General features: G+C 43.4%; 2 protein-coding genes across 2 annotated transcripts; one reads left to right on the plus strand and one right to left on the minus strand.

The window, feature by feature from the left end:
* Positions 1-9,191: 9,191 nt before the first annotated feature.
* On the minus strand, positions 9,192-11,972 carry Cldn2 (claudin 2). The gene has a single exon (XM_048337004.1). It carries the CDS (start codon positions 11,799-11,801, stop codon positions 11,109-11,111), a length of 693 nt encoding a protein of 230 aa, XP_048192961.1. The 5' UTR covers positions 11,802-11,972; the 3' UTR covers positions 9,192-11,108.
* A 26,524-nt stretch (positions 11,973-38,496) lies between these two features.
* On the plus strand, positions 38,497-41,645 carry Ripply1 (ripply transcriptional repressor 1). The gene is made up of 4 exons (XM_048336648.1): positions 38,497-38,654; positions 39,486-39,561; positions 40,164-40,228; positions 40,976-41,645. The coding sequence occupies exons 1-4, from the start codon at positions 38,497-38,499 to the stop codon at positions 41,244-41,246; spliced, it is 570 nt and encodes a 189-aa protein (XP_048192605.1). The 3' UTR covers positions 41,247-41,645.
* The last annotated feature ends 26,615 nt before the right edge of the window (positions 41,646-68,260 follow it).

The following is a 68,260-nucleotide window of genomic DNA, read 5'->3' on the forward strand; positions in this document are numbered from 1 at the left end:
TTTGACCTCACACTGCTTTTTCCAGCAACATTGATCTATGTGAGTCTCAAGACCATACCTGCTACTTCGTTACCTATTCACTGTGAAACCATTCTACCATGAGGTTCTTTTTAACAAGTGTTAATTAAATACCACTGTGGAGAGACTAAAGTGTTTCCTAACCTTACCAGATAACGTAGTGTGGAGGCAAAGATGCTGAGAAGAAATCCTAGGTACTTCCAGTTAAATATGTTATCATAATTCTTATAAGTGTTAATCAACATTTAGATCCTTTTACCTCATGCTTATAGTTAAAATAGATTAAAACACTTTTTTGCAGTACTAGGGCTTATACTCAAAGGTGCTAGCTAGGCAAGTGCTCTACCACTTGCCATAACCCCAATCCCCCCTTTTGCTGTAGTTATTTTTCACATAGATTTGTCCTTTTTGCCCAGATTGTCCTTGGGTCACAATCCTACTTACACCTTTTGCATTGCTGGGATTATAGGCATGAACCTATCATCCCTTGACTTGTTTAATTTAGATGTGTTGGGGCGGTGCAGGTCTTTCCAAGTTTTCACCTAGGGTTGCCTTTACCACAATCTTCCCAATCTCTACCTCAAAAGTAGTTGGGATTACAAGTGTACACCCTGACACCTGCCTCTTGAAATAGGTTTTTTTTTTCCCATTGGTCCTGGGGATTGAACTCAGGAGCTGTTCTAAGCTTTTGTGCTCAAAGATAGCACTCTTACCACTTGGAGCCACGGTGCCACTTCTGGTATTCTGGTGGTTAGGGGGAGATAAGAGTCTTATGGTCTTCGCTGCCCAGGCTGGCTTTGAACCATGATTATCAGATGTTAGCCTCCTGAGTCACTAGGATTATAGACATGAGCCACCAGCACCTTACCTGAAATATTCTTAACTGGCCTCCTTTACCTCCTAAAACTCATACTCCTGAGTCCATCCAACTCATTATCACTAAATAACATTTAACATCTTTAACAGGCCCTATCTTAGACTTGATAGTAATTGGATACCACTGGTAGCTCATACAATCCCAGCTATGCAGGATGTTGAAATTTGGAATGTCATGGTTCAAGGCCAGGTTTGACAAAAAATTATGCTGACTCTTGTGTCCAAAACAACTAGCTGGAAGCTTGGCTCAAAAAGCTAGAGTACCAGCTAAGCAAGCAAGAGGCTCAGAGTTACCCCAGTCCTGTCCCCCACAAACATCCTTCCTAATGCTCACAATTGCCCACGAAATGAAATAAGGACTACAAATTCCTTACCATGGTGCTCAAAGCCCCTTGTAATCTGGTTTCAACCACCCTGTGTACACTCATTTTTCCAACATTTCAAATACTATTTCAGACAAATAGAACTCTCAGTTTCTTAGTGTGCTTTGATTTTCTCCTACAGTACTTTTGCCATCCCATTCCCTATAGCCTCATCATTGGTTCAAGTTCAACTTTTCTCCCAGCAGATTCCTTTGGTTCCCCCAGTTAGGCATAATAGTTTGAACAATTATGTTTTATGTCATCTAGAAGGCTTTCATTAAAATGTCATGATCCAGTCTTCCTGATTAGAAAGCTCTAGATACAAATATTTGTTTACTTGACATCAATACATCTCTCACAGCCTTATAAGTAAATTGTGTTAAACAGCAAAATATACCAGGAGTGTTCTTCCAGTTTTCCTTGTCTTTGGAATCCTTAATGATTCTCTTCTTTTCTCCCCCTCATCCATTCTTTCAATAGGCTTGTCAGTCCTTTTTCTTTTTTTTTTTTTTTTTTTTTTTTGGCCAGTCCTGGGCCTTGGACTCAGGGCCTGAGCACTGTCCCTGGCTTCTTCCCGCTCAAGGCTAGCACTCTGCCACTTGAGCCCCAGCGCCCCTTCTGGCCATTTTCTATATATGTGGTGCTGGGGAATCGAACCTAGGGCCTCGTGTATCCGAGGCAGGCACTCTTGCCACTAGGCTATATCCCCAGCCCCTGTCAGTCCTTTTTCTAAAGTCTATCTTGACTACTCCTACCACTATTAGTTGAGTCTAAGCTGCCATCCATCATCTCCCACAGATTATAACTCCTCACTAGAGACCATAGGTCTGCTCTCATGTCCATGATTGTCATCACTAGAGATGTGATTCCTTAAAAAACGCATGCCAAATTGTGACTTAAAGCCAATAAGTGAGTTCTCCCTGTACATAGAGTAAACTCTAAGCCCCTTCTAATGTCCCAAATCCCTGGCCAACTTCCTGTATAGCAACCATTTTATTACTACCTGTCTCTCTTGGCTCACCTGGATTCCTACTGAAACATGTCAGCCTTTCACTTACCTTGGAGCTTTACTGTGTCTTCTAGAATGTTTCTTACCCATACTGCTTATTCTCCTTTAATGCTGGGTCTCCAGTTTTAGTGTGACTAGCTAGTCCTCATCCTTCCTCACAGAGCCTCCTTTTATTCAACTCTGTTTACCTCTTACCATCTTCTGTTCCTTTCCAATGCATGACACTTCTCACAATTTATTACGTACAAGGTTGCTTACTTTCACTGTCTGAAATATTTACTTGGTACCTACTTTTTGCAGCGTGATACACAGTGGGGACCACAGCTCACATAGTCCCTTGTTTGCCTCCCTGAGTAGTAAGTTCCATGAGGGAAAGGTCCATGCCTCTTTTTTTTCCCCCAACTTCTGCATCCTACTACTGCTGCTTGTAGTCCCTGAGATAAAGTACCCAATAAAAAGGGTTGTTAATGATTGAATTAGTGATGAGAATCATGTTTCATTTCCCCATCTCAGTAATCTGTTAAAGGAGTTGGATAAATGTAGTATGAGGGAGGTAACTGACAGTCCTGGGCATTAAACTCTGAAAATGAAATACTGAATAAATTCTGCAGGTTATGGGAGGGGTGGGGTCACTGTCAGTGAGTGGCCTACGTTTCTCTTTTGCTAGTTTTTCACATAAATAATTAGGCTGTCAAAGGACAAAAAGAAATATGAGTATTTACATAGACATTCCAAACTATCAAAAAGAGGCCTCCCTTGCCTGCAAATTTTAAGCCCTGAGTACTGCAAAATATAACCTGGAGAAGTTTGTAGAGATGAGAACTAAAGCTAGGGAAAAAGATACTTTTCCATGAGTGATGGTGCTTTGTTTCAATTGAAGAAAGAAGATCTTCAAAGGATGGACAAAACCAAACAAATTCCTGGAACAAATATGGAGGTCAGTACATTCTTGTCAGATAAACAAGTAGCACCTGAAAAGGACTAGACCCAAGTACTTGTGGCACCAGGGGGCAGGTAGGTTTACTTTCCAATGGTCAGTAATTGCAAATTATCTGCTTTATTTAGAGTCAGAGGCCTGATTGTCAGATTTTTAGCTCCCAAATGCAGTGTCCAGATAGAACAGTCTTTCAGAATTCCCTGCTGTTGAATGAAACCTTTCTCTAGTCCTGCATTAGGACTGACACAGGGGTTTGTTCTGGATCGCTGAGTGTAAGCTCAGACTAAGCCAAGTGTGATTTCTTGCCCAAAGATGGCATACTTTATGACAAGGACTGTCCTAACTCATTACATTAGGAATCATACTTCGCGAATCAAAAGTCAAGGCCCATGTTTGGATGAGAAACTACGTAACTGAAATAACTGACTTAGTCTTGGACATTAAGTGAGATGTGAAAAGCATTTCTTCATTTTTTTTTAGTATTGGAGATTGAACCCAGGGCTTTGTGCCCTCTAAACTCACATGCTATTACTGAGGAGGTTACAGTTCTATGTCTAGTAAAGAGTACATTTCTTTTGGACAATATCACCCCTTCCCTCACTCCCATTTTTTTCCTCCCATTCCTATGCACAAGTTGTATAGTTTATTTTTAGCATAGTGTCCAGTGAGTATCACTGCTGCATCTATCTGTTCACCCTTTGTTCCTCCCATTTCTGTGCCACCCCTTACCTTCCCAGAGACAAATGGACAAACAAATCCGTAGAAACCATTTATCTTGTTACCCAAAGTTTAGATGTGAATTATCAGAAGTCCCAATTTTATACAAAACAGTGCAAATGTTTTGGATGTTTTCTACATGCCAAACACATTCCATTCATCTTTCCATTAGGTTCTCAAGGGCAGGCAAGAGCTAGGGAAAGTGCTCCCCCAAAGGTCTTGGTCTTCCTGATATACCCTGGAAACCTCTAAGAATTGGACAGGAAGTGGTGTGATAAGAGAGTTTTCCAGTTACTGAGAATAGTGTAAACAAGCTCACAAGACCAAGACAGTGGGTGTAAATACAGAACACCCAGGAATTCTTGAGAAGGAGTGAACTGTCCATGCTTACCTAGAGCACAAAGAACAGAATGAACCAGTGGGCAGGGCTAGCAAAAGCCAGGCTATGAATCTGCTTAACAGTGGAGCTCTTGGAGGCTGCCAGTTAGTCAAGTAGCTGTGGAAATTTCTTCAGTTGTTCCCCAAGTTTAGAAAGTCACCCCACTGCAATTCCTTTGAACTGAACTTTTCTTATAGCACATGGGGCCTGGTGAATCGTGATTTTGTCCCATTTCAGATTCTTAGAGATCTGGATAAGGGTAAAAACCATCATCTTTTCTTCCATCTTCTCAAGTCTACTTTCTCCCTAGCTTTTTTTTCTGTTAATAGAGAAAGTAAATTCCTTTAGATTCTGATCCATGATTGAAAATACACCTTGTCATCTGCCCCTGTGCTCCAAAGATGGTTTGAGTAATACTGCCATTTAGGTTACTAGAGTATTAGATAATAATGGTTACCCATTTGTTTGAATTTACTGTACACTATGACCATTACTGAGAGGCAGGTAGTATCTCATTTTATGTAAGAGAATGGAAGTGGCTTTCCCAAAGTGCCAAGGCAAAATCCAAAGCCTGGTTTGCCCAACTCGGAAGCCCAAGCTCTTTGCCAGTAACATTGACAGAATCTAGTCTTCCTTCTGGGAGGAAAATGCTAAAGCCATCTCACACTAGTAGGAATTTCCAAGGTAGAACGTCCCACAGTCCCACACAATGTTTAACTGCCCTCATGATCAGGAAATCGTTCACTTATGCAACAAATATCCCTCCAAACAATGTGGAAATTCATTTCCTCTTGACTGGGTTTTTCACTCTGGCTGTTGCTTGGCAGCTTTCCGGATATGAAAACAGTCATTGGGATTCTATTCTTCCACTGCAGGAGGTCTTGGACTTGTTGTCCTCGGCCCTGGGTTTTCTCACTGGCTCCTTTGAACCTCCTCCCCAGACAGTGCTGAGTTGGGCAAGTCTCTTGGGCAGTGAGAAAGTGACACTTGAGAACAGAACTGGTTTATTATTACACACTCAGGAGTAAAATTAACCATTCAAAATGCCTCTGGCATTGCTAACAGGAGGGAGACACCCCCTATCTACCTTTTCCTTGATTTCTACCTTGTCTCCATCTTTGAAGCTATTGAATCATCTTGTTGAAAGGTGCATAGGTTACCCAGAGGAGTCTCATCCTTCTCAAACTTCCAATGTTTATTGTTCCAATTGTTATTCTAGCTCTGTGCATGTGTGTGCCTGTCCTAGAACTTGAACACAGGGCCTGGGTACTACTATTCCTGAGATTTTTCACTCAAAGCTAGTGCTCTACCATTTGAGCCACAGTTCCCACTTCTGGCTTTTTTTGCTGGTTGGTTGAACCATGATCCTCAGATCTCAGCCTCTTGAGTAGCTAGGATTACAGGTGTGAGCTACCAGTGCCAAGCCATTTTCACTTTTTAAATCCATTGGATATATCTTTTCTGGCTCCTTTAGAACTAAACTAAGCAAAAAGTGCACATTCTGGTGCCAGTAGCTAATCTGTGGCTGTGTGTCTTTCTCTTCTCCAAATATATACTTGATTTTTAAATGAAGCCCTTCATTGCCTTTAAAGTCCAAGAGTGATGAACCTTTTTTCTGCCAAGAGTTATTTAGATGTTTGTAATATCATTATGGGTCATATAAAATAATCGATACAGGCAGATGGGCTTTAGGCAACAGGTAAGAAACATACACATCTATCCTGTCACATAACCAAGAGGTTTTGAGCGATGCTAGGTGTTCCCTACCCTTGCATTAAACTAAGGGGTAATGTTTCTACAACATCAGACAATCCTAATCTGCCCTCTGTCATCCCACTGGAAAGTTCCAGCAATAAACTGAGGCAAAGAAGCTTCAACAAATATCTTCATTTTGCAAGTTGAGGGTAACTGACCTTGTAACAGAACTTAAACTATCTCCAGGCTGAAGGTGCTATTGGCCAGCAGGAGATACCACTCAAATGCTGGTTTACTTGCCACAGCATTTATCATCTAATGTCACATCTCATAATGCTCCCTACTACCTTTTTTTGAAAAGGTACTGCAATGTTATCTTTACAAGTTTGAGAATGTTTGCTGACAAAGTTCTTCAAAGCCCTCCTAAGAGGTGATGTGTAAAGTGGCAAGGGTGCCACTGTGGAATACAGGACTTCAAGGCTGACACGAAAGTAGTGACTGTCTCCTAAAAGGGACATACTAACTTCCTGCTTTGTCAAGCCCTGAGATACTTGTGGTTATACTGGATGCAATGAGGACTAGTTTAATTCCCAGGAAAGTGGTGGGCTGCAGACGGGAAGGGATGGTCGGGTTATAGCCTCGGTATCAATGTACCCGATAACAGCCTGTTAATCTTTCATCAGTGATCACATCACAGCGTATAGTGAACTGCCACTTCAATGGCAGAAGAGTAATAACTTGTTGGACTTCCTGTTTGAGGTTCTTTTCCCTGCAGATAACAGAATTTCTATCAAAGCCAGAAACTGCTTGAGTAGGTGGGTGAAGGCCAGGATTCAGTCAGATGTGGAGGAGCACATACACTTCCCAGTCTGAGGGCCTTTGTGTCCTTGAGTGGGCAGCTCTAGGCATGAAAGTTCATAGGCCCAGAACAGAGTGGGAAGGACTAGTTGATCCTGCAAGGCCTCATTTACCTTCATTTAGCTTCAACTGCCCCAGTAGTTTCTGGAGAACTGCCCAAGGGAAGGAGACCCAGAGTCACTCGCTCCCAGAGTCACTTGGGGGTCTTGTGAGACAAACTAAAAAGGGCTTGGATGTGGCATGTATCCCCATGTTGTCCATGGCACTATTCTTGAGTCAGTTGATCAATTTGCCATACTCCTTCTGCTGCCAGGAGCACTTACCTATGATCTTCCTCCTCTCTCCAAGCACTAGGGGTTCTAAGCTCTTGTCTCGTATTTATTGAGATTTAAGGGAATTTACATAAATGTTTTTGTCAGCATCTGACGCCTATACATTACTTTCTTCTCCATCTCTCTCGGGATAGCCTGTATTATGTGTTGTACTACAGTTGAGGTATGTGACTTTTCTCCCCTACATTAGCTGTCAACTTACCCAATGCACAGATTTTCCAAGTTCACCCTTATCACCCTCATTGGCACTTACCTTACATTGCCTGACACAGAGTAACTGTTGGGTTGGTGTCGTCTGGCTGACTGGCCAGCTAGATGGCTGGTTGAGTGAATGATTGGCTGGATGAAGATCTCTCAGAACAGTGGAAGCAAGTTTCTGTCTCCCTACCTCCATTAATGATCACATAGCAGTGGTCACTAAGGGCCCCAAAGGGGGAAAACATGAGTCATACTATTATCAGAGGAATGAAGGAAGGCAGAAACATCTCTCCTTGTGCAAGGGTCAGAGCCATGAAGTAGGGACATAAACACAACGGCCTTCACTATCCCCCAGGTCTATGGTTAATCTAAATTACTTTATGGTGGAAGGCAATGAAAGGTGATGAAAATGGTTCAACTTGGACTGAGTCTCAGGAGGTTTCTAGGAAACTAGAGTAAGAATCAGTGACTCTTTTGTCTGTCTGCCCTAGCTGAGAATGAATTTCGGATTCCTGCCATTGAGACTTCCCAGATTAACAAAAGAATCCCTAGACCAGCTTCATTCTAAGACAAATAGGAAGCTCTGTCCCCTAACTTCCTCACAAGCAGTGTAGATGGAAAGGGATGTTTAAAGAGCAATGGGCTCACACTTTCTGAGAAGAGAATCCCAAACCCACATTGCCATGGGAAGTATCTCCAAGCTCATGTCCAGACTCACTCTAACTTGTGGGCTTTTACTTAACCTCTATTCCTGCATTTATCTCCTGTGAAAGACCTACTTCTCTGAGGGATTTGGAGGATACGATCAAGTCAGGAGATCTTAAGGTGCTTTGGCTGCCACCTGATTGATCCTCAGAGCCCATACCAGACACTTTCCCACTCAGCACAGCAGAATCAGCAAGGTAACTCTGTCTTTCCATTTCTAGTGACCCCTCCCCACCATACCATCACTCAGGTTCTTTTGTTAAGCTTCTATCCAGAGAGCCCTCCCATCTCCTGCCATTTCCCCTAAATAAGCTTGATTGCTGGGTCCTAGACTCTACACCAGAAGTGCAAGGGGAGTGTCTGAAATAACTAGTTTCTGTGTGCTAGGTTTAGTGGCTGGTTAGACTGAATCTCCTAGGGCTTCGTCGTTGTCAGTGTTATCTTGGTCAATACCCTTATAAATAAGTCTTTGTTCATTCCTAATGAGGCCAAATCATTGGCCTCACAGACTCATACCTCCAGAGTTGGGGAATTAGAACTAGGAAGTTAAATCTTATTTGAATGTAAACCTGCTATTCCTCTGGTGGAACAGCTAGCTGAGTCTAGATATAACAGGAGAGAGCAGGCGGTTTCATGGTATACACTTACTTGATGAACTCTTACTTTTCTACATCAACTCACGGACAACCTACATGCTCCCAGGTTACCTTGATGGCCATAAGTTACTTTATTTAGGCTGTGTGGACACCACTCATATGGTCTTCCTATTGGCTGTGAATATTGTTGCATCAACAATATACTAATTGGTGAGTCAAGAGATGAGCAATACCACCAAGACCTGGGTAAAAACTAGTTTCCCCACCTGCCAAACGAAGATCCAATCTACTTTACCTTCCTCATAAACACATAGCTATTTAGTAAATAACCTCAATGAAATAATTGTTCAAAAACGGGAGGCATACTGGGCAGGATGAAGAGCTTTTCTGAGTGAGGGTTATGACTATGCTTCTAATTGTATCCAGTAAAATATGAAATTGTCTATCCACCCTGTAGGAAGAAAGGCCAAGGGATACCCCTGGGCCCCTTTCAATCAATGAAACAGTTACTCAATCAAGTGTTTATTGATCACCTATTGTGTGCCCACACTCTGACAGATATTCTGTGGTATACAAATAGTTCTAAGAGGAAGCACGCAGCCTCCAAATGTTTATAATGGGCATTTGAGATCTGGTGCACACACGAACACACACACACACACAGAGAACTATTGATCAAAAATTGTGAATCATAAGCATTAAGAAGCAATTTATACATTGAGGACTGGAGGGAGAGGGATGAGAGGGATGGAGTGGTCAGAGGAGGCTCAATGAAGGAAGTGGTACTGACAAGATCTCCAAGCATGGGGAAGACTTGGCTAGGGGAAATAGACTTCCAGATTAGGATAACAGCTTGAACAAAAACAAAAGGGTGGATATGTGTAAGGCATGGCAGAGGGGGCCCAGAGAATGGTCGCCTTTTTCTGGTGCTGAGTTTTGGGGGGCATGCTGGATATCTTCAGAAGCTGGTCATATAGCTGAGGAAAAATGTCTCTGTTTTATGCCCCCTCACTCCTACTCCAGGGGAAATGGAGCATTTACAGAGCTTTGAGATGGAACTGTTGCCCAGGAGCTGTTCTCTACTTTCCCATTTCGATTGAAACCCCAGCCTGCAGTTCAACTACCATTCAGATCATGAACACAGCACCTGGGGCATGGATGTTCCACACCAGAGCCCTTAGGTCCCCTCTGATATCTTCTGATGGATGATGAGAGGAATATGAACATTGACCAGGGACCCAACTGGTACTTCAGTTTTTCACAGGCTCTGCGGTGCTCTGTTGGAAGGGCCTGGTCTCAGCCTTTCAGGCTGATTTGTTTAATGATCTGAAGACTCCCAGGGAGGAGGGGACTCTTTGGTAGAGTAGAAAATAACCCACTGGAGCCACCACACATGTCCACCCAGTTTCTTAGATAACAAAATTCATATTGTTTTCGTTAGAGTTAAAGGAGTATATTGTCCTCAGTCTTCCACAGTTCCTATGTTGTAATCCCCCAGCCAAGGGCTAGTTCTAGAAAAACGGGGTGATTGTTCCTAAGGAAAACCATTGTCTATGGCCCTCACCCTTGTGGTTTAGACAGGAAACCAAGTCAGGTACCCCAGACTTTGGTGCAAGTTGGAATGACACCTTCTCAGTGGAGTCCAAGTCTGCTGCTGCTTTCTTTCCGCAATGTCTTCTTGCCTTGTGCTTTCCTCTAGATGTAGGCTCAATCCCTGACCCATAAGAGTGAAGGAATTTTGAGACATGTCCTGGGAAAGGGTTCTGGACTTTTTTTGGTCCCATCTTGCACCTAGTTGCTTCTTGTTCCCTGGATACCATACGATGGTTTTCTTTCAGTTCATGAACAAATCAGACTGGACACTGCAGTCAAACAAGAGTGGAATGAAGACTGCTGGGCCTATTAGTGGCCCATCCATTTCTTTGGAGGGAGGCTTGAGAAAGAGCTTAGAACCATGATCATAAAAGCCACCACTCTGTCCTCCAGCAATGAGCTAAGAGGCAACCTTAGACAGAGGGAAAGTCTTTGATCATTGAAAGGGTCAGTCAATGAGATGTAACTAGTGGGTCTGTGAGTGGATTTTGAGGTACACAAAAGGAGACAAGGGAGTGGTAGCCTCTGCAGCCTGGCTAAAGGTGGAAGGCAAGATCTGGGAGTTAAGGTTAAAGACTCAGGGCATGGAGGCAAGGTGAGGGAAATAGAAAGGCTGGTTCAGCCAATGTCCTTGACAGTTCAACCTGGAAACTGTCATAGCAGCTCCCATTACTGCCTTCACTGGATCCAATGGCCAAAGTCAGTCTATTCTCAGCAATACCTTCTGACATGATCCAGTAAGCACTGTCCCTCACCTGTAGCCCTGGGGGTGCTGACCACTCTTTTTCACAGACCAAGACATACCCCTCCCCCCAGCACTGGCCCCTGGTTCTTCACACATACCCTGTCAGGCTGTAGGAGTTGAATTCACTCTTGGTTTTGGGTTGTTGACCAGGCCTTGGAGAGCTCCTGGTGGCAAGAGGCTGTGCCTGATAGCCATCATAGTAGTTGGTGCGATTTCCCTGGGTTGAGCAGGAAAAGCAGAGGATGATTCCAGCTACCAGGGAGAACAGGGAAGAAATAATGCCCAAGTAAAGAGCCTCTCCGATCTCGTATTTCATGCTGTCAGGCACCAATGGTGAGTAGAAGTCTCGCAGGATCCCATGAAGATTCCAGGCAACAGGAATAAAGCCCAGGAGGCCTCCAAGGATGAAGAAAACTCCACCCACCACTGCCACTCTGTCTTTGGCTCGAGATTCCTTGCAGAACACGGTGCATCTCATTCCCACCACAGAGATCATGCAGGCCAGTGAAGAGAATGCACTGGATGTCACCATCATGGCCTGGGCAGCCTGGATGTCAGCGGGCAGGCCTAGAAGGGTACTGTAGATGTCACACTGGGTGATGCCTGTGCTGTGTGTGGCACATTCCATCCAGAGGCCCTTGGAGAAGCCGACTGCTGTCACGATGCTGGCACCAACATAAGAACTGATTCGCCAACTGGGGAGCAGCATGGCAACCAATGTGCCCAAGAGCCCCAGAAGGCCTAGGATGTAGCCCACGAGTTGGACACCAAGAGAGGCCATGGCAGACCTCTGAGTAGAAGTATCTTCGGGTCCTGTTACCTTGTCTTCTGGCTGCAGCAGTTGCTCTTAGACTCTGGCCTCTAATCTCTCCTTTGAGATTGTCTCTGCCAGGCTGACTTCTTTCCTCCTTACAAGTGTCTGTGGGTGGCCACAAGCAGGCTCAAGAAGGCATCTAGAAAACCTTAAAAAAATCCATAAACCAGATTAAATATTGACCAGAAGCTTATGAGAGACCAGAAAATGCTGAATGCCTTTTGACCTTTGTTATCTTTAGAAATAACACATGAGAAAGGAAAAAAAAAAACTTTGAAAGTAGAGCCAGGATGTCATCACTCCTGCGTAGGCACATGCCTTAGGTTGGCAGTCAGACAAAGGCAGGGGTGAGACAGGTGGCTGCTTTCCGAGAAGGTCGTGATGGCAGTGGCGGTTGTGGTGGTTATGTTAACACCACTGTTAAGTCACCAAGGCCTGCTGTTTAGCATATTGCCAAGCAACAGTGCCACAGGGCCCCTCAATTGCAGACTGAGGCCAAACTCCAGGAGACTGGATCAGGAGGAACAGGTCCGAGAATGTAGCCTTGGACTTGTTAGAGGCTACTTGAATCTATGTGGGAGTAGAGATTCGGAGCCTGACCCCCCCACCCCCCGCAACATCCTGCCTATGGTGAAAATCTATGCCCTGATAGATTGGATCCGATGACAGAGCTTTCTACCCACACTTGGATAAGTCGGATCTTCACAGCTTTCTCAAATCCTTGTCTTCAAGCTAGCCTGAAGGCCCTCACTCACACTTGTAACACACCAGATCTTTCCTGTCTAATCTCCTAACACATGCTTCCATCATCAGCCTCCCAGATGATGTGGTGAGCTCTAAAGAATAGTGTTCCAAATCCACAAGTGAGTCCTCAACTTCTCTGGGCTGTTAGGGTAATGTGGATAGGAGGAACAACGGAAGCTGCTTTTCAATAAAGAGCTTTGTAACAGGGCAGGCATCTAAGGAAATCCTTTGAAATCTCCAGGATGTACAGGACTTTGCAATGCTTAGAGAGTCTTCACTTTCCAAGATACAGGATACTAAAAATCAAGACCCCCCCCCCGCCCATCCCACTGATTTTTTCAACCCTCTACAATCTATTTCATGTTCACCTTCTCCAAAATTATCTCCCTACTCACATCTTAAACACAAGCATGGCTCAGAAGTCCATTCTTTTCTTTCGTCAATTAACACTCTGTCCTTGAGCAAACATGTCCACCTCCATGGCTTAATCTATTACCCATCCACTGACACTCCCACATCTGAATTTCCTGACCTTCAAGACTGGCAGAGGAACTTCTAGTTAAAATTTCCCAGGCAGGAAACATGACTTTTTTTTCATAAATAACCAGCCCAGCAAGTACTAGCTTTTGAGTTCAAATGCCACTTCTACCAAACAACAACAACAAAAATTCACTTGGACTCAGGTACAGTGGCTCAAGCTGTAATCCTACTCAGGAGGTAAAGATTAGAGGATCTTGGTTCAAGGCTGAAAAAAATAGTTGGCAAGACTCCCTCTCAGTTAATGGCTGGGTACAGTGGTACATGCTTGTCATTCCCAGTGACAGGAAAGAACAAGTGGGATCAAAGCCCAGGCCTGTCTGAGTATAAAGCAAAACTATACCTTGAAAAATAACCAATGCAGGGCTGGGAATATGGCCTAGTGGCAAGAGTGCTTGCCTCCTATACATGAAGCCCTGGGTTCAATTCCCCAGTACCACATATATGGAAAACGGCCAGAAGTGGCCCTGTGGCTCAAGTGGCAGAGTGCTAGCCTTGAGCAAAAAGAAGCCAGAGACAGCGCTCAGGCCCTGAGTCCAAGGCCCAGGATTGGCAAAAAAAAAAAAAAAAGGAAAGGAAAAAGAAAAAAGAAAAATAACCAATTCAAACAAACAAAAAAAAGAGCTGAGGGGCTGGGAATATGGCCTAGTGGTAGAGTTCTTGCCTTGTATACATGAAGCCCTAGGTTTGATTCCTCAGCACCACATATACAGAAAAAGCCAGAAGTGGCGCTGTGGCTCAAGTGATAAAATGCTAGCCTTGAGCAAAATGAAGCCAGGGACAGTGCTCAGGCCCTGAGTTCAAGCCCCAGGACTGGCAAAAAACAGAGCTGAGGGCATGGCTCAAGTGGTATAGTGCCTGCCTAAGGCAAGCAAGGGGTCCTGAGTTCAAATTTCAGTACTGACTCAAAAAATCCACCTAGAAATATCACAGGCACCTTGAATTTGCCACGTCTGAAAGAAAACACACCCCCTCCCCCATTGCACTGCTCCTCAAACAGTTCTTCCTGAGGATCTCTGTAGTCACTAGACTAAAATTCTAGGAGGGTCCCCTGCCACTCTTCTTTCTGTTTTTTCCCTGAATCCTATACCGGTTCTGTTTCTCATGTATATACCTCAAATCCATGACTCCCCACTCCCTTTTTCCATCTCCACTGCTGCTTCCTAATACACGGTTTAATTATTCTCTCACCCGGAAGCAACAGTTTCCTAATAGGTCTTATTTCCAATCTTACCTCCTCCAATCCTGCACACTGTGGTCAACATGATCTTTCAACATACTAATCTCATCAAGTCACTACTCTAAATAAGACATTCCAATGGCTCCCCATTGGCTAAAGAATAAAGTCCAAGATTGTTTGTACTCCATGACCTCTCAAGCTTCACCTTTCGCCATTCCCCTCCTCATACCCTAAACTCTTGCTGAACTAAATGCAGCTCTTCAATCATGTCATGTGGTGTTTTGCTCCCAAATATGAGCACAAGCTGTTCTTGGAGGGATAACCTGTGTTCTTTTCTTCCTTCCATGCAATGCTTTCTCAACTTTTGGGGCTCATTCTAACCTGAGTTAAGTGCCGCTCTTCTTTGTTCTTATAGTATCTTGTATTTATTTACTTCCATCATTGTCGTTGTCATCATCATCATCATCATCATCATCATCATCATCATCATCATCATCGCAATAACAATAGTAACTGGTATATAGAGTAGTATTGTTTGTTTGAAGCAGAGTCTTGCTATGTCACCCCAGTCTGGTCCTTCTATCTTAGACTCCTGAGTGCTAGGATTACAGGCTTATACCACCACACCCAGATATATTGTGGTGTTTTTTGTCTGGTAGTACTGGAGTTTGAACTCAGGGGCCTTACACTTGCTAGGCAGGCACTCTAGTACTTGAGCAACACTTCTAGCCAACACTGATTCTTATTGTGTCTCTTAAGTTGTGTATTAACTCATTTACATGTTTTTGTGATGATACCTACTAATTTTTTGGATAAGGAAAATGAAGGTACAGGTGTACTTTTGGCACTATACTGCAATTTCCTACGTAAATTCTTATGCTTCTCTGATAGTGTATGAGCTACTTCAGAGCAGCAATTTGGAACTGACTTGTCTTTGTCCCTCATGTGCTCACCCAAGTGCTTTCCCCAGAGCAGTTGTTCAAATATATACTAGGGCTTAAGCTCAGGGCTTTTTGCCTCTCCTTGACTTTTTCATTCAAGGCTGATGCTCTACCACTTGAGAAACACCTCCATTTCAGGCATTTTTGTTGGTTAATTGGAGATAAGGGTCTCTTGGATTTGTCTGCCCTGACTGGCTTTGAACTTCCATCCTCAGATCTCAGCCTCCTGAATAGCTAGGATTTTAGGTGTGAGCCACCAGAACCTACACAAATATATCTTCTTAATAAATGAGTAAAACTGGTTAAGAGGTTGGAGGGTCCTCATATGACTATGAAATAGAGGGTTTCTAAATGATGCAGTGGGAGAGTTCCCAACATGCTACCTCATGTTGGGAAAGAAGATTTTGATAAAGAATATCAGAGGAAAAGGTAGTAAGTATGGAAAAAGTGATACAGATATTAATCTGTTGAATAATTTTGTGTTTTTAGTTCAATTATAAACCATTGGACTGTGAAACTCACCCTATATTAAGCGTTGGCTGTGCATCTGTACCACTGGACACGTGGTTAATAGTCAACAGTATTCATCAGTGTCAGAGGCGATGGGGATGTGCAGATCAGAAGCCAGGAAACATTTGAAGAACTCTTTTACTTACCTGTTGTGACCCTGAGCATGTCCTTTCTTGCCATTGGTTTTCTCCTTGCTCACCTGAGTACCATTGTCTCTCTCCTGATCAGCATTGAACATCTCAGTGAACATCTTCAGCGCTGCTTGCCTATGCAGCTCCTCCCTGCTGCCCACCCTTCTGGTAGCGACTTCAAATATTTCCCACTCTTCTTCAACTGTTACCCTGCCTCCTCCCTAGGCAGCTATTATCTTGATCATTCACTTTGCAACCAAGTTCCTTAAAGAAGCCATTTAATATTCATCTTACATTTCCACCCTGCCTTGCATTTTTTAGCTCTCTGTAGTCTGGCTGCTTCCACTCACCCTCCACCGAGAACATTTTCATCAAGGTTATCAGTTATTCACAACATCTGATGGACACATTTTGGTTATTTCAATGTGTCTTCCTTCCACAAACATCCTTTTCTTGTGTTTTCTGTACATCATCCCCAGTTTTCTCCACCTCTCATTCACTCTAGCTCTATGCCAATGATTTCTAAATCCATACCTTGGATAGTGATCTCTCTTGAACTCACTGTATAATCAGCTGCACTTACTTTACTATCCAATAATGCAGTCACCCATGGTTCTTCACCTTTTCTTGATCAATAATTATTGTTGAAGTCTTATTAGATCTGCCTTCAGAAAGAACTCTATGAATCCACCCACTTTCATCCATCCCCACTGTCCAATGCTTTCTAATTACTGTCCTGTTCCTAGAATCAATTATCCATCCATCAATGATCTTTCTGAAGTGTAAATCAACTTACTCTTTGCTATGCTTATAAACCTCAGGAACATTTAATTCCTTCCAGGATGAAATTGTACTTCCTAGGAAAGTCATTTATGTTTGACCTCTGATTTTTTTCCCCAGCCTTGCCTCTCACCACTAATAACCAATGTCGTGCCTTATGTTCCTGCATGTACGTATGATGCAGACATAACTTGAGCACTGAATCTGCCTTTTTGTCTATCTCCAAGTCCTTGCCACCCAACACTTGCTTGGCTACTTATTCATTATCTTTCAGAATTCCTCTACTTGAAACTGGCATTGGGCCCTCCATTTCCCACTCAGGATGGGTTAAAGACTGTTTCATTTGAATCTTCTAGTTATTTGGGCTTTTACTTAAAGTTGGTAAGCTATGTTGGGGTGTTTAGGGTTTTCTTTTACTCATTTTTGTTGTTGTTTGCAATACTAGGGATTAAACCTAGGGCCTCACACTTGTTAGATAAGTGCTCTACCATTTGAGCCAAACTCCGAACACTTACCTTGAGGTATTTTTTTATGGGAAATAACCTTCTAGCTCCCAGAGGAGCAGTTTTTGCTTCAGTCTTTCTGGAATGGTGGCAGAAAAGCCAGCCCTGAGTTTCCCATGGGAAACAGTATCTCCCCGTGCACCCCCCCCCCTCCCAAGAAGAGAACGTCTAAGAACCTGTTCTTAGTACCAATAAGTACTGGAGAGGGCAGAGTCAACAAAATGTCCTCACAGAGGCTTGGAATCTTTAGAGTGATTTGGCATAGCTGAGAGATTATTCAAAATGATCTCTGAGGAAGACAAGATAGACAAAATAGCAAGTGATTGGGTGGTGAGCCAGGCTACACTCTCCTGGTATTTGATGAGCAGTAGATATGAAAACCTACTTTGCTCACCTCCAGAGTTTTGAATCTCTAATAATGTAATGAGGACAGAAGGCCATTTTCACAAATAGGGAAGAAATGAAAAGTTACTGTTAGAAGCAGCTATCATTAAAAAGACACATTCCAGCTGGGTGCTGGTGGCTCACCCCTATAATCCTAGCTATTCAGAAAGCTGAGATCTGTGGATCATGCTTCAAAGCCAGCCTGGTCAGGAAAGTCTGAGAGACACCAATTAACCACCAGAAACCTGGAAGTGGCACTGTGGATCAAAGTGGTAGAGTGCTAGCCTTGAGCAAAGGTGCTCAGGGACAGTACCCGGCCCTGAGTTCAAGCCCCATGACTGACCAAAAAAGGAAACTTTCCTTGAGGGATCCTACAAGCCAAATTCTGGCTGCCTAGGGTACTGAGTACTGTAGGCCTTGCCAGCTGAATTTGTCTTCTGGGAATGAGGCCAACAGAGCAAAAAAGTTTCACTTAGGATCCTTACCTAATCTTCTTTAGGGGAGGGATTGGAACCCCAGGAGAGGATTAAGAGGGTTAAGACTGACAGCAGCTCCTGACTTAACTCCTTCTCACCTGAGCACTTGTCCCAATATTTTCCCCATCCCTTTCAAATGATAGAGTGAGACAAGAATCTTTGGGTTCTGTGGCTGAAGGAAGGTCCTTCGGGAACAGATAGAAATGATCATAGCCCTCTCTGTTTCTTCCCATACTATCCACTCAGACTCATTTCTCTCTAGATGTCAAAGCCACTTAGAGAAATATGAGACACTTGCTCTCCACTCTGCAATCTTCCCCTAACTTCCAACAGCTTTTGTAGGTGTCAAAGCTATTCCTTTGAGACCCAACATTCTAAGAAGTTTCTACTTGGAGCAATTCACCTTTCTATCTGCATCAGTTGATTGGTAACAGCTCAGGGAGTTGCAATTGCATTGAGAGATTTTTCTAATTGTTTTAAAAAGAAGTTGACTTTTTTGTCTTGCTCATCCAAGTAAAGCATGCTTAGTTTAGAATATTTAAAAACACTGAAGGGCTGAATTTAGAGAACAAAAATTAGAAGCAATATCCCCACCTATAAATGCTGTGAATGTTTTGGCTTCAATTCCAGTTTCAAGAAGACTTGAGAAGAAATGTTCCAGTCCCCAAAATGAATTTCTAATGACATCTTGCAGGCTGGTGGGGAGAACCATTGAAGGACTTGAAGGGAACCCTTTATGCCTTCACCTCTCTAAGCCTCATGTCAGGGAAGGCTATGGAGCCTTCTCTAGAACCCCCACAGTTAGTCAGAGCTTTTTCTGTCTATATTTACCCCTGGTTATTTTGTACCTAAAGCTGCAGCCAAAAATGATCAGATTTGAAGAATGGTTTCTCTTACCCTGTACTTTCAAAGACTGGATGGAACATTTGTGACAGCTTCTGGGAAACAAATATCATTAAATGCCAGAGGAACCCTTTCCCCATACCATCCACTCAGGAACGTAGTCCAGCTTCACTCCACTGTGGGCTCAATTGGCAGCAACTAGGAAGGAGAAATACCAGCCTAGGCAAAATTAAAGAGCAGTATCTGAGATACTTACAGAGCAGTTCAGTTCTGTTGCAGGGCCTCTGCAGAGGAGATGTTCTGGACAGGGTGGAAAGGACCCTGACAAAAGAGAGCCAGGCCCAAGGGGCCACAGGCTAAGGTGATAAAGGATTTCTAATTGGTAACTACAGCTTTGCAAAAATCCATCTGAAAATCTGAGCCTTATTATAGATGAGAATTAAACCCCTGAGGGCTGGGAAAGATTGAGGTACTTAAAAAAGGTTTGGTGGGTTTTATGTTTTTCCTGTCAAAAGTCCAGCTGGGCTTTTGTGTGGTGACCTCTGTGAGCCCAGGAGAAGCCTTGGGTGGGTGGAGAGGTTGGCCTAAGGAAAAATTCAGAACATTCCAACTTTGGGGGAGGTTAAAGAGGAGGGCTTTTTTATGCCCATTAGATGTCCCTGGCTATGGGCCTTGAGGCCCAGCAGGAAGTAAGCCTCATAAACACAGTCCTGCTCCAGGCACTCTCCCACTCAGTTTGGCTCCCCAACTACCCCCTCAGTCCCTAGTCCTACTCTACCCCTAAGGCTGACTCTGACACTTAAACGTTAATATGTATACCATAGATACAGTCCTACAAGGTGGTATTAACATGGCTACCATAATATCAACCTCTTTTGAATGACACATAACAGTATCATCTATCATATCCTTTGAGCTTCTCAAGGCGATTTGTGTACCACAGTGATTAGGTGTCCTCTTTGAGCAAAGAAAGAGCTATAGAAACACTACTATAAAAAGAAAAAGAGAAAGAGAACCCTAAATGCTATAGAAAAGAATCCAGAGAATAAAGTATAAAGAAGAAAATAAAGGTTTACCATAATGTTTAGTAGCTAGAGAGATCATTGCTAATATGTATTTTACACATTTGAATCGCGCTATCTCTACAATTCTATAACTTTATCATTTCTTTATAAAAAGGTATCATAGATCTGGTCCTATGTCAATTAAAAACTAGAGCTACATTCTTTTTGTATTGCTCCATTGCATTACATTTCTTTAAACATCAACAGATATTTCTGTTATTTCATTTTTGCACTATTAAAATCTTTACACAGGGGCTGGAAATGTGGCCTAGTGGTAGAGTGCTTGCCTCATATACATGAAGCCCTGGCTTCAATTCCTCTGCACCACATATACAAAAAGAGCCAGAAGTAGCACTGTGGCTCAAGTGAGTAGAGTGCTAGCCTTGAGCAAAAAGAAGCTAGGGACAATGTTCAGGTCCTGAGGTCAAGCCCCATGCCTGGGGAAAAAAATCTTTGCATACAATACTGTCAAATTCTCACTGTAACTGATGTTGGTACCCTGGGTATTGAATATATATTTATCAGAACTAGGAAAGGGAAGGGGAATATCAAAATGGAGAGACAAGGGGTAAAAGGTGAACTAATGCAACAGCAATACTTACAAGACAATATGCTGTAAACCAACTGTACAACTTGGGGCGGGGAGGGAATTGGGGAGGAAGGAAGGTGGGAGAAAAATGAGGGAGGAAGTAACAAGTTTGATAAGAAATGTACTCATTGCCTTACGTATGAACCTGTAATCCCTCTGTGCATCACTTTGATAATAAATAAATGAATTAATTTTTTAAATACTGGCAAATTTGTGGCATACAGTTGCTAGATCAAAGAATGTGTAGTATGCTTTAAAAATGAATGCAATTTGTTATACAAGCACAGAGTTCACCTATGAGAAAACTTGGGCCCAGAGGGATTCAAGAGTGAATCACAGCACATCTCATGTTTCACATCTAGATCTGGCATTTAGAGGTCAAGTTTAGTAAAAATTTCCAGTGTATCAGCCTGACTCCATCCTTCCCAAGGAATCCCACATAAATATGATAAAAACTCATGACCACCATTGACTGAACTGTCAGTACCAGGCACCGTGCTGAAAGTTTTCATATACATTATCTCACTGAGCTAGCTCAGGGCAGGGCTAGCCTGAGTACTAAACCTGGAGAAATCTGGAGTTTTGGACTGTGAATCATTACTCTTGGCTCCCTTTTTTGAAGGCAACAGATTTGTTGCCTAGGGTATAGTGATGCAGATCAGAAATCACTCTCGGGCTGGGAATATGGCCTAGTGGCAAGAGCGCTTGCCTCCTATACATGAAGCTCTCGGTTCGATTCTCCAGCACCACATATATGGAAAACGGCCAGAAGGGGCGCTGTGGCTCGGGTGGCAGAGTGCTAGCCTTGAGTGGGAAGAAGCCAGGGACAGTGCTCAGGCCCTGAGTCCAAGGCCCAGGACTGGCCAAAAAAAAAAAAAAAAAATCACTCTCCTTCCTAAGGCAGCACATTCCTGTCTTGCTGGCATGAATGGTCAGTTGCTCCCCTTGCAGTCCTTCTGAGCATGAATCTCTCTCCAAGATGTCCCTGCTTAGCTGCTAAATGGCAGCCATGCTTAAACTCAAGGAGTCTATGAGCATGAAGGCACTCAAAGGCTGATCTTGGGCAAGTAGTTTCACCTTCCTTCTCCAACCTTCACCCAGATGACTTCCCAAGGTGAATGAGTCCATTTCTTTCTTTTTAGCTAGCATACATTGTTGTACAAGGGAAGTTCATTGTGACATCTACATATATGAACCATGTATCCTGATCAACTTTACTTCCTCTATCACTCTTGCCAATCCCATTCCCCTTTCTTAAAACAATTTCGGCAGGTTTCATTGTTCTATTTTCATATATGCAAATAAACCATATGATTATATGCATCCTCATTCACTCTCTGTGTCAGCCCTCCCCCCTCTCACTGATATATCCCATGAACAGAACCTGTTTTACTTTTTTGTCATTGTTTTTACTACATGTTAATTCCACCAAAGGGTTCCACTCTGGCATTTTAGACATGCATGTGTTATATTCTTTCTCAAAATAACTCTCTTTATAATGAATCCATTTCTAATGAAATTATATTGGCATATAGAAAATACTGATTTGGAACTAGGGATATGGCTCAAGTGGTGAAGCCCTGAGTTTAATCCACAGTAGTGCCAAAAGAAAAAGAAAAAGAAAGAAGGAATGAGAGAGAGAAAGGAAGAAAAGAAGGAAGGGAGGGAGGGATAGAAAAGAAATAAAAGAAAGAAGGGGAAATGAAAAGAAAACCAGAAATGCTGGTTGAATGAAAGATATTACATGTAGAAGTGGAAGGACAACTTCTCAGTTCAGTGATTCTGTGCAATTGAGGATAGGAATAGGCAGAATCTTAGGAGCAGGTGCCAGGGCGGATGAGGGCACTGTGCTGGCAGGATGTGGTTACCAAGTTGGCAAGCACTCAAGGACTAGGTTTTAACAATGTTTCATACAGGTCGGCCCTATCAGATCCTGGTGGAATCGTGCCAAAGTGCATAACTGCTCAGGGTTGAGCTAGGGTGGTGCATTAATCATTCTGCTAAGCACCCGTTGCTGAGATCTATGGAGCCTAGCTAGGAAGAGGATGGAGAAGGGTCTGAAAGGAGAGAGGGAAGAGGGTCTGGGAATATGGCCTAGTGGCAAGAGTGCTTGCCTCATATACATCAAGCCCTAGGTTCCATTCCTCAGCACCACATATATATAAAAGGTCAGAAGTGGTGCTGTGGCTCAAGTTGGCAGAGTGCTAGCCTTGATCAAAGAGAAGCCAGGGACAGTGCTCAGGCCCTGAGTCCAAGGCCCAGGAATGGCAAAAAAAAGAGAGAGGGAAGAAAGATATCTAGAGAAAAGCAGTATGGAGTAAAGGAGAGAAGTAATGTAAGAAAAAAGGAAGGAAAATGTGTCCGGAAAGTGATGGGTTAGGGAACAAGGTGGGAGGTGTTTGAGGAAGGAAATCTAAGCAGTCTGTACAAAGCAAGGAATTGGAAAGAGTGAATAGTACTAGGAGAAGTCTAGAGGAGAAGTAAGATCAATTTGAGGAAAAATGTAGCAAGGATGCAAGACTCTAGGAGGAAATCGGTTCTAGGGCAGAAAGAGCCTTAGATTTCATCCTGACTATACCACCAAACCAAGAAGTTCTTGTTACCAATGAGTTCTTGGCACCAAAGCCAATGACAACTTTTCAGGCCAATACCCCCCAATAATTCCCTTGCTTGAAATGCTTTCTCCTCTTGGCCTGTGTGATACAGCACTCACTTTCTAGCTCTTAAACTACTCTTTCAGTGGGTCCTCAGCCCCTTAGTCTGAGTGTTTCTTGGAAGTAGAGTGTAGAATAGTAGTTGTGAGAGCCTGAGGGAGATGTAGGAGTAAGGTATAGCAAAGGAGATGGCTAATGAGTGCCTGAGTGCAGCAGGATAGAAGAATCATTTCTCATGTTCTATGTCATCATCTGGTAATCATGATTGACAACAGTTAACAAAACATTGCAAAGTAATTAGTAGAGAGGATTTTGAGTGTTCCCCATACAAAAAATAATAAATGTTTCAGGTGTTGGATATATCAATTTCCTTTACCTGGTCATTAAACATTGTATATATGCCTTAAAATATCTCACTGCACTCCATAAGTATGTGCAATTATTATGCATCAATTACAAGTTTTTAAAGTATTTTAAGGACTGGGAATGTGGCTTAGCAGTTGAGTGCTTTCCTAGCATGCATGAAGCCCTGGGTTCGATTTCTCAGCATCACATAAACAGAAAAAGCCAGAAGTGGTGCTGTGGCTCAAGTGGTAGAGTGCTAGCCTTGAGCAAAAAGAAGCTCAGGGACAGTGCTCAGGCCCTGAGATCAAGCCCCAGGAATGGCAAAAAAAATATTTTAAGGGGTTGGAGATATAGTTCAGTGGTAGAACACTGGCCTAATACAGGCAAAGCCAAGTTCTATCCCCAGTAATTTTTAAAACATTTTTTATGTATAGGAATTTTTCCAGAGCTAGATCCAGTACTGGCATCTTCATTTAGGTCATTCAAAGATGTTTAGCTAACACATCCAAAATTATATCCCTTTTTTTTGAGACAGAGTCTTACCATGAAGCCCAGGCTGGCCTAGAATTTGCAATCCTCCTACCTCTGACTCTCAAATGTTGCCACCATACCTGGCCCAAAATTGTGTCTTCTATTCAAATTTGAACTCAAAGCGACCATCTTTCAGTCCTCTCCAAGAAAGCCAATTGCTGAAGCATGAAGTGTGAGAAATTAGCATTAAGTCCATGCTTTTCTTTCTCTGACTCTCTACATACCATTTCATCTAACTTGTCAATCCTTCCAATTTTACCCCAAAGCATAACTTTTCTGCTTCTCTACTTTTTTCTACCCCTCCCTCCACTACTTATATCTCTTTCTGGGACACTGAAATAGCCTCCTGATTTTCTGCTTCTGTTCTTTCCTTTCTACAATCCAGTATCCACACAGTAGGTATGAATGACCAGGCCCACACCTAACTCTCCAAACCGATCTTGTGCTACTTTCCTCCTAATTCACTATGTTTCCTGCTGGCCTTTGGGCTTCTCAAACATGTTTTGCACCCCTTCGGCTCCAAGTCTTTGTGTCTCTGGCTCCTTTCTTTTGCCTGGAACTTTCTGGGCCTTAACCTCATCTTCAGAAAACTCTTTAGCATTCATGTTTCAGCTTAGGCAATGCTCCTCTGATTCCTGATACCTCTTAGAAGTTCCTGCTCAATGTACCCCAAAAAGCTTGTTATGTTTGTTCATCCTACCACCCCTGTCCTCCTGAGAATTTTCTTTGTTCTTTTTTTTTAGTATTGGGATTTGAACTCAAAGCCTCATGCTTGGTAGGCAGATCCTCTACCACTGATCAATACCTCTGGCCCATATTTTTGTTGTTTTTTATTCAGGATCTTGCTTATATAATCAAACTAGCTTTAAGCTTGTGATTCTCCTGCCTCAGTCTCTCGAGTGCTGGGATTACAGGTACTCACCACCATACCAAGCCCTACTGGGTTTTAATTGCTGCTTCTCTTCCTCATTGGACTGTGAATGAAGGAAGGATTTGGCTTTCATTTGTCATTTTCATCACTCTATTCTAGTCAAATGAAGTAAGTAGAACATAATAAGTGTTGTATAGAATTGTAGCAAAAGGTAGTATGGTGGAAAGAAAAATAGTGGATGGATCAGGGAGGGGAGAACTCTGAGAAAAGAGGAGGGAGAGACAAAACAATTCTGTAATGGAAAGGTAGGTGGAGGTGGAGAAGTGGATTATTTTTCCTGCAGGAAGAATAAGAAAAGATCCCCATGAAGATATGAGAATGAAAGAGAATACTAGGTTGAAAGGGTACAAAGAGGATATGAAGATCTATGGGAAGTGTGGAACAAGTGGTTCCCAAGCTTCCATGCATGGACTTTTTTTTTGTGTACCAGTACTGGGGTTTGAACTTAGGGGCCAGAGAACTGTCCTTTAGCTTTTTACACTTGAGCCATAGCTCCATTTTTGGCTTTTTGATTTTTAACTGGAGATAAGAATCGCACAGACTTTTCTGCCCAGAATGGCTTCAAATCATGATCTCCAAATCTCCTGGGTAGCTAGGATTACAGATGTGAGCCAGTGGTGCCTGACTTAATGCGGAATTTTAAGAAGGAAGGAAGGAGTGGTAAAGCAGTGCATGAAACAAGGCCAATCTTTGCATTATATAAAGTTTATTGAACATACTGAGATATACATAATTCCATGGTTATCCTTTGAGTACTTCAAAGTTTTCTTTTGGAAAATAATAAACTAATATTTAAGTGCCTCTAGTTACAAAAATTAAAATTTGGCAACCACACGCCTCTTGGTTTTAGGAAGCTTGAAATTGCATTGGTCCATGGAATGCCAAAGAGAGGGGAGTTCTGCAAAGGGAACATTCTACATCAGTGGGTCTCAAAAGTTTTTGTCTCAGGACACCTCCTACTTGTATAGAGTATTTAGGTATCCAAGTATGAGGATGTATGTCTGTCGTCTCAGCACCCAGAACATTGAGGGTAGACAATCAGAATTCAAGGCCAGTTTGGGCTATAGAGCAAAACATTGTCTCAAAATTTAAAATTTGGGGCTGGGAATATGGCTTAGTGGTAGAGTGCTTGCTTCATACACATGAAGCTCTGGGTTCAATTTCTCAGCACCACATATATGGAAAGTCAGAAGTAGCGCTGTGGCTCAAGAGGTAGAGTGCTAGCCTTGAGCAAAAAGAAGCCAGGGACAGTGCTCAGATCCTGAGTCCAAGCCCAGGACTGGCAACAAAAAAAATTAAAATTGCCAGGGAGCAGTGCTTCACACCAATAATCCTAGCTACTGAGGAAGCTGAGATCTGAGAATCAAAGCCAGCACATGCAGACAATTCCAAGATACGCATATTTCCAATTAACCAGCAAAAGCTGGGGGTGGAGGGAGAGGAGTGACTCAAGCAGTAGAGCTCCAGCCTTGAGTAAAAAAGCTAAGAGACAGCACCCAGACCCTGAGTTCAAGTCCTAGTATCTGAGAGAGAGGGAGAGAGAAAGAGAGAGAGAGAGAGACAGACAGACAGAGACAGACAGACAGACAGAGTCAAGTCTCACAAAAGCAGTTGGAGAAAGGCAGGCATTCAGTAACATTTCTGGAAAGAATTCTAAGATTGACTTCCACCCTCACCCCTATGACTCACCTGGATAAAAATTCCGTCCTCTTTGAGGATACTTTATAATGAGATATTCTCATGATTATGTTATATAGAAAATGGAAATATACAGGTAGACCTAATATAATCACAGGAACCCTTTTAAGAGAGAAGATCTTCTATTGGCAGGAAAGGAAGTGGGATCCAAGTGTGAGAAATACCTGCTGTGTCATTGATGGCTTGAGATTGCAGTGGCCACCTGAGGAAGGACTCTTGGAGCCGAGAGCAGCTATTGGAAGACAGCCAGCAAGGTGGTGGAGGACCTCAGACCTATACTCAGAAGGAACTAAGTTCTACTAATTACCTTGGAAGGGGATATTTTTTCTTCAGAGCCTCCACACATGAGCCCAGCCCAGCTGACAACTTGACTTCAGCCTTGTGAGACCCTAAGCAAATAACACAGATGAACCATCTGGACTTCCGACCTAGATAACTGTGAGCTAATGAGTATTATATTAAGTTGTTAAGTTTGCAGTGATTTATTATGGCAATAGAAAAATAATAAATTGTGTGGGCTTCTTCCTGATAACTACACCTAAACTTCGCAAGTAGTAATTTCTTAATGTTTATTTGGGGTGTTGAAACTACAATCATGTCAATGAACCTTTTGTACTCTTACACTGAAATGCCTTGGCTTAGCTGGCACTTTGAATGGATCCATTATCCATGCATGGTTTTGTAACATCATACATTATCAGTCTATTCAGTCATGCAGATCTTCTGATTGTTGACTCACTTCATGATTATACTATATAAAATCAGGTTCATTAATATCATCACTAATCTTATCAAAAAGGTCTTTAAGGGTGTTGGGTGTACTGTCACTCAGCTGTTGCAAGATAGTGCTTTTTATTGGAAGGCTTTAAGTTTATGATCGACAACTAGTAGTCTGAGCTGTTTTCTTTGGGGTGACAGAAACACTTGTTCATTTTCAACCAAATACCCAAGTTTGAATAACCATCATTTGTCCATATTGAGTAGACTGTTTCATAAAAAGCTAGAGCTGGGTGCTGGTGGCTCACACCTGTAATTCTAGCTTCTTAGGGGGCTGAGGAAAGTCTATGAGGCTCTTTATGTCCAAATTAATCACAAAAAAGCTAGAACTGGAAGTGTGGCTTAAGCTAGTCTTGAGCAAAACAAAAGCTCAGCAACAGGGCCCATGCCTTCAGTTCAATCCTCAGGACTGCTGTGTGCACGTGTGCACACACACACACACACACACACACAAACACCTTAGCTGGGTTGGCTTCCAATCTGTAACACAAGTGGTTTTCTTTTCTTTTCTTTCTTTCTTTTTTTTTTTTTTGCCAGTCCTGGGCCTAGGACTCAGGGCCTGAGCACTGTCCCTGGCTTCTTTTTTTTTTTTGCTCAAGGCTAGCACTCTGCCACTTGAGCCACAGCGCCACTTCTGGCCATTTTCTGTATATGTGGTGCTGAGGAATCGAACCCAGGGCTTCATGTGTAGGAGGCAAGCACTCTTGCCACTAGGCCATATTCCCAGCCTCTTTTTGTTGTTGTTGTTTCAAGTTTTTTCATTTAATTTTATTGTCAAGGTGATGTGCAGAGGGGTTACAGTTACATACATAAGGTAGTGAATACATTTCTTGTCAAACTTGTTACCCCTTCCTCATTTTTTTCTCACCTTCCTTTACCCTCAAGCCCCCTGCCCTCAAGCTGTACAGTTAATTTGTGTCTTGTGAGTATTACTGTTGCATTGGTTCTCCATTCATCCTTTGTTTCACCATTGTGATGTTCCCTTTCCCTTCCCTAATTCAGATAAGCATATATATATATATATATATATGTATATATGTATACACACGCACATACACACACAACCCAAGGTACTGAAATCAAATACAGTGACAACAGGGAATACACCATAGGAAAGAAAAAAGAAATAATTTCACATAAGTGGTTTTCTTAACAGCCATCCATACTTCAGTATGCAGAAGTGATCCCTTCTATTTTATTGCACAGGTTATTAAAAAGACATCCAAGAGGTTGATATGAGATTAATAATTTGTATTGTTTCATCGAGTGATTTTTAAATAAAATAGACATTTTGTCTACCAGCAGGAAATATATTGGTGATGAAGAAAAACATGGGTAACAGGAACACAAACACTGCCTTCATCCATGCTGAGGCCCCAGCTTGGCATACCCCACCCCCAATTGCTTTGCCTCCTTTAAGTTCAAATCAGCACAGAGAGAAAAAGGCAATGATGTCTTAGTATTCTCATAAAACTAGATAGAAGCCTACCCCCTGAATCATAGAATCCTCTAAATTTTTAAGGCCACACTTGTAGGATTGCTTGTTCTAGTCCAACACTGAAAGGGATGAGAAGACACTTGGGGGAAGTGGAGATGAAAAATTCATCCTGCTTAGAAACATCTTGCCAGTAGAGGAGGTGATAAAGAATGAAGAGGAGAGAATTTCGTTTCCTTCTCACCTGTGCTGTTTCTCTTCCTATTTCTAATCTGCTTCGTTCCTGATCTGTCATAGCCATGTCAGCAGCCAACCTCTAAAATCATCCTTCATTCTGAGATCTTAGATGTTCTGTCTTACAAGGCAAAAATACTAAGAGTAGTGACCCAGACACCTGTCATGGCTGTTTGCCACTCCATACTCTAGCACTGTGGCTTTGCTAAACTAAATCTATTTGTCTTCTCAGACCAAATATCTATGTCAGCCACCACACCATTCATGGAAATGAGCATCTGCTGTGTACCCAGTCCTGTGCCAGCTTCTAATAGGATGGAGGAAGTATGACTTAGCCACAGCCCTTTCCTGGATCACATCAATAGAGGCTTGCTTCACATCTGCAGAGGTAATTAAAGAGAAGACTAGCACCCCTTCAAGGGAGAGTAGCTCTGATGAGAGGCCTGTGGTAGGAGGCAAATGTTAGTATGGCTTTGAGCCTCCCTGGAGGAAGAAGATTCAAGAAGGACATGAAGGGAGAGGTAGAATTCCTGTTTAGGGGAGAGAGAAGGCATTGTAGGCATGTACAAGGACTGGGTAATAACCAGCCTGCTGAGAGCTAGGAGGAAAACTATGTGGAGCTGGAGGTGAGGCCAGCAGTGTGGGGGACATTTGAGAGTGTCTGATTTATTACCACCAGTCCTGATGTGCCCCTGCAGGTGGTGAGTAGGATGGAAGCTATGCTGAGGGAGCTGAAGCTGGCCCAAGATGTAGCCAACACCAGAAGTGTAGGAATAAAAAGAACCAATGGCAATTCACCCACAGTATTTGATTTTATCCTCACTCCAGCCCTGTAAGATGGGTTCTATCCTGTTCATCTCCAGGAATTTGAGGATTGGAGAAATGGATTAACTTACCCAAGATTATTTGGATGATAAATTACTGGGGAGAGATTCTAACCTCGTTCCATTTCCACAGTCTATGCTCTGAATTACTGTAATCTATTCAGTGATGGAGGGGGAAAAGTAATAACTATAATAATGAAAACAGCAACTGGCTACTGAGCACTAAACATATGTCAGGCTTTGATTAAAATCTATGCACATTCAATCTTCATGACAGTCTGTGAGGTAGAGACAATTATGATTCCACTTATCCAAGTTGAACTCTAGAGTCCAGGTGTTTGCAGAACATAAGAGCCTGAAGCCCAATAGCAAGCCACTCTATAGCTACTTGATCCATGAAAAATCACATTCTGTGCCTCAGTTTTCTGCCATCTTTAAATAGGATCCATAATAAACCTCATAGGAAGTTTTTTTATATTTATATAATATACATTATATACACATATATAATATATGCTATATACATATATAATATACACGATATACATATACATATATGGAGCCAAATAAATGAAGCAATAAAGTGCCTGGCAAATAGCATGTACTCAGGAACTATTAGCTATTTGAATTGCCAGTCATTATTTTTGGTGGTATTGGGGTTTGACCTCAGGGCCTCATGCTTGCTAAGTAGGCACTGTATCACTTGAGCCACTCCATTAACCCCTTCTTATGTTGATTTTTTTCAAGACAGTTTTACTTTATTCCCAAGCCATCCTGGACTGAAATACTTGTATTTGTCCTTTACTTAGTCTCTAGAATGACAGGCATGTACTGCTATACCCAAACATTGGTTGAACTGGAGTCTACTGAACTTTTATGTCTGGGTTCTTATCATACCCTGATCCCCTGATCTTGATTATAGCGTTGTCACTGGGCGTGTATTTGTGTTATCATTTTTACTGTTAGTCAGGATATACCTCAGAAGAAGGTATCATTCGCTGCTTACCAGTATCTGATGCTGTTTTAACCTGGATCACCAGAACAATAAAATTAACAAGACTGCATTACTTAGGATTCAGTACCACTCCATCTTCCCAAAGTCTAATGCTAGGCTAGGAAAGGAGACTGTCACAGAAGAAGAGCTAGGGACGCTGGTTAGAGAAGCCAGGCCTAGACCTGAACTGACTGAATTCAGGAGAGAGGAATCCAGCTGGGATTGACCTTTGCAAGCCCCCTCCTTCCTGCCTTCCTCCTCCTTCGAGTTTTGTTTTTCTAGGCCTCTGCAGTCCAAATGAGGAGCAAATGGGGAGCTGCGAGAGGCTTTGCCAAGAAAGCCTGCACCACATGGGCTGCGGCCCTGACTCAAATGGCGGGCCAAGAGGCAGAGGGTGCAGGAGGAGAGCTGATCTAGCAACAAACTGTTCTCCAGAGGGGACTCCTTGTCCCACGAGCCCAAAGGGCTGGGTCTAAGACTTGGCACATTTGGGACATTTGGACTTGAGGACAGAGGCCCCAGGCACCATTTGCTATTTTTGCTTTGGGGACAGGCTTAGGCAGGGGAAAAGATCTTCTCCTTTCCTCCTCTCTCCAAATAGGCCCTCTCCACCTGGCACCATCACTAGGCCAATATAGGCTTTCTGTCCTCAACCCAGATCCTTGGCTCAAGAGGCAGAAGGTGGAGGAAATGAGAAAGATCTCCCTTTTGGGTGTGAGAAGAAAGCCTGTGGCTGCGACTTGCAGCCCAGCTTTCAGGGTCATGCTTCATCAATCAGCGCTTGCTGACCTGGGCTCCTCGTGTTCCCTAGGTAATTGACTTTCCTCCCTGTTCCCCCAGTGGAGAAGTGTGGGCAGTGATCAGAGCACAGAGACTCTCTGAACTGAAATCCTAGATTTATCTCTTGGAGCTATGTGACCTTGGGCAAATTCTCTAGTCTCATCTATAAAAACAAAGTTTTTAGTAGTATCTTTCTCATGAGATTGCTTGGGAGGCTTAAATGAATCCATGCAAAGCATTTAGAACAATGCTTGGCACATAAATGTTTAACAAATGTTCTCTACTCTTATTATCTGCCTCTGTGCCAGTTCTCCCTGCCAAGATTACATTTCCCCTTTTTTTCTGCCTCCTTAAACCCAGGTCAGGTCAATCTTTCCCTTGTTCATGAAGTCTTCCTGGCATTATCCATTCTCCTGATCCCTATTACTCCCCAGTGAAACAAGAACAACTGACAGCAAACAGCTATGATGTGACCAGTACTGATTCAATGAATCACAAATTTACATGTGTGCTCACTTCTTTAATGCTGTCAGATATTTTCACTGTGACCCACAGTACGAAAACTATTTTATGGGGCTCAGAGCATGGCTTGAGTTGGTAGAACACTTGTCTAGTATGTGCAAGGTCCTCAGTTTTAACTCTAGTGCCAGAAAACAGAAATGAAACCAACAACAGAAAAGAAATATTTTTTTCATGATGCTGGGCATAGTGGCACTGTAATCCTAGCACTCAGGAGGCTAAAATAGGAATTGTCTCGGCTACACAATGTGTTCAAGATCAGCCTTGACTAATAATGAGACTGTCTCAAAAATAAATAAAACAAAGCAAAAATATATTTTACAGCATGACCTGGTGGACAAATTTGTCTATATATGTGGATATGGTCATATGAGTAAATCAAAGAATTCACATAATAATATCTATCTTGCCACATGTGATCCCCTCTTCTGTTTGCAATTTGTTTGTGCTGAGTGCTAGTAGTAACCAACTAAATTAGTTTTAAACCCTGTCACAGGTTTTGACCTTGAGTCTTCCTTCCTCTGTGATAAACTTTATTCAGGGTGAGATTAAGATGTTGAGAGGCCCTAACCCTTGAAAAGATTACAGATGAATGGCCTATTCACAGTGTGTAGAGGGCTGAGGAGGCAGAAGCCTGGAGTGGCTGGCTGGTCTCAGATAGCAGAGGGCTCCCACACAGCAGTGTGGGGTTTTCCTTTAGACAATGAGGATCCTTGAACGTTTTTAAGCAGACAAAGACAATACTCAGATCTGTATTTTAGATCACTGGGCATGTGTAAGGAGAATAGACTTGCAAAATGAAGTCAAGGACAACCAGGAAGCTATTTCAGACACAGCTATTTCAGGAGAGATAGGGACAAGGCAGAGTAAGCTATCAATGAAACAACTAGGAGAATGGGGAGTATGGAGTTGGCAAAGTCAAACAGTAAACATGAAAATCAGCAGGGAGGCTGAATATGGTGGCACACACCTCTGTAATCCCAGCATTTGAAAGGCCGAGGCACATGTATTATGAGTCTCTGACTACCCTGGGCTGCATAGTGAGACACCTGTCTCAGAAAAAGAGTAAGGAGGGCTCAGAGGCTGAGGGTAACTGGGTCGATTTGATACTGGTTACTGAGTAGGTCCAAAAGAGATTTGTTAGGAAGAAAAAATATTCAGCTTTGGAATGAGCTTGAGATACCTATTGGGAAATTTTCAGGCTGAAAATGTAACTCTTCTTTTTTTCATTTATTTGATAAATATGTATGAGACTGACATAGAGAAACTAACATTGTATTTTGTGAGATGAGAATATTAAGAAAATAAAAGAATGTTCGCTATCACCTTCATTCTGAAAAAGATTGTTTTACTACCAAAAAAAGGACATTTTCTCAGAATGAAGGACAATTGTTTATAATGGAATACATTTATATTGTTAAACAATTATCCTAGCAGAATGTTTTATCTTTTTTCTTATTCTAAAGGTGATATACAGAGGGGCTACAGTTACATAAGTCAGGTACAGAGTGTATTTCTTTTTGGACAATGTCACCCCTTCCCTTGCTCTTTCCCAGTCCCTGTATCCTCATCTTTCTCCTTTTATTGCAACCAGAGAAGACATCAATATGCATTACTCTCATCTGAGGACTGGCCTTTGTTGACCACTGATGGGAATATGGACTGAAGAAGAGAAGTCAACAAAAGAGACAGACTGAGGCATGGTAGTTCTTGCCTGTGATCTCAGCACTCAGAAAATGTAGACATGAGGAATATGAGTTCAAAATTGGCCTGGGCTACAGAACAAAACCCTATCTCAAGCAAAAAGAGAGACTATGAGGTTCAATTCCACAGAGAAAGACTGAGAGGGGCAGGAGGAAAGAAAAAGGTAGAAAATGAGGAGACAAAGGAAGAAAACAAAGAGAGAGTGACCACGGAAGCAAAAAGAAGTTTCAGAAATGAGCACTTGGCCCACAATGTCTTTGTCACCCAGAGTTCAAAGAGGTCATGAAATTTGGCAAATAGGAGAGAGCATGAGTGACCTTTGTCAGTGCCCTTTTCATGGGAACGATGGAACTGGAGCTAATTTGCAGTTGGCTGAGGTGTCGATGGGAAGCTGGGGAAAGTGTCAGTGTGGAACTTAAACTGTACTTTCAATGAACCTGAGGATGATGGGGAAAAAAAGAGAACAAATGCAGCAGTTGTACTCACTGGACACTATGTGGAAAATTAACTTGTGCATGAGGATTGGAGGGAAAAACTGGGAGAGAGGGAAGGGGTGACATTGTCCAAAAAGAAATGTACTCTGTACCTGACTTATGTAACTGTAACGCCTCTGTACATCACCTTTATAATAACAATAATTTTTAAAGAGGTATGAATATTTAAGGAAATTATGAACAATAAAAAAAATAAAACAAAATAAAGAAAAGAGAGGGAGGGAGTAAAAGAGAACAAGATTAGGGGGCAAAGGAACAAGTTTAGCCATCACAGAGACAGGCACTCGATACTCAGAAAGAGCTGGTATGGAGAAGTGCAACTTTCCTGAAGAGAAGAAGCATGAAGTCTTAGAGGAAGGGCTCAGACAAGAAGGGTGGATGAGGCCAAAGCACAGTCTAGGTGAAGGGGTAACGAAAGGGGTACCTTGTCCCCTAAGAAGGGAGGGTTGGAGGGGAAGGAAGTTAGAGAGGCAGGCCAATTGGGGGTGGAGAGGGTGAGGGGACAGGGCACTGAGGTAATTCACGCTTGAAGGCCTGTGTTTTCTCAGGGAAGTAGGAGGAGAGGTTGTTCTGAGCAGGCTGAGGGGTGGGGCAGGAACATGGTAGCAAAGCTGAAGGAAATTTGGAAGGTGGCCCAGGGAAATATAGAGGCCCTGAGGACTTGACCAGGTAACTAACATGTTAGAGGTTGACTGAGGGGGCTCTGCCTGACAGAGTTTAATTGAGGGTGTCTTCCCACAGGTTTGTCTCCCCCTCTAGGCTGTGAACATTCTGAGACAAGGTCCACAGCTCCTTCTTTCCAGTCCATTCCCTCTCTAGGCAATGTGCATCAGTGTGTGACCCAGAAGGGACACACAGTCCCCTCAGAAAGTCTGGTAAAGCAATCACTGGCAAAACCTAGAAGCACAAAACGATTGGTAGGGAAAACAGAAGCAAGATCGTCATTGTTCTAATCTTCATTTTGGTTGATATACACTTTTTCTGCTACTCTGCTGGCCGCTTTATTCCTGTTCTGTGCTAAGTGCAAAAGAATGGCCTGGCTCCAATTTTTGCCCAGCAACAGGCCTTTAATCCTGCAGGCTGGGGACAGGCCAACAAGACAGCCCAAGGTCTTCATCTCCCACAGGTTGAAACAGCCTAAAAGCAAACAAGAACAGTTGTGTAAGGAAAACAACCAGCCATCGAGATAGGACCTAAGGTTTCCTGGGCTCTGAGAGAGCAGGCTAGGTGTGGGATGTAAGGGGACCCTTGAGACATTACTGTGGAGGGGAGTGAAGAGAGTGGCTGAAGGAACACAAGTTCAAGGTGGGAGGTGGCAAGATGCTGGCAAGACTCTCCTTGAACAGGAATCATTTCCCTCCTCTCTCTTGCTTATTGTCAGAGGCCATCCAGAGGTCAAAAGGACTCTATCATGTGATTCATGTGACAGTATGTCTTGAGCTTCTTTCTCCCTCACATACTATTATGTTCCATCCCAATGTTCTCTAGGGCTTCCCTCCTCAGCCCCCCCCCATTCCCCCCGCATTGTACCCTGTGAATGCTCAAAGTCTCATAGAAGCTGGGACTCCCTAGCACCCCTCACCTCCCCAGGAATACTCTTTTCAGGTTTGCACTTAAAAAAAATCTCAGAAACACATTGCTCTCCTGGATCCAAAGCAGCACATTCCACTGGACTCATTTCATCTCATATAATAAACCTCTGTTTATTGAGAGGAGGTGCAGTGCCAGGGCTGTGGGTTAGGTGGTGGCTGAGCTGTTAGAAAGTTTTCCTTTGATTGAGCCAAAATGCGTCTCTCTTGAGCTTTTCTCCTTGGGCCTCAGCCCTGCTCTTTGAAGTCACACAGAACAAGTGTAATCACCGTGTGGTCTAATCCTGGATATTTCAAAATGGCTGTTATTGCCCCAAGAGTTTCCTATCCTTCAGGGCTCTCCTCTATTCCTTCTTATTTTTAATGTGTCCTTACATTTTTTCTATTAGTTCTTTTCCCCTCTTTTAAAATTAGCATACTATTTGTTGTCCAAACAGATTTCATTGTAACATTTCTATACAAGTAAACCACGTATAGCAGTCAACTTCATTCCCTCTTTCTCTCTCCTATTCCCCTACCCCTACTTAAAAAATTCCACAGTTTGCATTGTTCTAGTGTCTAGTCTCTCCTATCTGAACTTGTTTTACTTTCTAGACAATCTTTTTTTAGTGTGTATTAATTGTACCAAGGAGTTTAACTATGGTGTTTCAGATGAGCATTTATTGTGTTTTATTCAGAAAAACCCTCTATATTGCTTTCTCTTATCCTGCCTGTCTTTACCTTTTGGAACCCATATACGACCAGTGCAGTTGTAGAATCATTTTTGAAATTTCAGAAAAATCATAAAGAAGGAAGTTAAGAATTCTCTTACCCTCAGAACCAACAATTGTGACATCTTTTCTCCTAAGTAGTCTTACTGATCTGCATACTGCATAATCCACACTTTTTCTTACCAAAATGAGATTGCCCTGCAAGCAGTATTTTAAAAGTTAATGTTTCTCACTCTTGAAAATATTATCTTATTACTCATTTTTCTACCAGGCCATTTTTATTATCAAATTATTTAATTGTTCAATGATTTATTTAACCAGCTATTTACACTTGGCATTTAGATTGTTTCCATTTTTATTTGCTGCAAAGAACACAGTGAGGCTGGAATACGAAGTGGGCTGGAGGTGGAGGGGATAGATGAGAAAGGAAATCAGAAACCACTGAATCAATTGATCATACTATTTTATCATCTGATTTTTTCCATTTTCTATGTTAATCATTATGCTTCCTAAAGCACAATTGTGAGTATCTGTTTAGAATTTGCCTACAATTATTATAACTGGTTTCCTATTAATGGAAGTTGAGGTTGTTTCTAATTTTTGATCATTACAAATCAAGCTGTGATGAATATCCAAGACACTAAATCTGTGCTAGGGCTGGACACTGAGGTCAGGGGGAATATTTTCGAGACCTCTAAAGCATATGGTGCTTGCCAGTAGTTGTAACTGGAAGCCTTTTGGCTAAGACCCAGAAGGCTGGCTAAGGGCAAGGACTGTGCTCAGCCTCTGGGCTTGCCCAGGGTCAGTACCCATTACCTAGCTCCCGCACAGATTGTTCAGGCTAGCAGGGCCCTTGAGGACCACTGGGCCAGTATCCTCATCTCACGTGAGAGAACCTAAGCCTGGGATGGTCTTTGGCAACTTAGTGCGGAGCAGAAATTTCCCTTCCCTCTGCTCCTGGGATCCTGAACTGGAAGCTGAGCTCTGAGATTTGGAATCTGCCCCCAGAGGCCCAGGGAGCTGCCTGCGGCTTGCTTTCCCTCACTGCATCATTACTGCTGAGGTCCAAGGGGGATTTCAAGCACTTGCCTGAAATGGGGTGTGGGAGGCATTGAAAGAAGACTTGTGATTTACTCCATAGGCAATTGGCCCAGCGCCACCCAGAACACTATTTTTTCCTGACCCTGATGATGACATGGTTAGTGGCAGTTACCCTTTATCAGGCCTACCTGGCAAATCTCTTTGGGATTTGAGCTGAAAGAGCGGGTGAGTCCCTCACTCTCCTTAGAGGGGGCAGCTGTCTCTTGTCACTGGGAACCAGCTTTGCAAAAGGCCTGCCAACCCAACCCCCTGTTTTCCCCAGCCCCCTCTACCCCACAACCCTACTTAGTTTGGGGCGCTAATGAACTCCCCTCCTTCCCCACTTGGGTCTTGCTGCTGCCTGGGGAATTCACACAAATGGTGTGAAATTTGCCCGTCTTTGTTTTTCTTTCTAACTTGGAGCTAAAACAAACCCCTTACCCCCCATTGCAACCCTGTTTATTCAACTGGGAGAGATTTCACACCCAGGAACCCAGCTCTCCTAACCTGAGCCCCCTCCCTAAATCTTTGTCCCCTCCCACACCCCTGCCTTACACTCTTGGAATAATTGATGAGTCCAGGCACAGCTTATAAAAGGGTCTCTGGAGAAAGACTGAAGGCATACGGAAGGTTTTGAGAAGTAGGAGAGCCCACAGCCCACCTGGCCTGGTTGTCCTAAAGATGGAGCCTGCTATCCCTGCTGCTGCTGCCGCTGCCGCCACTGCCCCTGGCTCGGCCCTGGCCCTTACCCTAAGCCCTGCCCTACCACAAGAAGCCTGTGACCTTTCACATCCCTCGCCCCTTCTCCCTTCTGAACAAGAAGCACCTGGGAATGAGAGGTAAGTAGAATGTGGTCTTTGACAACCTCAACTGAGGTTTAAGGGGGTTCCTGGGAGAAGGTGGATGCCCATGGCACCATTCTCTGTGACGGGATGAGTCAATGCCCTCACAACCTTCCTTCCACATCGCTGGCTGAATTATTTCATCTGACTTTTCACCTAAGGGATCCTTCTGGATGACAGGAGAAAGATTGGGGGGTAGGGGACAATGCCACAGGTGGAGGCCAAGCCGTCAGGCCCTGGTGAGTCAGTCCCTGAGGGCCCTGGGGAAGATTGCTATCAACACAGAATGCTGACTATGAGGCCTGCACCCCAGGGGACATCCAGGGGAAAGATCTTTGACTGGGTGCTGCTTTTTCCTGGCCACTCCATGACATTACTACTTGCTTTATTGCTTACCTTTGGAAGTTTAGTGGAGTAGCTATGGACCCGGGAATAGTTCTGCCCCCCCCTTTTCCAGTTCAGGAAGGCAATGGGATTCTGTACTCTGCTTCTTGGAGCACAACAGACAAGATATTTTCCACCCCCTCCTTTTTAATTCCTCCATGTATTTCCTATTCAACAAATGTTTTTGCAGCATCTCCTGGGGACCAGGCATTGTGCTAAGTGTTGAGGATTCAGATGTGATCAAACAGCTCAGGAAACAATAGGATCAGAGCAATGATAACATGGTTGAAGCAGAGAGCAGAGGGAGGGTCTATCCTGGCCTTGGCTCAGAGGACTTAGGAAAGTTATCTTAGAGCACATGGCCCAAGAGCCAAGCTTTCTGGAAGTCACTTCTGTGAGCTAAGGGAACCTATGTTTCAAATTGATCTCTCTTCTTTGTTCTAGAGGAACTTGTCTTTGGAGACCCTGGCTGTCTTCCACAAATGACCTCTCCAGGCAGGTGAGCACACTGGTGGGCTGGGTGTGTTTGAGACCTTGTGGCATGCTTTCAGAGGCACATACGGTCTCGCATGCATTCACTGGCCAGGTCCCTCCCCAGAGATCCTGTGAGCCCAGTCCCAAGCTGCAGATCTGGACAAGCATCCTCCCGGCTTTGCTAACATTTGCTTTTCCAGCAGCTCTGTGAAGAGGAGAGGGGCAACATTTCTAGGGCAAATGGAAAAATGACAAGACTGCCTTCAGAGTGGGGAAGGGATTTTTCACAAGCCTCACAATCAGTGTACGGCACAGCTAGTGGATGAATCCTCATTTCCCTGGCACTTTGTCCCCATGCACCCCACCTCCATGAAGCTTTGCTGCTTCAGTCAAGCTCTGTCTCCTGGACAGCTTGGAAGCTGGGGTAGGGACTGTAAAGCAAGCAGAATCCAAGACTCTGTTCACTTATTTTTCAGTCAGATCCAGAACAGACCCCCTTGTAACAGAGCAGGGCTGGGAGGTGGTGGGAGCCCAGGGATGTCTAAGGTCTCTTCTAGGCCTTTCTGTGTGTGTCTCACCTCTGATGTGCAGGCCAGTATCTCTCTGGCCTTGGACTTTGAGCTACATGCTGGCTTTTGCTTTGGACAGGCTGCTCATGGGACAACAGCTGATGAGGCCACCAAGGCTAATGCTGAGTTCCATCACCCTGTCAGGTAAGTACCTGGCCCCAACTCACAACTTGACATAATCCCATTAGGTCTTTAAGACCTCACAACAACCTCACAAAGCAGGAGGAAAGAGGCACTGCTCTGATCCCTGTTTCATAGTTGAGGAAACTGCTACCTAGAGATGTTGAGGGATGTCCCTGGCCAAAGTTACATTTTCTGAATAAATTGTCAGGGAGTCTTTATGTACCCACCTGTGAAGAAATCCTTAACAGGAAGAGATGGAGAGCACAAGACCAGAGCCTTTTTGCCTAGAGTCTCCGGGGATGCAGGTGTGGGCTTATGGAAAAATGGATAGATACTGGCATTGACTCACACCATAGCTGTAGGCCCACTACAGGTGAACTTCCTTCCTGGAGGCCATTTTGCAGCAATTAAGAAGGCTCTGTTAGGGACTAGGAATATGGCCTAGTGGTAAAGTGCTTGCCTAGCATACATGAAGCTCTGGATTCGATTTCTCAGCTCCACATATATAGAAAATGGTTAGAAGTGGCGCTGTGGCTCAAGTGACAGAGTCCTAGCCTTGAGCAAAAAGAAGCCAGGGACAGTGCTCAGGCCTTGAGTTCAAGGCCCAGGATGGCAAAGAAAAAAATCAGAAGTTGTCTTTCTTCCTTTGCCTCTATCTCTATTACTACAGCTAAGAGAAAAGGGTGGGAGACTATCTTCTTCCTGGGCCAAGTAGCCCTTGTACATATGACAACTGTCTATGCTATTTCTTTGTGTCTCTGTCCACAGGCTCTTCTGGCCTAAATCTCGCTCTTTCGATTACCTGTACAGTGCTGGGGAGATTTTACTACATAACTTCCCTGCCCAGGCCACCATCAACCTATATGAGGACTCTAACAGTGAAGAAGAGGAGGAAGAAGATGATGAGGAGGAAGATGACGAGGAGGAGAGAGAGGAGGCCAATGAAAAGAGGCGAGAAGGGTGTGTGAGATTACTAGAGTCTACACCACACCAGGTCACAGCTCACCCACCTTCCCCTCCTCTGACTAGTCCAAACTGAAGCAGTCCCAGTCAGACTAGGGTTCAGTATGCCTGACACACTACTAAGGGCACTGATTAGCCAAGAGTCTCCAGGCACAGATTTCTGGACTGGAAACTTTGTCCTCCAGTTACTCAGCTCACCTTGGCTTCCATGAGTGGCCTGTGAGGCCTGGCCTTGGACATCTCATTGTCTGAGTTGCTTTGGTATCTACACTGGGAGAGTCCTAGGAGATCTAGGGGAAGGAAAATCTGCTTTCTGACAAACACAGCAGGACCCTGTAGAGGGGGAGCCACTCACTCATCAGGGCCCTTTGACCCCTCAGCCATCTTAAGTGGCCATACACTCCATTCTCTCCAAGCCCAATGACAGCTTCACATCACGGACCCCAGCACCAGATCGAATCAAAGCTGGGGTACTTTTCTGATGGCTCTGGCAGGAGGGGAAGTGGGCACCAGAGAATCAACTTGCTTTGGGGACCCCCTCCAACTTTACTTGCTATTATCCATTCAAGTCTGTGTTGGCATGAGATGAATCAAAAGAAAAATAAACTGGGTGATATTTGTCTTTTTCTTGGAACTGTGCTGATTTCTTAACTGAACTCTGCCCATGTTGTGAAGCCATGAGCAGGAAGGGGTGATCAGAGACCAGCTCAAGGTCAGTGAACAGAATTTTCTCCACTGAGAGTGTAGAACTGGGGGACCCAGCATGGGGCTGTGCCTAATGTGTCAACTTGAGAAATCAGGCTTATTTAAACGTCAAGGACAACTTAGGAAAGAAAACAAAAACATGCCCCCAAAGAATCACTTGAATGTTCAAATGAAGGGATGCAGATTTGAGGGGTATCATTGCATTTGAGCCTGGAGATTGGTATGAGGCCACGTGTTTGGGAGCCATTACTGAACCTGTTCAGTTTTACTTCCTTGGCTCCTCCTGTCTGTACCATCATCACTCAGGCCTCTGTGTTTACCCCTGCCCTGATTCCTTTTCAACTCATTGTCTTGCTTACAGCAAGGTCTTTTGCAATTTGGCTTGCATACTGGACACTAGATCAGACCAGGTCATACCTTTGCTTCACTAAGAACTGGGTTTATGGCCTGTCTCCCCACCCCCTTTAGTCACAAGATCCCCTTGCAAATCAGTGGCTTTTCTACCCAGAAAAATCCACATGTGTATCCAACTTCCAATGCTGTATAGTCACAAGTAAAGCCCTTAATGTGATATTTGAATGTTCTAATTTGTTGAGATTCATTTCTCAACAATGGAAATTTCCCCTGCCTAATCTGGGATGTGGCATGCTTTCTAATATGTCCACAATGAGAAACCTCTGGCCTAAAATGCCTTTCCACCTTGGAATGCCTTGTCAGCTCCTATTCACGCAACAGAGAAGCTCACACAGCCCTCCTGGGGCAAACTTCTCTACATTCCCAAGTCCAGATTCGATGTCCTCCCTCCGTATCCAGGGCTGCCCTGTCTCCCTTCTGATGGCACTGTTTTATATTCCCATATATCTTCATACCACAGCATTCATCCAGGCACAAAGGAGGTACTTAGGAAAATACTGAAGGAAAAAAAATGCTCAGGTCCTCTTACAAAGTATAGTCATGACCTTTCTCTGTGTCTTTGCCTAGATTCGAAGGATACTGGACATTGTCATCTTATTGAGTGCAACAATGACTATTTTTTTCTTCTTTCCCTTTTCTCTCAAGTTGAGATAAACAGCTTTAGTTCTGAGATCCACCCCCCCCCCCAAATCAGACCCAGCCTTTAGCAGGCCACCAAACTCTCACACTAGTGCCATCTATTGGTCAAAAATTAACAGTGTTTTTAAAAACTAAGGTCGCCAGGCTGTGAGTTGATCTTTGACCACTTTAATTCCTTTAATCCCTCTGTTTCTGCTTGTAAGTAGAGTGGAATCTCCCCTGGGCTAACTGCAGGACTTTGGGCAAGACTCTGGTCCACCCAGAGCTCCAGACCAGTCTCCTTATCTTTAAACTGATAGCTCCTCTCATATTTTTGTGAAACTCTGTATGAGTGTATTTGTGTGAAAATGTAAAAATTTATACTCTTTGTATTTATGTATATAATCTTCATATATGTATAATTATATGTAAATCATTATATAATCATATATGTATATATATTATGTGATATTTACCTCAGGCCCTAGCAAGTAATAAAAACACTCAATTCATGGTAGTAGTCACAGTAATAGCAGTAATAGTTGATATTATTCATTTCATAAAAGTAATGAGCTTATAGGCTAAAATGACTTTTGTATGACTCACATGTCAAGTTTTTTAATCTGACCTCTCTGGCACCATTTGATAATCAATGACTTAAAGTATGTTTGTAAGGTGTGTGTATGTGTGCCAATACTGGGGCTTGAACTTGGGGCCTGAGCAATGGCCCTTAGCTTTTTCCGCTCATAGCTGGAGTTCTGCCACTTGAACCACAACTGCACTTCCAGATTTTTGATGGTTAATTAGAGATAAAACTCTCACACACTTTCCTGCAGGGATGGCCTCAAAGCTTGATTCTTAGATCTCAGTCTCTTGAGTAGCTAAGCTTACAGATGTGAGCCACCAGCACTGTGCCTGTTTGCGATATTTTAGGGGGTGGTGGTACTGGTTCTGGGTCTTGAACTCAGGGCCTGTGTGCTGTCCCTGAGGTTTTGTGCCCAAGGTTATTGATCTACAACTTGGGCCACAGCTCCATTTTTGGGTTTTTTTGGTGGCTAATTGGATATCAGAGTCTCATAGACTTTCCTGCTAGGGGTGAGAGTCATTTTGAGCTTGAGCCTCTGATCTCAGCTTCCTGAGTAGCTAGAATTACAGGTGTGAGCTACCAGTGCCCAGCAGCATATTTTCAATTTTAATCTGCATGTAAAAGGAAAGGGGAAAAAAGTAAAATTAAAGCCACATTAGAGGCCTCATGTGGCTTCCCTTAAAGTAGCAGTCCATAGATGGGGCTTGTAGGACAAAGATTTTTGAACTTATTTTTTTTGTCTTTTATGCTGTAGCAGGATAATCCTTTTTTGGAATGAATATAGAAGTCCAATATATGAATCAGATAAAAATGAAGCTGTTTTGGGGAAGTTAAAAAGGGGGACCCAGGATCCCTCCCAAATCATCTTTTCCCCTATACATTGACACTCGCCACCCCCTTTAGTGTGTGATGCTTGCAGGGATTCCCAGACTGTGGGAAAGACAGTTTGGAAACCACTATCCCAAGAGTTAAACCAAGAATTAGTTGAACTTGCAGGGGGATTAATTAATATCTAACATGTCCAGTGTTCCGTTAAAATTCTTGTTTTGGTCTTAAGCTCGCAGAATTTCATAGCTCAAAAATTGTTTGAGTCCATAGGTTATAGGGATTTTAAATCCTAGGAATCCGAATATCCTTGGTTTTAAAGTATTATATAGCATATAATTACAAATCCCTAAATCCTTAGGGGTTTAAAGACCTTAAAACCTTGGAGCAGTAAATTATTTTTTTTCTTTCAGCTGAGCCGTAATTCTTAAATCAGAATGAGCTCTTCTCATTCTCCTGCCCTCACCTTTACTGCGCATGTGCTGTTATTTACTACAGAGACATTTTTGTCTTACCTTCCCCCCAGTTCCCCTCTCCTGAAATGGCTTCTACTCCTCTCCCATCCCCTGGCTTTGATGGTTGCTAAGTGATTAGAATGATTCTCACTAGGCAGAATCCAGTGTAAATTACCTTGTAGCAACTTCTATTCTAGTATACAAATTCAATGCACACCCCTGAATCCTTCTTTCAGTTCCACTCCGCAGTCCCAGTCTGGTGCCCCCCAATATTTCCTTACCGATCACTGAATGCCTCCCCCATCTTACCCACAGCAACAGAGGAAGGACACATTGGAGCTGAGCCTTGGAGTATGAGAAAGGGAGAATCTTCCCAGAAAGTGGAAAGAGGGTGAATTCCTTTCATGAGCCATCTATTTCCTGAGTACCTACTAGCTAGCAGACACTAATACTGTATAGATTAAAAGTGGGGGCCTTGGAAGCAGACATACCTGGGTTCAAATTCCATACTTACCATGTGCTGCCTTTATTCACTGGTCTTTTCCCCTGGAGGGGGGTGAAGGTCAGCTCTCTGCTCTTTTGATTTCTTTTTAATTTGTAAAAACAATCTATCTTCAAACAGGAGGTTGGTTTAACATAGCCATTTATGTCTACAATGCATCTTGATCAGAGTTACCCTCTTCTCACAATACTGGGGTTTGAACTCAGGACTTTGCACTTGCTTGGCAGGCATTTTACTTCTTGAGCTAGACTTCTAGCCCTTATTTGCCTTTTGTTTTTGTTTTTTTGTTTTTGTTTTTTTCAGGGCAAGCCTGGCCCTGGATCCTCCTACTTGTGGTTCTTTGTGTTGCTGGAGAGGACAGGCATGTGCCACTGTATCCAGAATTAGTTGACATGGAGTCTCATGAACACTTTACCATGGGCTGGCCTCCAACCATGATCTTCCAATCTCCACCTCCTGAGTAGCTAGGATTACAGGATACAGCCACTGTGCCAGATCTGTTCTTAATATTCGCAGTACAAAGTCTGTTCTCTCTTCAACTCACATATACTCAGTGAGATGGTTACTGATTCTCCTCTGCTTCTGGGCACAGAAAATCCCCTGTCCCTGTGTTAGTGGGTACTACCAACCCTTACTTTCTCATCGCATCCCCATAACTGTACCTGTGTGCTCATTGAGTGGGTAGGAGGCCAATCTTCCTCCCAAACAACTTGCTGTGGACTGAGATCACTGTTTTGACCTGGCAGGAACCTGGCCTTTATTTCTGTGTTTTTGGTGTACTCACAGCTGGCAAGACTTACAGCAACCAAATCCAGCTCACAGTGCTGGGGGCTGGGCTTGTAGCTCAGTAATAGAGCACTTGTTTGATAGGCACAGGGCCTTGACTTCTATCCTCAGCAATGCAAAAGAAAAAGAAAGAGGGAAAAAAAGAAAAGCAAGGAATGAGTGTTCAGGAAGTGATAGTTACAGCACTCATTCTGCCAGGCACTTGCTACTGGAATGCACTATCTCACTGTAATTGTGGCAATCCCAAGAGATAGGCACCATTATGATCCCCACTTAAGAATGAAGAAGCTAAGCAAGTTTTTGTACTTGAGTTTATACTTTGTACTAGGTCCCTGAAAACAGGAAATGAGACCAGCCTGTTACAACAGAGTACTGGGGAGCTACTAGATAAGCGTGGAGACCCAGTTGGGAGTATGTGAGTAGGAGTTGCTCATGCCACTGCCAGGGAATAGGCAACAAGGTGACTCGGACGGTAACTTTAGCCGAGAGTTGTTAAATTCCTACTAGGGAGCACAGCTAGGAAATTTCTAGGGACTAACTTCTTTAGTACAATAATTATGAGAGTCAGGTCCACTTAAGGAAACTGAGGCTTAGAGTGGTTGATTTTAAAAATGTATCCTAAATCACCCAGTTGGCAACTTAAGGCACTTTTTAGGTGCCAGGTTCTTCATCATGTATTACCTCATTTAATCCTCACCGCAACCCTAAATGTAAGTAGGGTTATGATTCTGGTTTTGTTGATGAGGAAACTGGGGTTTAGAGAAATTAAAGAATCTGCTCAAGGTGACACAGACAGTGAATGGCTGAGACAAGATCAGAGATGATAGCCCTTGCCTGTGGTTATGCTGGTGTTAAGTGGCAGAAATAGGACTCAGGCCATCTGATTCTGGAGCCTTGATTCTGTGCCTTTAGGATGTGGGAGCAAGAGGACTTGGCGAAGATTAGGTCTGTGGGAGGGTGAAGGAGAACAGGTTTAAGTTGTGCCTGTAGGGAAGTGAGTCAGAGGATATGAAGAACTCTGGGACATGGGCCAGGAAAAGCTGAAGGCCATTGAAAGGTGTCTCAAGAGAGGAGCATTGGGATGCCTTCAGCTAGCAGTGGCAGGCTGTCGGAGATCCTGGGCCTTGGGCATGGGGCCACCAGAGGCAATGGCAATGAGGGTAATCTAGTCCCACTTCTCAGTGTTTGCGGCTTCATTGTGGTCTGGGTCTTAGCTGCTGTTCCATGCTGGAAAGTCAGGTGCCTCTCTCCCCACACCTTATCCAGAGTAAGTCACCAAAGCTCAGCAGGAAGGGCAAGGTTTTCCCCATGCTCACAGACAGGAAACAGGCTCAGAAAAGTGGAGTTAACTGATAACTGTTGCACTGTAGGGCAACTGGGACAGTGTAACTACAGAGTCCTGGGTCTTAACTACTTACGGCTCTGCTTTGCCTTCTCATTCCCCTAGAGAAAGTGTGAGAGCCCTGAAAGCCAGCCTCCTACAGCCTACAGGAAAAACATCTGTAAACTCACACAAAGGCATCTCTGTTTCCATCACTGGTTATACCTGATGCCTGAAGCCAAGTATGAATTAAGAGGCTGTAGGAGAGCCCAAGAACCAGCTGGAAGTAGGCTCTGGGTCCTTCCAGAATTCTTACGCCCCAAGGAGACTATAGCTGGCTCCAAGTCTTCAGTTGCAAACCAGTGTCCCCCAACAGCAAAAGCCGCATCTCCCTCTAGTGGCTGAGGTATAGACTGCAGCACTAGGTATGGAATCAGAATTATTCTAGTTTTTAGAAGGACAGTTAGAAGGACAGGCTTTAGAATCGAGCTGAATGTGTGTTCAAATATTGATTCCCTACTAAGTGTTCCCTAAAAAGAAGTCTTTTTTACAGTGCTTGATAGCATCCAGACCCATTTGCATACTACGCAAGTTCTCTAAGCTACATGCACAGTCCCCAGCACAAAAGTTAGTCTTATGGCTCAGTTTCTTTACTTATAAGACAGAAATTATCATGAAACTCATTCCATAGTGTTATTGTAGAATTGAATTAGATAATACATGTAAAATGTTTTGAGTACTTGGAACATTATTGAATGAAAACTACATACATATACAAATATATCACATATACATGTATTTATATATACACTACATATATGTATACACAGTATGCTCATCTTTGTCCTTCAATTTTCTGTAAATGCTAGTAAGCTTGGCCAACACAGGTGCTGGGGTCTCTCTGTGTTTTGGAGTAACTCTACATGCATTGATTGGTTTCCTTGATTCTCTTCCTGCTCACTGAGGAATTTGAATATAATGCCTTGAGCGTGTGCTCGAGGTTGCAATGTAAGTCAGTAAAGGATTCCAATCTAGAGCCCACAACCTTTAGGTTGAGCCCAACTGTTCCCACCAACATTTGCAATCACACAAGGCCTTGAGCCCTGACTAAACAGGAAGTATCTGTAACCCAGAGCATGCTTGCATTCAAAGGTCATGTCATTGCACTGACAACCGACTTCTTGCCTCTTCAGAGGCCAAAGTTGCATTGCAGGTAACTTTCGGATTTGGATTCTTCACTTGAAAGAAATAGCAGCATCGTGCTAGAAAAGGTGACCCCAAAATAGCCATGACTCCAAAACCTGCCAAGCATACAATTGAAGGTTAGATGAGAGGTTGGTGGCCAGAGGAACATTATCTTTTGTACCAAGCTGTGTGCAGGGTTCAAAAAGTAGCTGTTCTAATAGCCAGCTTGCTTTAGCCACTCAGCACATGTTGGCCTTCACCATCAGGGTCTCAGAAGGGCAACTCTGTCTCCTGTCAGCACAGAGACTGGGAAGTGTTGATGGGTGTCAGCAGCGCAGGCCCGGATGGCAACATCTGTTTGCAGGCACTGAAGAAGCAGGGTGATAATAAATAACTCAGGGCTCTCAGTGTCACTTGACATGACTCTGAGAGCAGAGAATGTGGGCTTGTCTGTCAGTAACAGAGGCCGTCTTCTCTTATTTCTAGCACTTCTGAGAGACCCAATCATGGTGCTTGCAGACCCCCTCCTTGTCCCCCATTCGACCTCTAAGCCCTGGCAACTTTGGTTCTGCTCCACAGGAGAATCTTGTTACTTCCTCCCAGAGTACTGAATCTGTCGGTGACACGGAATTTCTCTTTCTGCTATCACTTGTTCTTTATTTTCTCATCACCATGGCAATCCAAGAGAAGAAGCCAACACAGAGATCAGGCTTTCTCCTCTGTCTATGTGGGATAGCAAGTGTACTCTGTGTCTTATATTAGGGACGTGGAACCTTTTAAACCTTTTCAGCCTTGGTCTGTGGTGGAAGGCAAATATTTTCACTTGTAACTCCCGGTACTTTATATACCTTCTCAAGTTTTTCCCATGGGAGTTACTAATCAGCCTGATCGAAATATATCAGTGGGCCACCAGTGAGCAGAGTCCTCATGGTGAAAAATGATACTCATCTATGATACTATAGTCCACCCACTTACTGGTGGGTTATTAGGTCAAGTTAAATTTGTTTGGAAGACTATAGTTTTTTTTGTTTCTGTTTTGGCTATCCTGGGGTTTGAATTCAGGGCCTTGAGCTTCTAGGCAAACACCCTACCATCTTATCCATATTCTCATTTTCCTTTGCATTTGTTCTTCATATAAAGTCTTATACTTTTCCCAGGCTATCATCAAACCACAATCTATTCTTGCTTCTTCTACAGCTGGGATTACAGGTGTGTGCTGCAACATCCAACAGAATGGTGTTAAGCTGGGGCTTGAACTCAGGGCTGGAGGGCTGTCCCTTAGCTTTTTCACTCAAGGATAATGCTCTACCACTTGAGTTACTGTTGGGGATTCATCTTGGCCTTAAGGGGGGAAGGGCGAGGAGAGCGCTTCCGAGATGCCTCCTTTCCCCAAGCCCTGGGGCAGTGTGGAAGTGAGCCACACCTATCTCCTTCTGGGTCCGGAACCAGAAGGGGTAGCTTTGAGACCATCCCCCACCTTGCGCCAGCGAGCACACAGGGTGGTACTATAGGAAGTGATGTAAGCCCATGAGGAAGGTCCTTGGGAGCTGCTCTTGGATGGACAAGCTCGCCAGCCTATCGCCAGCTCATGCTCAATCCTTGTCATCACTACTATATTACTGTGAGTCCCTCCCGATTAAATTGGATTGCTCTCCGAAGTGTCTCCGAGATCCGTCTGCGCCTGGCTTCCTTGGTGGGTAAGGAGGGAGGAAAAGGGGATCTTGTTCGGCCACGTGCACCTTAGGCTAGCCCGTGTCCCTAGCTCCACCTTGGCCACCTGCTGGTCGGGTGCCCAGGGGAGAGGGTGAAAAGGGGAGCACTGATAAGGGAGTAAGCTTAGCATCCCCGCACCAGGGGAGGTAAATCTAGCCCGGCAATTGGTGCCCAACATGGGGCTCAAGCCCGAGGGAGGGAGTCCGGCAGCTACCAGCAAGCCCTAAGGGAATTGGAGTAGAGTCTCCGGGACACATGGTTCTCCCATCAGGTCAGCAAAGATGATGGGACAGGTTCAGAGTAGGTGGAATAATTCGCCTCTTAAAATCCTGAGGTTCACCCTCCAAAACGCGGGGATGAGTATTTTGGAACCCTGTGCTATACGAATTTGTGAGGAGTTGACCCATAGGGTCCTGTGGTTCGCTGGGGCCAACCCACTCTCGTGGGAAACTTGGGATCGATTAGGGTGAGAGTTGGAAGGCAAGGAAGCAGAGTTGGGAGAGGAACTCCCCCTTGTGACCTTCCAAGCTATCAAGATCCTTAAGGCCTGCTTTTCCTCCGACCCAGGGGAGAGTCCCTGGACTCAGGAGAGGGCAGCAGGGGGGAATTTTGATTTGGAGAGGGCAATGCCCTGCTCCGAGGGGCCCAGGGACGAGCAGGAGCCTGATCTCCAGGACCCTGGACTAGCTGCCATGGCCCTGAGGCATGTGGTGGGAGAACAATGTGCTCAGGAGCCCCTGTCGGCTCGCTACCCCTCCCCCACCGGAGGCCCAGCTCCGCTCCATACATATGCAGATTTAAGGAGACCGGCTGAGAGGCAGCAGCAGCCCAGTGGCTACATGCATTCACCTAGCTCAGACGACTCAGCAAATCTCAACCTGGTAGCCATCTCAGCCTCATGGTGGCCCCAGGGGATACAAGATTTCAGAGAATTCAGGAGAATAGTCGTTGAGGGAGGGGGACCGAACACCCGCTGGGGGGAGAGCCTACTCGAGGGCGTGGCCCACCGGTTTTCTACCGCTCAGGAGTGGAGAAGCCTGGCCTGGTCCCTGCTTGATAGAACAATGTATGAAGAGTGGTGTTCCCTTTTCAGATATGAGTGCTATGCTCAGGCAGAGAGAAATCAGGCCACTGATCCGCCAATCCCCATAACCTTTGGCATGCTGTTTGGATCCACTTGCCCCCAACGGGCTGCCTTCCCTGCCCCCTACCGGGAGCAGATACAGGCTGTGGGACTGGCCGCATGGTGTGGCTTGGGAGAGGGGTCCCTAGAGACCCAGGCAGTAAAAGCTACCCAAGGGACCAATGAGAGTCTTGCTGCCTTCGTTGGCCGAGTGAGGGACAATCTCCAGCGACAGTTTCCTGGGTCCCAGGTAAATCAATTTCTAAGGACCCTGGTGTGGGAAGGGATGACATCAGCATGCAGATTGGCTTGTGCAGGAGTAAGGAGAGATCTGTGGACAGCTGGATTTACGCTTGTCGGGGCATCAGCGCACGAGCCCGCCAGGCGCAGCCTCTGACCACTCTGCTTACTGTGGAGTCTGCCCCTGCCCCCACCGGTGAGGTAAGCAGGGAGCGCTGTTACCAATGTGGTGGCCGGGGCCACTTCAAGAGGGAGTGTCCTTCTGGTCTTGTAAGATCTGGTGCCTCCAGAGGACAGCCCTCTGGCTGGGCCAAGGAGCTACCCACAAAACCTTGCCCCCGCTGCAAAAAGGGATTTCATTGGCGAAAGGATTGTAAGTCCAGATTTGATGCTAAGGGAAGGCCTTTAAACGATTAATGGGGCGCCCTCCAGTCCTATCACCCGAAGGAGGTGATCAATCCCCGGACAGGCCCAATAAACAGCCTGAGGCCAAGGCCCTCTGGGCAGTCCCAATAGTCCCAGAAATGAGGCCAAAGACAGAAATTATTATAGCTTGAAAGAAGTTCCGAGTCTTAATTGATACCGGAGCAGACCAGACTATATTAAAGAAGGAACTAGTGCCTCCATGGTGGGACCTAATCCCCGGCCCCCAGACATCGGGGGTGGGAGGCATAGATGAGAGTGAAACAACCAGGGACTGGCTTCCCTGGGATGACATGAATGATGGCAAGGGGGTAGTACGCTCCTTAATAATGACAGGATTATCAGATAACCTGCTAGGACGGGATATCTTGGGGAAAGTTGAGGCCTCGATCATCACAGGCCAGGGCCTGTCAGGCCTGACAGGCCTATCAGAGACTGCCTTCTTCTGAGGCCTCAGGGCAGGAGGCTCCTGTTTCTTCTACAGGGCCTCACCCCCAATTCTAAGGGCCACTGTTCCTACTGTCCCTGACATTCGATGGCTTCTGGGTCCCCCGGTGTGGGTGGAACAGTGGCCTATTCCCTCAAACAAATTAGAAAAGTTAAAGGAAATAATATCAGAACAACTGTCCCTTGGGCATATTAGACCTTTGCTGAGCCCTTGGAACAGCCCTGTATTTGTTGTACAAAAGGCCTCAGGTAAATGGAGGATGGTACAGGACCTAAGAAAGATTTATGAGCGGATAATCCCCGCTGGCACTCCTCTACGGGGGCTGCCATGGATCCCCTCCATTCCTCGGGATCTTAATTTCATTATAATTGACATCAAGGACTGTTTCTTTTCCATTCCCCTTGACCCCCAGGACTGTAAAAAGTTTGCTTTCTCCGTGCCCTCGGTTAACTACCAGGGGCCAGACCAGAGGTATGAGTGGGTAGTCTTACCTCAGGGCATGGTTAATAATCCTGCCTTCTGCCAACATTATGTGTCACAAGTTCTTTAACCTCTTAGGAGCCAGTCAGATATTATTTTATATGTCTACATGGATGACATCATTATTGGAGCAGCAGATATCCAAGTGCTAGAAGCTGCCTATAGCAAGCTACAAACACTCCTACAAAGAGGAGGACTGCTTATAGCCAGTGACAAGGTTCAGAAAGTATACCCCTTTAAGATCTTGGGGACAGAACTTAAACTAGACTCTGTGTGCCCCCTTAAGCCCCAGTTATCCTTCCAGTCATCTTATACTCTGGTGGAGATGCAAAGACTGTTGGGTGAGATTAACTGGTTAAGATCTTGGCTTCACCTGCCTACAGAGGAGCTGCTTCCGCTCCATGACTCTTTAAAGGGCAAAGCGTCCACTGATGTTATTACAATAACTCCATCACTTCAAACAGCCTTCCAGAAAATCCAAATGGCCCTAAATATGGCACAGCTGGCACGCTACAAGCCTGAGTGCCCACTTTGCCTTTGGATCCTCCCCGGGTCTGAACTTTCCTTAGCTGCTATTACACAGTCAGGCGAGCCCCTTCAATGGGTGCATGCATCAGTGGGAGGAGCTCCCAGAGTTTATTCCCAGCTAGACCAGCTAGCTGACTTGGTAATTAAGGGCAGGGATAATTCCCTGAGGCATTATGGGAAAGATCTCGATGTGCTAACCATTCCCTACCGGCTGTCAGATTTTGAATGGGTCAGAAGGAATAATGCATGGGTGTCCAGTGCCTTGGAGGGTTTTATGGGAAAGGTAGATTGACATTATGGCACCTTGAGGTGGGTGACCTCATTTTCCAGGCTACAATGGACCCCTCCTGTACTTTTCTCTACCAGGCCTCTTGTCAAGGCTGCCAATGTTTTACAGATGGGGGAAGAGCGGGGTCTGCTGTGGTGGTACGCTCTGCCTCCCCTCCTGCCAATGGGAAAGGAAACACCCATTACTTTGAGGCAGTTACTGGATCTGCACTGTATGCAGTCGCCCTGGCACTGACCCATGTCAAACAGCCGATGAACCTGTTTTCTGACAGTTTGTATGTGGTTAATTTGCTACCCAACCTGGTATTCTCATACATTAAATTAGATGAAAACCCAATCACCCCTCTGATGATCCAAGTCAGGTCTCTGTTAAAAGAGCAGGCTGAGCCTATATTTTTAGAGCACCTTCATGGACACCAAAGATTACCTGGGGACCTGGCACAAGGTAATCATATGGCCGACCAGCTGGGACTATTGTAGCTATGGTTATTGTACAGCCTCAAAACCTTCAAATGGCCCAAGGACTCCATGAGCGTACTCACTTAAATTGGAGAGGGTTGCATCAGAGATTTCCTTCAATTCCTATAAAAGACTTAAAAAAGATTATTAGGACTTGCAAGTCATGTAGTCCCTTTCTGCAAATCCCTCCTCTGCAATCACCTGGGGTTAACCCCAGAGGCCTAAAGCCTAATGTTATTTGGCAAAGGGATGTAACCCACTAAGCTCCTTTTGGAAGGCTAAAATACATATTTATGTCCATAGATACCCATTCTCATGCCCGCTGGGCCACGGCCCATTCAGGGGAAAGAGCACGGCATGCTGAGAGCCACTTTCTACAATGTTTTGCTATCCTAGGGCTCCCATTACAGGTAAAGACAGATAATGGACCTTGTTTCATCAGCAAGCCTTTACAGGCCTTTTTCCAAAAGTGGAATATTAAACATACCACTGGAATACCATACAACCCAAAGGGTCAGGCCATAATTGAGAGGCATAATAAGACCCTGAAGGATCAATTATTAAAACAAAAAGGGGGGGAAGCCCCTATGACCAGCTAAGGACAGCAATGTTTACACTGAATATTTTAAACTTCTCTCTCTCTTTTTTTTTTTTTTTTGGCCAGTCCTGGGCCTTGGACTCAAGGCCTGAGCACTGTCCCTGGCTTCTTTTTGCTCAAGGCTAGCACTCTGCCACTTGAGCCACAGCGCCACTTCTGGCTGTTTTCTGTATATGTGGTGCTGGGGAATTGAACCCAGGGCCTCATGAAGCTCTCTTGCCACTAGGCCATATCCCCAGCCCCTATTTTAAACTTCTCTAAGGACCAACCTCTGTCGGCTTTCCAGAGACATTGGTCAAGCCAAACACCCTACTTAAAGGTGGGCCTGAGCACTGTCCCTGGCTTCTTTTTGCTCAAGGCTAGCACTCTGCCACTTGAGCCACAGTGCCACTTTTGGCTGTTTTCTGTATATGTGGTGCTGGGGAATTGAACCCAGGGCCTCATGAAGCTCTCTTGCCACTAGGCCATATCCCCAGCCCCTATTTTAAACTTCTCTAAGGACCAACCTCTGTCTGCTTTCCAGAGACATTGGTCAAGCCAAACACCCTACTTAAAGGTGGAAGTCCGTTGGAAGGACCCCCTTACAGGAGCATGGAGAGGCCCGGACCCACTTATCAGTGCGGGAAGAGGCTTCGCATGCGTTTTCCCAACTGGGGAACGGAATCCAATATGGATACCAGCTAGAGACTTAAAATATTGTTCATCTGAATGACCACCCAAGGGCACCTGCCCTTGAGGGATGTCTTTCCTTGTTTTCTCTTCAGGAAAACAAAGACCATGGTTGATTTTTCCATGGAGAAACGGGAAAGCCTGCCTGTACCAGCGATGGATCCTTGCCTGGCGCCTTTTGGCGTAATGTTTGCTGTGGCAGCGTGGCCCACAGCCTTGCACAAGAAACAAAGGGAAATTTTGCACACTGTTGTCCCTTCCTTTGCCTTCCCTTTGCTGCTTATCTTAGGGAACCCCATTGGGGGGAAATAGGAGCTAAAGGATTTGGACACCTTAATGTTTTATGATAAATGTTTACAATAAGCAAGGGATTGGTACCTTGCTGCAATGTTTTCTATAAAGTGTTTACTAACTTCAATTGTTAAGTTACCAGCACCCTGGCTGCCAAATCGCCAGGACCTGAACCTGCCTCTACCTCACCATCGAGGAAAGGGAGAGCCATCTGCACTACCTTGAGTGACACCGAAATGGACCAGGACTCCTCTATCTCCTATGGACTGAACCAGATAGACCCTCCATTGCATTGTGCCTGTATTATAATTGCTCATGTGTTACAGTTGCTCATGTTGCATTTGCCTTGTGTTACGATTGCTTATGCTCATGTCTGCTTGATGCTTCCATTTGCATTATGTTTGCATTGCTCTGTACTAGACAAATTGGTCTCTTATATTGTGAGCGAAAAGCCAGAGCTGTCCAGACAACAAATGGCCTTTGGCCTTTAGCCATTTAGGAACCCCATGAGGTTGGTCACATGCCCATTAGGACCCGCTGCTCACTGAGGTCTGCTGGCATGAGAGAAAAATTAACAGGGCTTTCTTTCAAGTGCCAATCCCACTCTCCCCGAGCCCCCTCATCGGGCTGGTCGGCCCGGCAGGCAGGTTGGCCTGAAGTGCTAGTGTGTTAGCCAAAGACGGGTAAGATCCCCCATGGGGGGGGACAACCTAAGACATGGCGCACCCTCAAGTAAGGCGCCTCCTGCTGTTCAAAAAGAAAAAAATGAACTAAAAGGGGCAAGTTACATTTCCATTTCTGGTTTTTTGATGATTAATTGAAGATATTTTGGAGATTGATTAATTGCAGAATCTCATGGATTTTCCTGTTAGGGCTGGCTTTAAATTGTGATTCCCCAGATCTTAGCCTCCTGAATAGCTAGGATTATAGGAGTGAGCACCCAGATTCCAATCCATTTTTTTAAACTCAGATGCTAAACACCTATGATTCTAGGTACTTGGAAGAGTGAAGCAGGAGGGTCGGTCTTTTGAGGCCAGACATTCAAGGTCAACCTGGAGAACAGACCGAACCCTTGTTTCTTAAAAGAAAACCAGAGGGGCTGGGGAATATAGCCTAGTGGCAAGAGTGCCTGCCTCGGATACACGAGGCCCTAGGTTCGATTCCCCAGCACCACATATACAGAAAACGGCCAGAAGCGGCACTGTGGCTCAAGTGGCAGAGTGCTAGCCTTGAGCGGGAAGAAGTCAGGGACAGTGCTCAGGCCCTGAGTTCAAGGCCCAGGACTGGCCAAAAAAAAAAAAAGAAAACCAGAATGCCCTGGAATAGAAAGGTAGAAAAGAGAAGGAAACATGTATCAAATCTGTACTGAATTCTCAAATCAAGCTTTTGTTAGTTAAGTCTTTTGTTTATTGCTCCATTACTGCTTCTGTGCCAGCCTTGAACCACAAAACATAGGAAGCCCTGTACTGGGCAGGAAAGGGTATACATGTTTAATTTCCTTATCTTCCACTGACATTAAATTTTAATTCCAATTCTTTTTAAATGTATACCATTTTAAATGGACACATAGTAATTGTGCATGTTAATGGTGGTACAGTGTGGCATCTCAGTACATGTACTTAGTAAGGAATAGATGGGGGTAATTGACATATCGGTCACCTCCCACATATACTATTTGGGTTGAAAACACTCAACATTCTTTCTACCAGGTATTTTGAAATGTTCAGACAATTGTTGTCAACCATAATTATCCTACTGTGAATATCAGGTGTCATTCACCTTAGACTGCGTCCCTGGGGTCCCTTAACTATATTCTCTTTGGTTTCTCATCCCACCCCTGTCTCAGTCTCCTAATTTTGGTTCTTTTCAATATTTTTTTGAGCTCAATATATTTGCTTCAACATACAAGTGAGAACTTGTGATATTAGTGTTTCCCTTGGGCTGTGAAAACTTTTTTGCTTAAACACAACTAAACTTGTTTAGCAAAATATTCGTGGAAAACTGGCCATTTCCATAAGAAAAAAACTCCTTAACAATAGAAAGTTATTCTTTGTAAATTTAGTAGATTTCCGCAATGGGGATTTAATATGCTTTGAGATAAAGGCCGTGCAATGGGAAGGAAAGAACACAGGAACATCGGGCAACATGATTTAGGTTCTTCTCCAGGTTCTGTCACTTACCATCTGTACAGTCTTAGATGAGTGACTTAGTATCCTCATGGCTAAAATGGAAACTGCTTTTAGTCTATCAACCTCATAAGGTTTTATTTGTCAACAAGGATTGGTAGCTAGTTATATGAAGAAACCACTCTGAAAGCTGTAATATAACATGTATGCATGTATGTATGTATGTATGTATGTATGTATGTATGTATTTGTTTAATAAGGACCATGAAAATACAAATGTAAGTCTATGAAATATTTTTTTTTGGGGGGGAGATTTCTCATGAGGTTTGAACTCAGGGCCCGAGTGCTGTCCCCAAGCTTTTTCACTCAAAGCTAGTGCTCTACCACTTTGAGCCACAGCTTCACTTCTGTTTTCTGGTGGTTAATTGGGGAGAAGAGTCTTACAGACTTTTCTCCCTTGGCTAGCTTCAAACTGCGATCCGTAGAGCTCATTTTCCTGAGTAGCTAGGATTACAGGTGTCAGCCACTGGTGCCCAGAAAGCTCATGATTTTTTTGAGAGAAATCCTTGGATATTTGACATAAAACTATTCAGGTAATTTGGCAGAGAAATTAAAGCTTATGGTTTCACTCCTATGGGTTGCTAAATAGTTCACATTGTCTTTGCCTATCTTCCTGAAGACCTGATCTCTCAATCAGTTTGAGAAAGCTATCTAAAAATGCTCTGTGTGCAGCTGAATATGGCAGCAGTAGCTCTGCTTGAGTTATTGGGACTGATGACATTTAATAGTTGCCATTGGCAATGACTCATAACTTTTCAGCTCATATTATGTCTTCATAGCTAGGCTGCATGTGCATTTGAGTAAATGAACATATGCTACTCCAAAAGCTCTTAGCATGATAGGCAAAAGGATTTTTTTCCAAGAAACTGCTTTAAGGATTCATACTATTCTTTTTTTTTGCCAGTCCTGGGTGTTGGACTCAGGGCCTGAGCACTGTCCCTGGCTTCTTTTTGCTCAAGGCTAGCACTCTACCACTTGAGCCACAGCGCCACCTCTGGCCGTTTTTCTATATATGCGGTGCTGAGGAATCGAACCTAGGGTTTCATGAATACAAGGCAAGCACTCTTGCCAATAGACCATATTCCCAGACATGGATTCATACTATTCTAACTCCAAAAAGGTATTTCAAAAATTTCAATTGTGTATCTAAAACGATAGGAAAACATAAATAATCCATTAAAGAATTTTCACGGGCACAAAAACAATACTTTTTAAAATGAAAGAAAGCTCAACTGGCCAGACTGTTCCCTAAAAAAAAGTGAAATGAACACAGAATTGTGGGAATAAAAATAACATGATCAGCTAGGTGCCACTGGCTTATATTTGTGATTGTACCTACTCAGGAGGTTGAGATATGAGGATTGTGGTTAGAAGTCAGCCTAGGCACAAAAGTCTGTGAGATTCTTACCCCTAATTAATTACTCAAAAATAAAAATAAATCTGTGGCTCAAGTAGTAGAGCACTAGCCTTGAACATAAAAGCTTAGGGACAATGCTCAGGCCTGGAGTTCAAGCCCCAGGACCTGCACACACGCGTGCACACACACATAGACACAGACACAGACACAGACACAAGATGATCAAAGTTAGGAAAGTTTCTTTTTACTTTTAAGAAAGTGAAGGGTGGAGATACTAGTGTACTTAATATTTTTTTTTGCTTCAGATCAAAGCTGGAGACTTCACACATACTAAACAAATGGTCTATCTAATATTTATGCTAATGTATGATATACTTTTTCTGGTGACAGTGCTGGGATTTGAACTCAGGGCCTAATACTGTCACCTGTTTTTTTTGTTTGTTTTTTGCTCATAACTGGTGCTCTGTTGCTGTAGCCAGTGTGGCATCTTGCTAGTTAATTTGGAAATAGAATCTTGAAGACCTTTTGACTGGGGCTGACTTCAAACTGAGACTCTCCAGGTCTCAGTCTCCTAGGTAGCTAAGATTATAGGGGTGAGTCACTGTACATGGCTAAATGTATTATATTCTTTTTGTGTTAACATATCTTCTTACATATATTAGAAAATCATATGTAGGCCCATGGGGAGTTAGTAGAAAGAACAATTGTGTTCTTCCTATTGGAACAGAAGGTAAGAATCATACTTGTAGATATTTGCAAAGCTTCTTTACATTCATTCTTGTGAATTCAAGAACAATGAGTACAATGGAAAATCACACAACTGCAAACAGACAGAAAAGAGTAGAATCAAAAGAGAAATAAGGAATTAAACCATCTTAAAAATAAATTAACTATTTAATAAATGATTCCACAAAATGCTTTCTCCAAATGTGTAGCTGTAGTAATGCTGTCATGGTAACATTATATATGATTTTAATTTATTTTCTGCCCTCTCCTCAAAAAAAGTATTCTTTAGAGGACTTGCATTGTTTTTAGACTTTGCAGTCAGGAGTTAACACAGACATAGTAAAAAGGCAGACATATTAACCTCGAAAGAACAACAATAAAGCTGACAGTTTAATAAAAATCAATAAAACCCAAAGACAATTGGCTAATCTTGTCAAAGGGCTGGAATCCAAAATCAAAAACAAAAAAATAATCTAGTACTTGATGTCCTGAAAACATGGCTTTTCAAAGTGAAAGTGAATACACCCCCACACATATGCCAAATTGATTTTTTGTCAAAGGTACTGTAACATTTCTGTGGAGAAAGCTAGATAGCCATTTCAAACCATCCATTGTGTTTGGAACACTTGGAAAGACTGAGGCAAAAAAGGAACATGAATTAAACTCTGTAGTTTCTACAAATATTAACTCAAAATGCGATCAAATTTTAGGTCCCACATGTAAGTGCAGCCTCCTGTGTTTCGCTCCATGAGTGGCTCAGTTCACTTGATGCAATGGTCTCAGGATTCATCCATGTTGCTCACACGACAGGGTTTCCTTCTTATTAAAAATGTCAGATAACAAGTGGTATGGGGATTCCTCAGAAGGCTAAACATAGAACCTCCCCTATGACCCAGCAGCCCCACTTTTGGGTATCTATCCAAAAGACCACAAACAAAATCATACTAAAGCCACCAGCACAACAATGTTCATCGCAGCACAATTTGTCATAGCTAGAATCTGGAACCAACCCAGATGCCCCTCAGTAGACGAATGGATCAGGAAAATGTGGTACATATACACAATGCAATTTTATGCCTCTATCAGAAAGAATGACATTGCCCCATTTGTAAGGAAATGGAAAGACTTGGAAAAAATTATACTAAGTGAACTGAGCCAGACCCAAAGAAACATGGATTCTATGGTCTCCTTTATAGGGAATAATTAGCACAGGTTTAGGCTAGTCACAGCAGCGGATCACAAGAGCCCAATAGCTATATCCTTATGAACACATAAGATGATGCTAAGTGAAATGAACTCCATGTTATGGAAACGATTGTTATATCACAGTTGTAACTACTTTCAACGTGCTATGTGGAACTGTAGCTTCTATTATTGATGATCTTCTTGTATCCCCTTCCTGTGGTTGTACCTACACTATCTCTGTATCTTATCTGAGTACATTGGAAACCGTGTATACTGGTATTAGAACTAGGAAATTGAAAGAGAATTCGAGAGACACAGGGTAAAAAAAGACAAACAACTACAAAAGCAATACTTGCAAAACTGTTTGGTGTAAATGAACTGAACAATTCATGGGGGGAAAGGGAAAGGGGGAGGGGGAGGGGGGAATGAGGGTCGAGGTAACAAACAGTACAAGAAATGTATCCAATGCCTAACGTATGAAACTAACCTCTCTGTACATCAGTTTGATAATAAAAATTTAAAAGAAAGAAATGTACTCATTACCTGCTTTATGTAATGGTAACCCCTCTGTACATCAACTTTACAATAACAATAAGCATTAATAAAAAATTTAAATGAAAAAATGCCAGATAATATTTCTCTCTCTCTCTCTCTCTCTCTCTCTCTCTCTCTCTCTCTCTCTCTCTCTCTCTCCCTCCCTCCCTTTCTGTGTCTGTATGTGCATGCCAGCCATATTTTCTTTATTCATTCATTGGTTGATAGTCACTGAAGTTGCTTTTTTTCTAGGGAGATGTGGATCATACAGCGATGAAGAGAAGAGCTACAGCCCACTAATTTCATTTCCAATAAAGTTAATTGGACGTATAGTGACAATTACTGCTGGAGGAGGTCTTGGTTAAAAGACACAGCATTTTAGTTAGGCAGGAGGAAAAAAGTCCAACAGATCCATTGTACAGCATGGTAACTACAGTTAATAACACTATACAGTATTTTTGAAAAAGTCTAGAAGTTTTGTTCAAGTAGGAAATGTCCAAGACAGGCTCATGGACAGAATGATGCATTTCCAGCTGGTGACTATTTGTGAAGGGTGCGGAAGCTTTAGGAAGTATGTCTAGCTGGAGAAAGCCGGTGACTGGGGACATGGAGTTGAAGGTTATACCTCGTCCCCAGTCCCTTCCTCTCTTTCTGCTTCTGGTCCATCACAAAGTGAAGAATCTCTTAATTTCTATTTGAAGTCCCAGCCTTAATGCCTTAGAATGTGGCTGCATTTGAAAATGTGGCTTTTTTTTTTTTGGCCAGTCCTGGGCCTTGGACTCAGGGCCTGAGCACTGTCCCTGGCTTCTTCCCGCTCAAGGCTAGCACTCTGCCACTTGAGCCACAGCGCCGCTTCTGGCCGTTTTCTGTATATGTGGTGCTGGGGAATCGAACCTAGGGCCTTGTGTATCCGAGGCAGGCACTCTTGCCACTAGGCTATATCCCCAGCCCCCGAAAATGTGGCTTTTAAAGAGGTGATTAAGTTAAAATTGAAGCTATTAGATCTAAATCCAATATGAATGATGTCCTTATGAGAAGAGAAAGAAATACCAGGAGCACAGAGGTACATCATTTGTATTGGATGCAGATCCCAATCTAATGGCCTCATTTTTAACTCATTTACCTCTCTAAAAGCCCCATCTCCAAATATAGTCACATTCTGAGGCGCTAAGGCTAGAACTTCAAATAGGAATTGGAGGACACAGCCTTTTTCATAACAACCAATAATAACAGGACAATGTTCAACATGATTAAACATCAAGGAAATACAAAGTCACAGTCAGAGCCTGGCTTGGTGGTGCATGCTTATAATCCTGGTATTTGGGAGGTGGAGACAGGAACATCAGAGTTTGAGACAGCCTGGCATACAAAGGAATAACCTGTCTGAAAAGAAAAACCCAGCAAAAGCCCACAATGACATATTACTGCATACCAAGAAGGCTAAATAAAAGGACAGATGATAACACGTGTTACCAAGGATGCAAAGAAAACAGCAGCCTCAGGCACAGCTTCTGGGATGCAGAACAATTTGAAAACGCTTCAGAATATTAAGCAGAATTATCATATACTCCAGTAACTCCATGTCAAAATATAGAAATATCCAAAAGAAATGCATAAACATGGGCACCAAAAGACTAATACAAGAATGTTTACAGCCACATTATTTACAAAGCATCAAAACTGGAAAGAACTCAAATTTCCATCAACAGAAGAGTGAAAAAAAAACGTTTCTACTATATCCATACAATGAACTATAATGCCGCAATAAAGGGAAATGAGCTGCCAAAATACTATATAAATAAACCCATAAGCAGAACGTTCAGTCAAAGAAGATCAGCACAATAATAGTATCATAGCTGTGAGTTTCCATTTATATACATTTTTAAACAGGAAAAATGAATTTTGGTTTTAGAAGTCATTATTTTGGTTATCTCTGGAGAGAAGAAAAAGGGATAAGGACTAGCCAGGAGCAGAAGGAGGCTCTAGATCATGCTTGGTTGATACCTACTTGGATGTGTTCATTTAGCAAGAATTCAACTAAACGTACACATTTTGTATAGAAAACTCATTTATGTAAAATTTTTCAAAAAACAATAAAAAAATGACACGATCTCAGCACTCAGGAGCTGTGGTAAGAAGATTGCGAACCTGAGGCCAGCCTGAGGTACATAGTAAGACCTTGACTCAAAAACAGAAATTCAAATCATACAAAAGGTAAACAAGGAACAAGTATACGTTTCTAAGCCCATTCTCCAGTTATTCAGTTGTCCTCTTCGGAGGACATTCCTAAAATGTGTGCCTTATGTTTCTTTCCAGAAAGATCCTGTGCAGAACATGTTTTCTTAACTGAGTCTCAGTGGGTCATGTGTGTAATTTTACCTACCGAAACTGAGAGTCATGGTTTGAGGCTAGCCTGTGTACAAAAGTTCCAATGTTCCATTTTAACAGACGAAATTAGGTGTGATAGCAAGTGTCTGTTATTCTGGCTACATCAAAATGTAAAAAACAGAAAGATTGTACTCCAGGTACAAGGTTGGGAAAGAAGACTAAAGATAAATGTGCCAAAAGAGCTGGAGGCATGGCTCAGCACCAGAGCACCTATTTAGAAAGCACAAGATCCTTGAGTTCAAATTCGAGTAGAGTCAAATTCTTTTCAAATACTTATCTAATATAATTAATATAATTAATTAAGATACTAAGAATTAAGATAATTAATTATCTAATATAATTCATCTAATATAAATAATTATGTAATATTTTCTTTTTTTCATTACCATTGCAGAATTGTCTTTTTCATTTGGTGTGCAATTCTTTAAGTTTTAACATAGGTATTGAGTCATGTGACTACTACCACAATCAGGAGAGGGAAGAGTTCCATCACTCCCTAAAAGCCCTTTATGCTGCTCTTGATTGTCTCATCAATTCCTGCCTGACTTCCGGTTCCTTACTGTTATATCCTTACCTTTTCAAGAACGTTTTCCTTGCTTACACTTCTTTAAAAATCTAGCAAATGTCCTAGAGGTGTGGCTCAGTGGTAGAGTGCCCTCCTAGTAAGCAAGAGTCCCTGACAAGCTAATGAATATGAAAAAATAATAATAATCAACCTGGGCACCAGTGGCACCCACCTGTAATCCTAGCTACTCAGGAGGCTGAGATCTGAAGATCATGGTTTGAAGCCAGCCTGGCTAGGAAAGTTCCTAACAGTCTTATCTCCAATTAACCACCAGAAAACTGTAAGTGAAGCTGTGACTTAAAGTGATAGAGAGCTAGCTTTGAGCAAAAGAGCTTAGGGATGGTACCCAGGCCCTGAGTTCAAGCCCCACGACTGACAAAAAAAGTCAATCAGTATTGAATTTTGCCTACTTAGGTCAGAACAGGGAGTGATACTGCAAAGTCGATACTGGAAATACGCAACTTCTGGGAGAAGAGATTATTACCTCACTAAAGAAATTTTTATTTATTTATTTATTTATTTATTTATTTATTTATCTATTTATTTATTTTTTGCCAGTCCTGGGCCTAGGATTCAGGGCCTGAGCGCTGTCCCTGGCTTCTTTTTGCCTCAAGGCTAGCACTCTGCCACCTGAATCACAGCGCCACTTCTAGCCTTTTCTGTATATGTGGTGCTGGGGAATCGAACCCAGGGCTTCATGTATATGAGGCAAGCACTTTTACCACTAGGCCATATTCCCAGCCCAGAAATTTTTAATTTTTTGTTATTATAAAGGTAATGTACAGAGGGGTTACAGTTACATAAGTCAGGTACAGAGTACATTTCTTTTTGGACAATGTCACCCCTTCCCTCGCTCTCTCCCAGGATTTCCCTCCTGTCACCACCCACAAGTTGTATAGTTCATTTTTAACAGTGTTCAATAAGTACCACTGCCGCAATTCTTTTGCCAGTCCTCGGGCTTGAACTCAGGGCCCGAGCACTGTCCCTGGCTTCTTTTTGCTCAAGGCTAGCGCTCTGCCACTTGAGCCACAGTGCCACTTCTGGCTTTTTCTACATATGTGGTGCTGAGGAATTGAACCCAGGGTTTCATCTACATGAGGCAAGCACTCTACCACTAGGCCATATTCCCAGCCCCTCACTGCTGCATTTTAAAGCAGTTTTTTTTTTTTTTCAAAAAGGATTGTATCCAGAAAAAATTTTAAAAATCCGGAGTATTTATGGTCATCTGGTTTCAACTGACTTTCTCAGATTGCACAATGGGGACCAGACATTGTTAGAGTGAGTATGAAGCATCCTCCACAGGCTTATGTGTTGAAATACATATTGGTTCCCAGCTGGTGGCTCTATTTTGGGAGCTTCTGGGAACTTTAGGTGGTGAGACTTAGTCATTGGAGGTGTGCCTTTGAAGGATATACCTGGTCCTCAGGACCTTCCTTATTCACTGCCTCTGGCTGCCCCATGGTCACTGCTCTTCTCTGCCACACCCTCTTGGTCACAAGGGAATAGAACCTCTGAAATCATGACCTGAAGAGTTCTTCCCTTGAGTTGTTTCCTTTAGGCATTTTACCACAGAAAGGAAAAAAAGTAACTAATACAGTGCTTATAATAAATGGTATTAGGAAAATTGAATATCCAAATGCCAAAGAATGAAATTGGATTCTTATCTCATACCATATAAAACCACTTCAAAATGGATTAAAGACTTAATTGTAGGACTTGAAATTGTAAGACTACCAAGTGAAAACATAGGGGAAAAAATTCTCTGACATAGATGTGGGCAATGATTTCTTGGATATGTACCCAAAAAGTGTAGGCATCAAATAGTTACAAAAATAGGCAAATGGAATTGCATCAACCCCCAAACTTCTGTTTAGAAAAAGAAATGAGGGCTTGAAGAAACAATCAATGGAACAGGAGAAAATATTGGTAAACTATTCATCTGATAAAGGGCCAGTATGCAAAGTACATCAGGGACTAAGAACTAGCAAGACAGCCAATAACATTTTAAAATGGATGTCTTTATTCATTTGGGCTTCTATAAAAATACTTCAGACTGGACTAGTTATAAACAATAGAAATGTATTTCTTATGGTTCTAGCAGCTAGAAGTCCAAAAGAAAGGTGCATGCCAATTGGGTGTGTGCTTTGTAGATGGCGCCTTCTTGCTGTCTTCACATGGTGGAAAGGACAGCTAGCTTCCCCAGGCCTTGTTTTTGTTTTAAAATAAGGGTACTTACAAATCCCTTGTGACATTGTCAACTCTTAAATCAATTAGTGATCAGAAAAAAGCCAGTATTTAATCACTTCTAATGTATTCAAGTATTGGCTTAGGGGAGGAACAATTACTCGTGGCCTTTGAGAATTGCCTGTTTAAGTAGAAAGAAGAGAGAGACATAACTAAGTCCAATTTTTCATTGTAATTGTGTGATTCCTCTAGGAGTGGTAAACAAGGAAATGAGCAAGTCTCGTTAGTGCTGAGGTGCTTCGGGTACCACTAATCAGTAGCCAGGGAACAGGTAGGAATGCTAATCAGTTACAGAAATATCAATAATTGACCTCATGTCAATTCCCAGAGATGAAAGAACAAGGTGCTCCTTTTTTCTTTTTTGTTAGCACAAATTGTAAAATTTCCAACATGTAACGAATGCTTTTTTAAAATCAAATTCACCCCCTCAGTATCTACATTCTTTTTCTTAACTCCCTTCCCTCCTCCTCTTTATAAGTTTTAGTGGGGTTATTTATGTTATTTTCACACACACACACACACACACTGACATATATATTTATACACACATAAAATGTACTTCCATCATATTCATCCCAACCCCAATTACCCTGTGTTTAAGGTATTTCTTATATTTTCTATTGTTGTGCCAAGTCACGAAATGACCACCAAGAAGGCCACCGAGACTCAGACGTTCCGAAATGCAAAAGCAAGGCAAGGCTTTATTTAAGCGAGCTGCCACTCGGGCCACATCCTACCCACCGACACAGCGGAGGTTAGGAGGAAGCCCCGAGCTACGATTGCACAGGGCTTATAAAGGCAAACAACAAAGTTACAACAATCAGGTGTTCAAGCAAGCAAGATTAGGACACAGGTACAAATCTGATTGGCTCAGGGTTCGAGGCATTCTAGGGGTGGTCAGAGTTAAGCATTCCCAGCCGTTCTAGACCGATTGGGCCCTAATGGGCTTGTCCTGGGTCTGCTCACAGGGCCTGCTTATCTCAGGTTCACGTGGTAAAGTGGGGTTCACGTGGTAAGGTGGGGCCTGACTTCAAAGTCTGGCACTTCACTATCAGTTGGCCCTTGCTTCCTTCTCCATCTCAAAATACAAGAAGATATGCTACTTAAAAAATAAAATATAGCATTAACAAATCAAGTGAATTAGGTAAATTCATGTGTATAATGAAATGGGAAAAATCTTGTGTCTACTGCAATTTGAGGAGTGCCTAGAAATATACACAAGACTGGTAGCCCTCCCCATTCATGAGA

Source organism: Perognathus longimembris, chromosome 28 (assembly GCF_023159225.1).
Source record: "Perognathus longimembris pacificus isolate PPM17 chromosome 28, ASM2315922v1, whole genome shotgun sequence".
NCBI lineage: Eukaryota > Metazoa > Chordata > Mammalia > Rodentia > Heteromyidae > Perognathus > Perognathus longimembris.

Coding starts and splice junctions, on each gene's coding strand:
- Cldn2 (XM_048337004.1), bottom strand. CDS start 11,801: ATGGCCTCTCTTGGTGTCCAACTCGTGGGCTACATCCTAGGCCTTCTG.
- Ripply1 (XM_048336648.1), top strand. CDS start 38,497: ATGGAGCCTGCTATCCCTGCTGCTGCTGCCGCTGCCGCCACTGCCCCT. Junction 38,655..39,485: donor GAAGCACCTGGGAATGAGAG/GTAAGTAGAATG, acceptor TCTTTGTTCTAG/AGGAACTTGTCTTTGGAGAC. Junction 40,229..40,975: donor GAGTTCCATCACCCTGTCAG/GTAAGTACCTGG, acceptor CTCTGTCCACAG/GCTCTTCTGGCCTAAATCTC.